General features: G+C 45.0%; 1 protein-coding gene and 1 non-coding gene across 2 annotated transcripts; one reads left to right on the top strand and one right to left on the bottom strand.

Annotated features, from left to right (window-relative positions):
• Positions 1–23837: 23837 nt before the first annotated feature.
• Positions 23838–30162, bottom strand: LOC125538102 (uncharacterized). The gene is made up of 12 exons (XR_015616698.1): positions 29442–30162; positions 28153–29239; positions 27238–27271; positions 27065–27142; positions 26877–26978; positions 26537–26790; positions 26239–26448; positions 26058–26150; positions 25874–25975; positions 25245–25709; positions 24923–25087; positions 23838–24065 (listed from the first exon to the last, which is right to left on the bottom strand). It is a non-coding gene; the product is annotated as an uncharacterized LOC125538102 (transcript).
• On the top strand, positions 28196–36001 carry LOC147985426 (uncharacterized). The gene is made up of 4 exons (XM_087541563.1): positions 28196–28300; positions 32898–34933; positions 35016–35103; positions 35195–36001. Exons 1-4 carry the CDS (start codon positions 28196–28198, stop codon positions 35999–36001), a joined length of 3036 nt encoding a protein of 1011 aa, XP_087397689.1.
• Positions 36002–72089: the final 36088 nt, after the last annotated feature.

The raw sequence follows: 72089 nt of genomic DNA, 5'->3' as shown, positions 1-72089 counted from the left end.
CCAAACAAGAGAAAGTTAATAAGCTTGCTAAGCATCTTGCCAGCATTATGGGTACCCAGGACATTGTTTCTTGACCTCTTCTGAAGTGGTTTCAGTTCTGGACTTGTTTTGCTGCGGCGTTTATTTGCACTGGTCACCAACTTTGACAACCAATGTATATGATTTGCTGCTTTGTTCTCTATATTTGCACTGGTGGCGAACTTTGATGCCCAGTGGATGTAATATGTGTAATAGCCGTAATAGCCTAGCGTAAGTTGCTTGATTATTTATTTCCTTGTTGTCTTGTTTATTTGTTTGCTTGTAGTCAGTGCAATTCTTTTTCCGCGGTTTGCTAGTGGACGCAATAACCTATTTTTTAAACTAGGCCACAATAACCATGGGCTACATATTTACTGTAGTTACCATGGGCCTCCTACGGGCCGTGGAAACAATGGGCCTTCTAAGGGCCATAGAAACAATGGGCATTCTATGGGACGTACTATCAATGGGCCTTCTACGGGCCGTATGATCGATCGGCCAAACATGGGCCAATAACAGACCGCATTATAGGTGTTAAACGGGCTAGATTTGGAATCGTCTGTTCATGGGCCGACCATAGTGAGTCGTCGTTAATTGGCCGTATTTGATGACGCTATGAAAATGGCCCAACGGATTAACAGGCCGCAAACGGGCCGATTGTAACCACGGGCTTAATTTGGCCCACAAGCAGAAAAGGCCAGTAACGGGCCGTAAGTAAGTGAATGCTGGAAATAAGCCCAAGAATAAATGGGCCCTGAGAAGGCCGAAAGATAACACGGGTTGGAAATGGCCCAATGGAATAATGGGTCGTTAATGGGTATAAAGCGGTACACTGTTCATTGCGGGCCAGATTCACCACCGGCCGTTAATGGTCCAAGAGTTACAAATGGTATCGTATGGGCTGAAAGACATCATGGGCCATACATGGGCCGGAAGTTACAACGGGCTCGAATCATATTGGACGGCCCAGATGAAGCTACCGGGCTTAATTCCGATAGGCCATAACGGGTCGTGAGTTAGCGGGCCGTAAATGGGCTATATACGAACAGGTCTTTAATAGGCTTTCCGTGGGCCGGCCCGTTACCTTTTGACCAAGTCAAATGGGCCAGCCTTTTCACCGGAATGGGCCTCTATTGGGTCGTGCCACGTGTCGACCTATCATAGGCACCTCCTGTCCAATGAATAGATGACATATGTCCCAACGGTGAGCCAACACGTGTTTCCTCCGGCTAATGACAATTTTACACGTGGAAAATCCTCATTGGTCCGGGCTGTTAACGGGTTATTGGACCCAAAACCAGACCCGATAGCTTAACGGTGACCCGTTACGGTGGATGCCACATGTCGGTCACCCTTGACGAAAGCACTTCTATGACGTTCGATTTATCGTCATGGAAGTGGACACTTCCGTGATGATAATTTTGGTAATGTCATGGAACACTTCTACAACAGCACGGGTATGACTATCTTGATTCTGTCATAAAATCTTCATGGATGTACATGCATGACAGAAAACGTGACCTACTGTGACAAACACGTATCATCACGAAAGTGTATTTTTTTGTAGTGTCAGTTCATCCATCTTTGGGGGGGGGTATCACATCTAGGGGTGAGCCTTGCTCTAAAAATTGAGCTAAAGCAAACTCTAATGGTGTGAACACATTAATGCTTTATGTAAAAGTGGCAACCCCACTTGTGCTTAAACAATGAGTATGACCTATGATCAATTGTCATCATTTCGCTCCTAAGTAAATATACTCATATATAGATGACCTAGTCATCGACAATTGCTTGATAGATACTAGAATTGGTTGTTCATGCTTTGACACATATTTCATTTGCTATCTTATCGTGTGAGCATGTTTGTTGCATATTTTCTCCATTCGAGGACATCCATTTGTTGTTTTGATTGTCTTGGTTTTTGTTGGCCAAATGGATGTACAAGAATGTCTAAGAACCTCCCCTAGCTATCTATGCTTTTCTTGTCTCAAATTCTTTTCATGCTATATCACAAAAAATTGCAGAAGTCTTTTTCGGACCCTCCGGGTGAGGAGCATTCGCAGCCACCGATCTGACAAGGGCTAACCTCCAAGACCTTCTTAATGCATTTCGGTCAGACCAACACACTCAAACTCGGTCAAACCGAAGTCATTTAGATTTATCCAGGTTTTGATCTCGGTGCTACCGACTAGACCATCTCGGTGCCACCGATTTGCTATAACTGCACGCAGTTGCACGTCTTGGTGCCACCAATTTGTTCCCCTCGGTGCCACCGACAGCACACGGGTATATATATCCAGTGGACCGTACGGTTGAAAATTTCTTCAAAAGTCATGACCCCGTGCCCCATTGTTGCCGCCTCCCTAGCCTCCGGTTCGTCGTCGTCTCATGTGCGCCTTTGCTCCAGGACTCCGCCACCATCAACGGAATCTTCTCCGCTGTTGCCGCCGTAGAGGATCTCCATCGAGTTAGGGTGAGATTTGATCTCCTTGTGCTTCTTTTTCTCCAATTCAATGATCAAGGATTTTTCCATGTATCTTGCCACGAATGAGATTCCTTTATCTACCAGATTAGTTCCTTAGAATAGATTCAAGCAAAAAAATTAGGTTTAGGTTTCCGCCGAACGCATCTCGGACTGACCGAATAGGAATTTTCAGTCCCACCAATTTCGCCCTGGCCATTGCACAAGTACAACTCAGTTCCACCGAAACATACTAATCGATGAGACCGAAAGTAAAGTTTCAATGAAACCCTAGAAACTCGGAGCCACCGAACCACATCTCGGTCCAACCGAAATGGAGTGTTTTGGTTCTGTGAGTGCTTCGATGTCACCGAAATGACCAACTCGATAGCTCCGAAATGCATTATGTGAAAACCTATAACTAAGGTTTGAACTGAATTTTTTGAAAAACTATCTGCTTTTTGTGATAACTCATCTACTCTTCCCGTACCCATCTATTCACAGGGTCTGTTTGCAAGATGTCAAGTGCTAGTGATAGCCAGAATCAGTCAGAGCGGAATGTTGATCTCAGTGAGGGATCCAATCCTAATGAGAGCTACCATGAGGGCATTAGGAGCTCTCCAGATCTTCCAAAGGCTGCCATAAGAACTAAGAAGAAGTGAACCTCATATGATGAGGATGAATGCTTTGTGGCTAGTGAGGCCACATCAAAGAAGAAGGCAGTATTGGGAAAGGAGTATGGTACTTCTTCTAGTACCAAGCCAAGTGCCAAGGACAGGGCTGCTATGAGGAAAGTGCCTTTGTCAAAGGAAAGCAAAGCCTCAACTCCAAAGGAAACCATGACTTTCACAATTGAGGAGCCAAGTGATGTAGAGGCTGATGCCAGCGAAAAGAAGAAAATGGCTAGGAAGACAACTGTTGTAGTCATTGGCAAACCCTCCATGGTTGCTCATGATCATGATGATGAGGAGGAGGAGTAGGAGGAGGAACCAGCGCCTCCAGCAAAGACTTGGAAGCTAATGTCAGATGCAATGAAGTCAGCTTCTCCCTCGAAGCCCAAGTCAAAACCCAAAGTTGCTGCTCCTAAGAGGTCTACAAGAAATATATCTGCTGCTGAGAAGAACAAGGCCCCGGTGCCTGAGGTTGAGATGGATGATGAGCCACTAGTGCTTAGGAAACTAAAGCCCAAGATCCCAGATCATGACAATGCTCATCATGTAGCTGAAAACATGATGCTCAGGAAGGATAAGGGTTTGCATAAGTGGAGGAAGATTGATCCCTATTCTGTCAGGAGGAGGACTGCTTGTGATTATCGCTTTCACACCAGAGAACAACATGATTTCTATGAAACTGTCTTGCTTGATAAGAAGCCTATCGTCAGTGACATGAAGTGGGTGGACTGGAAATACATGAGAGTTTTAGACTTGCAGGTATTGACAAGTTTGTTGGTCAGAAGCTCACCTAGTGGAATGACGAGATGATCATGCAATTTTACTCCACAACTCATTTCTATCAGGGTGGGAGGATTGCATGGATGACTGAGCATTCCAAGTACCAGTCAACCATCTCTGAGTGGGCTGAACTCCTTGGTTCCCCTGAGGAATAAGAAAATGATATTGATGTGTACGGGAAGCCCAGGATGGACCACAACACTATGGAAAATATGTACATGGAAATCCCTCCCAAGGATGTTGAGAGTCATAAGCTTGGTTCCGTAAAGCACTTGCTAGCTGGTTTGGCCACCACAAACACTATCTTGAGGCATACTCTTTTCCCATGTCCGGAGATGACAAGATGATACATGGCCACTCCATCAATTTGCTCCATTTATTTGACACCCCTCAGATGTTCAAAGTCATGAGTTTGATTGTTGAGACGGTCAAGAGGATAGCCGCATATCAGAAGAGATCTTGTGGATATGCTCCACACATTCAGATGCTCATCAACTCGAAGGTTGGAACGAGCACATATCTACTTGATCGTGAGAACCTTCCACTTCACCCTGGGTTTGAGGATAATGTAGTGGTGATGGATGCTTCACACCCTACATTTGTTGAGGCTCAAGAGAAGATCCAAGCAGCTAAAGCAGCAAGAGCCGCTCAACAAGCCAAAACACCCAATGCTCCAATAGCCAACCTCAAGTCCAAGAATGATCAAATGGCCTATATGCTTGAAGCAACACTGCGATTTGAGCGAAGTTTGGCCAAGCTAGACAAGAACCAAGAGAGATTAGAGAAGATAGTTGAGGACAAAATGTACAATCTTGAAGTCAAGATAACAGAGGTACAGTCTATAGTGGAGAAGCCCATAGATGATGTTGACAGTGGAGATGATAGACCTATGACTCAGAGATTTCAGACAGTACCCAGGGCATCCAGATCTTCAGCCGTGCCAGTTGTAGACATGAGGACCACTCACTCTGCACCTGCTGCTACTACTACAGTGCCACCTTCAGTCTCTACTCTACTAGTCCAACCTATGTCAGAGAAAGCTTTTGCTGACGCGCTTCTCTCCATGCCTACACACACCGGAGCCACCAGCCAGAAGACACCTTCAGGAGCTCCCAAGGATCATGCCTAGTGTGACGCCCCAAGACCAGCGCTCCAGACACCTTCCATGTATTTCAAGTTTTCATCGTGCGTGTTTTATTTATTTGTTGCATTTCATCATCGCATCATTTGCATTGCATCGACACTCCGTGTCGTCATTGTTTTTAAAACTTGCATCCACTCGTAGTTGCCGCTTCCCCCTGCGTTCGTTGACCTTTCCGAGGCCAACCGGGTTTTCGGTTCTCTCTTGTCAAACCACCTAACCCTCTGCATAGCCACCCCTCACGCGCGTCCGAAAACTTCCCCGAACCCGACCCACTCAGTCATCACCGATGGGTCCGGATCATCCCCAAACATATCTAAAACATCTTCGTTTCGCATTTGGACTCCCTAACCTATTTATTCTCGACCGTCGTATTTCAATCAGATGATCCAAACTCCTCTCTTTCTTATATATATAGTCTACCCCTAATCTATTTTGGACCTAACCCTATTTCCTAGGGATCCTCCCAGCCGCCGCCACTGCTCTCCATCCCATCACCAGATCCGTCGCCACCCACCTCCTCTGTTTCCATGCCTGAGCAAACCCCGCGCCTCCTCCTGATCCCATTGGATGTTGCTTCCTCTGCCCGTCGCCCCTCTCCTGCAGCCACGAGCGCCCTGAGCTCCACCTCGCATGCCACCTCCTCGTCCCCGTGTAGCTTGGGGACTCCAAGGCCCCTCGATCCAGCCATCCAGGAGGACGTCGACCCACGCCGCCGCGCCGTGCTACTCCCACGCCACTCGACCTCTGACTCCTCTACTCGCATCTCGCCGGAGCAGGCCCCACCGCGTCACCCTCCGGCGATCCCAACACCACACAGGAGGTCCTGTCCTGGACACCCGAACAAGCTCGTTGGCGTTCTCGGTCGTCCTCGCGCCGTCGCTCTGCACTGAGCATAGACCCCGCAGCCGCCGTCGTCTTCACCCCAGCAGCCATCGCTGCCCATCCATGGACAACCGCAGCAAGCAGGCCAGCCGCACCACCAGAGCTCCATCCCGCTGTCCAACGGCGCGGGATCACCAGGAGCTCAAGCCCCGCCATGGCCGTGCCTGATGGCACCAAGCCCCACCTCGCGTCGCGCCGCCCGAGGTCCTTCACCCGGATCCACCCCCGCATCTCGCCGGTGTACCCTGCGCCTTCGCGTCTTCCTCGCCCGCACCTCGCTAGCGAACTCTTGCTTCAAGCCGCACCGGCGTCCCACTCGTTCTTCTCAGGAATGAGCATGACCCCGCCTTCTGCTTCGATCTCCTCCGCGTTGACCGGTCGCACATCGTTGGCCACATCTGCCGCATCGAACCGCAGTCGCGCGCTAAGGCCCCGCTCCCCCGATCTGCAGGCCCGATGGCCCATGGTGAGCACCACCAGATCCAGCGATGTGCGCACTGTTGCACCAGTTCAAGTTTCAGCCCGTGGACATTTTTTCAGTTCTGGACGATTTGCTAATTATCCCAGGTTTTACAGTTTTGCTGTAAAGTCCCTCTAGATCATGCATATAATAACTCCACAATCGTGCATCGGTTTAAAATGTTTTAAATATGTAAAATGCTTAGAATTTCATCTACTTCATAATATGTAACTTTCATCCATGTTTGAAATGTTTAAATTGATGTTTGCATTTAATTTGCATAATGACATGATAAATTGGTTTATTTCATAACTAAATAATCGTAGCTCCGTTTTAAATAAACTTTATGTGTAAATGGTCTAGAAAAATGCATAGATTAACATGGTGGCATTAATTTTCATGTTTAACCACTCTAATATTGTGTATAGGTCAGAGGAGTAGCAAATTCGAAATATGCATATGGGGATTTTTTCAGAATTGTTGTGTGTTGTTTCCGGCCTCATTTAAACTTGCCTAACTAGGTAGCTTACTTATGCCTCGCCACTTGCCATGTTTAACAACATTTAATATTGTTGAGTAGTCTAAATGGGAGAGAACTAAATAATTGTTGTGAAGTTTCGTCAATATGCAACTTGTTGCATATTGAGCTCCACTTAATTTTTAGTATTGTTTGTTGCACTTTGTCATGCCATGACTCATTAAACCGGACATGCATCATACTTGGTTGTGCATCATGCCATGTTTATGTGATTGTTGTTTGCTTCTTTCCGGTTGTGCTTCTTCTCGATAGTTCCGGTGACGTTGCGATTGTGAGGATTCATTCGACTATGTTGGTTCGTCTACTTCATCGATTAGGTTTTCTTCCTAGCGGGATTTCAGGCAAGATGACCGTCACCTTGGATCTCACTACTATGTTTGCCATGTTAGTTGTCTCGATGCTATCGCTATGTCATGCTACCTACCACTTGTTTATCAAGTCTCCCAAATTGCCGCCTCTAACCTTTTTACCCTTCCTAGCAAACCAATGTTTGGCTATGTTACCTCTTTGCTCAGTCGCTCTTTAGCGTTGCTAGTTGCAGGTTGTTCCATGTTGGGACATGGATTTCATGGGATATCACAATATCTCTTATTTAATTAATGCATCTATATACTTGGTAAAGGGTGGAAGGCTCGGCCTTTTGCCTGGTGTTTTGTTCCACTCTTGCCGCCCTAGTTTACGTCATACCGGTGTTATGTTCCTTGATTTTGCATCCCTAACACGATGAGGGGTATGGGCCCTCTTGACAGTTCGCTTTGAATAAAACTCTTCCAACACGTCCCAACTTTGGTTTTACCATTTGCCTAATAACAACTAAAACTTGCATAGGGACTTGCCGGCCCCCGTGGACTTAATCAACCCTCGGGCCAATGCTCTGCATGAGTGTTCGTCCAAACTGGGCGATGTCCAGTGCCCCTTGGGCAACCAGGGTCTCAGCCAACCCGACGTCTGGCCCATCTGGTGTACCCTGAGAACGAGATACGTGCGACTCCTATCAGGCTAGGTCGGTGCATCAGGAGGTCTTGCTGGTTTTGTTTTACCATTGTCGAAATGTCTTGTGCACCGGGATTCCGAGTTTGATCGGGTGTCCCGCGATGGAGGATTGTCTTCGCGGATCGTGAGCTTGTCATGGGCTAAGTTGGGACACCCCTGCAGGGTTTAAACTTTCGAGAGTCATGCCCGCGGTTATGTGGCAGATGGGAATTTTTTAATATCCGGTTGTAGAGGACTTGAAGTAAACTCAACTAAAATACACCAATCGCGTGCGTAACTGTGACAGTATCTTTTCGGGTGCATTCGAGAAGAGAACATGGTTGGTTTATGCTTGAACGTAAGTAGTTCAGGATCACTTATTGATCGTTACTAGTTTGCGACCATTTGTGTAGTTTCTTATCTTACTCTTGTACTCGTAAGTTAGCCACCATGCATTGCTTAGTCGCTATGGCAACCTCACCACCTTACCCCTTCCTTACCCATTAAGCTTTGCTAGTCTTGATACCAATGGTAATGGGATTGTTGAGTCCTCATGGCTCACAAATTACTACAACAACAGGTGCAGGTGCAGGTCATGCGAAGCTTTGACATGAGAGCGATGCTTGCTTGCTTTTGGAGTTCTTCTTCTTCGATCAAGGGTTAGGTTCTGGGTCGGGGAACCTGGGATTAGCAGGGTGGATGTCGTTCTTCTTTTTCGTTTGATTTCATCCGTAGTCGGACCCTGCTCTTCTGTATGATGGTTGCCATGTATTGATGTATTGTTGTATGAATGATGTAAGTTGTGGCGAGTGTAAGCCTTTATCTTGTATTCTCATCTATTCAGTACATGGTATGTTGTAATGATATCCACCTTGCTATGCGCTCGAAATGCGGTTGTGCCCCAATCATGAGTTCATCATGTGATTGGGATAGAATCGCATCTTGGGCGCTACAAGTTGGTATCAGAGCCTTACCGACTTTGAGAGCCCCCTTGATTGATCAAATCGATGATGTTGTTGAGTCTAGAAGAAAACTATTTTGAGTCTAGTTATATCGGAGAGTAGGAATTCTTTTTACTCCTTATCCCCTTTGTCGCTCTGGTGAGGACTCCTGACGTAGACGTTTTGACTTCACTCTCCTCTTGTTCACTCAATTTTTTTAGGATCACGCGGGTATTGTTGGATCGTTGTGATATCATTGTGAAGGGAATTCTTTCTTGGTGCCTCCTAACATTTAGGGGTTGTGGCAGTGTCCCGGGGAGTTGAGCTCCAATGTATTTTTGTCACAGTGCTTATCGTTTCAGTTCTGGAATACCAGAGGTCGCCGACATCGAAAATGCTTCTATACTCTTTGTGGTGAGAGTAGTTTGACGACACCTAGTACTGGGGAGAGCCATCAGATGTATTTCCACATCTAGTATATCGGATGTTTTCGAAGATCTGAGGTACACAATTTCCGAAGGTTTCTTGGTTATGTGTTGAAGGATGGATACAGTTGGAGCATAGGGCTTGTAGTTGTGTGAGATATTTGTGCATCCCTGTATCCCCAACACCAGATTGCATAACCAGAAAGTTTCAGGAGTTCATAGGTGGGAATTCAAGTAGTTACCTAGGATATCTTTCCGACAGATGCATGATATGAGATTGGGGTTCGACGTCTAGTGGTCTGCCTGTCCATGGTTGGTTTCAGTGGTCTCGTTGTGTCTTAAAGAGTCCTTGGCTATGCTGACTCGGGGACGCTTCATATGCCATGTGCACTGCCTTGTACATGATGGTGTTGTATGATCGAGCCCATGCGGGCCCCATCACGAAAACTTCAGACGAAACCTCTATCATATGTTTGTTTCGGATTATTCTACAAGCCAATCACTTGTTTTATTTTGAGTTGGTATTCGAGTTGCTTCGAAGTCAAATGTGGATTCCATACCTTTTCTAAACGGTGTTCTCATATTTCTATGTGGATACTAATCCTTCTTGTTTATCGAGATTGTCATGTAAATTCTTTTCCAACCGGTTCTCTTCTCGTCAAGATGATCCTATCATTTCCCCCATTAGCAAGATCACCTCTCAGTTTTCCCAACGTTGTTCGTTTCATCCGTCCCCAAGTTGCCTTTGTTTTCCCGCCCTCCCACCCTTTTTCTTGAAAGACTCAGAGATATCAAATCAACTATCCATTTTATTCATGTGAAGTCTCTTCATTCTTTTAAATCAATGTTCGTACCCGGTGATTATCATGAAGATGGTCAGGAGTTTCAAGTTCATCATTCTTCTTTTTTTGTTTTCCCGGTGGAGTCAATTCAAGCTTCGGTGTTAATCATATCTCTTCCTTTTGTTTCACATGCTTTCCCATGTGGCAATTTCTTATCCAAGTCTCTCTTATTTATTCACCTCTATTCAGATCCGGAGTGTAGAAGATATCTCGGAAGATTCATGATTCCCTTCTTAATTTGTTCAAGCTATTTCGAGGTTGTTATCTCATTCGAGCCATTTAATTCAACCAGTGCAATCTCTCTTTTAAAATCGTTCAACGCTGTTTTCTTTTGAGTGGGCCCTAACCCACAGGTCTTTTACAAGGATCTTACCTGACTCTTCTAATTTATCCGGAGCGATTCCAAAATTCTTTTCAAAAGTGTGACGTAAGAATGGATTCCAGCAGTCATATGTCTTCTCCAAGATCGCTTCCAAATTCTTTTCATCGTTGGTTCAACATTTCTATTCTTCATTGTTCCGGAGTGTCTCATAAATTGTCATGGTGGTTCTCATCATCATTCTCAACATTTGAAGACCGAAGAAGAATTTTTCCTAAATCTTGGTCCATTCTCTTGAGATTCGTGGTTCTAGATTCATGCCATCCTCTCAAATCATTTCCAGTCATGGGAATTCTTCTCATACCCATATGAAGCATTTCATGAGTTCTTTCCATTTTATTCCTATGAAGGCCATCATTTAGGATTTATTCGTTCTCAACATTCAGCTCTCATTCCCCAATTGTTCCAGTGCATCGTTCAAGTATTCTCTAGTCAGCTCGTGATCTCTTCATTCTCATATATCTAAATTCCGTCAAGTATCTTTATTCGTTTTCTAATTCTTCCCAGTGAATTGTACCTTTGCTACGTTCATTTTCAATTCTTCCGGTGGTTCGTTCAAGATTTCTCTTCCTTCCTTATCATATCAATTCATTCGTTGTTTCCAAATCCCACTGGTGGTTCCATCAAGACCTTCTCAAGTTTGCGCTATATCTATCCTTAATCCTTCAAGAAGAATAAGTGGCATGCCAATTCTGTTGCTTGTTATCAATTTGAGTTGATGAACGGTAAGCATGGCATAATTCTTATCGTCGAGGTGATTTAATTCCTTATCCCAGATGCTCGTCAAAATTCCTAGATCAAGTGTCTCATCCTTTTATTTCGAGAGTCTCAAGCTCTCAATTATATTATCACGAAGATCCATCTAAATCAGTGCAAGGCTTCACCTTGTGTTTTCAACTCCTATTTCTTTTTATCATCCTTTTATTACGGGAGTTCTTCATGGAGGCTCAACATGGTGGTTCGTCAAGGATTCCTTGCATTCTTCAATTGTTTTTCAAGATTTCTCTCGAAGTTATGATCCGCCAAGCTATACTCAAAATTAAACATGGTGCTCAACACATGTTTTGTTTTGGGGAGTTCAAGCATTCTTCATCTTGCATCCGAAGTGCAATTCTTCCTACATTATCTTTTGAGGTGGTGTTATGCCATTCTTGATAATTTCCCTTTGTTTTATGATTCACAAGTTTTCAAGAGTGGCATATTTAAATCCATCATTTTATCTTCGTTCAAGAGATCTTTTCAACCAATCAACCTTTTGTTGGAGTTATATTGGGTTATACTTCACATATAGCCTTCCATTGGGAATTTTGCTATTTGTGGTGCTTATCAGTGATCCAAGTTTTTCTCCTATCCTCTGAACGAAAGAAGTTTTCATCTCTTTGTTGATCTCAATCTATCATTGTTTTGTTAGTGGGTCGGTGGTCACCTCATAATTTTGAGATGTTTTCCATAAACCCACAACAAGTTTATCCCTTTCGTTGTTGATTATCCAACAACTCCGTTCAACCCTTCATAAGAGTGCTCTCTCAAGTTCAGTTGTGAGAGATGTCGGTTCTCTCATCTCCATTCTTTTCATTCTATTCTTCGTTTGTTCCGGAGGCATTGTGATGTTGGTCTCTTCGACTCATCTTCTTGTTTTGTCAAGATCATGTTCTTTTCATATTATCAAGTCTCGCATCTCCTTTCTACCGGAGTGTTGTTCGAATTTGTTCTTCCTTGTTCCTTGTTTATCTCGTTTCAACCAGAGTGGTTTCAATTCCTTCTTGTCAATTGTGCTCGTCATTGATAGCTTTGCAACCTCCAAGGTTGACATGGTGTTCCTTGCTTCTCTTTTCTACCGGAGTGCTCTCAATTGTGTTCAACTCTGTTGTGTTCTTCTTTCAAGTTTTCAACCTCTCAAGGTTCATTGGTTTCACTCGTTTGTCAGATAAGAAACTTTGTCTTACCGCTTCCTCTTCCGTTTCTCCCCGGTGCCATCCTTAGATCTCGGGTTGAGATCTCTTATAAGTGGAGGAGAGTTGTGATGCCCAAAGACCGGTGCTCCAGACGCCTTCCATGTATTTCGAGTTTTTGTCGTGTGTGTTTTATTTGTTTGTTACATTTCATCATCGCATCATTTGCATTGCATCGACACTCCGTGTCGTCAGTGTTTTTAAAACTTGCATTCGCTCATAGTTGCTGCTTCCCTCCTGCGTTCGTTGACCGTTCCGAGGCCAACCGGGTTTTCGGTTCTCTCTTGTCAAACCACCTAACCCTCTACATAGCCACCCCTCACGCGCGTCCGAAAACTTCCCCGAACCCGACCCACTCAGTCGTCACCGATGGGTCCGGATCATCCCCAAACATCTCTAAAACATCTTCGTTTTCGTATTTGGACTCCCTAACCTATTTAATCTCGACCATCGGATTTCAATCAGATGATCCAAACTCCTCTCTTTCTTATATATATAGTCTACCCTAGTCCATTTTGTACCTAACCCTATTTCCTAGGGATCCTCCCAGCCGCTGCCACTGCTCTCCATCCCATCACCCAGATCCGTCGCCACCCACCTCCTTTGTTTCCGTGCCTAAGAAACCCCCGCGCCTCCTCCCGATCCCCATGGATGTTGCTTCCTCTGCCCGTCGCCCCTCTCCTGCAGCCACAAGCGCCCTGAGCTCCACCTCGCGTGCCACCTCCTCATCCCCGCGCAGCTCAGGGACTCCAAGCCCCATCAATTCAGCCGTCCAGGAGGACGTGGACCCACGCCGTCGCGTCGTGCTACTCCCGCGCCACTCGACCTCCGCCTCCTCTGCTCGCATCTCGCCAGAGCAGGCCCCACTATGTCGCCCGCCGGCGATCCCAACACCTAACAGGAGGTCCCATCCTGGACGCTCGAACAAGCTCGCCAGCGTTCTCGGTCGTCCTCGCGCCATCGCTCTGCAATGAGCATAGACCCCGCAGCAGCCGTCATCTTCACCCCAGCAGACGCCGCAGCCCGTCCATGGACAACCGCAGCAAGCAGGCCAGCCGCATCACTAGAGCTCCATCCCATCGTCCAACGGTGTCGATCACCACAAGCTCAAGCCCCGCTATGGCCGTGCTTGACCGCGCCAAGCCCCACCTCGCGTCGCGCCGCCCGACTCCTTCTCCCGGATCCACCCCCGCATCTCGCCGGTGTACCATGCGCCTTCGTGTCTTCCTCGCCCGCACCTCACCGGCGAACTCCTACTTCAAGTCGCGCCGGCGTCCCACTCATTCTGCTTGGGAACGAGCATGACCCCGCCCTCTACTTTGATCTCCTCCGCGTTGACCGGTCGCACGTCGTGGGCCACATCTGCTACATCGAACCGCATCCGCGCGCTAAGGCCCCGCTCCCCCGATCTGCAGGCCCGATGACCCATGGTGAGCACCACCAGATCCAGCACTATGTGCACTGTTGGGCCAGTTCAAGTTTCAGCCCGTGGACGTTTTTTTCTGTTCTGGACGATTTGCTAATTATCCCCGGTTTTACAGTTTCGTAGGAAAGTCCCTCTAGATCATGCATATAATAACTCCACAACCGTGCATCGGTTTAAAATGTTTTAAATATGTAAAACGCTTAGAATTTCATCTAGTTTCATAATATGCAACTTTCGTCCATATTTGAAATGTTTAAATTGATGTTTGCATTTAATTTGCATAATGAAATGCTAAAATGGTTTATTTCATAACTAAATAACCGTAGCTCCGTCTTAAATAAAATTTATATGTAAATGGTCTGGAAAAATGCATAGATTGACATGGTGGCATTAATTTGCATGTTTAACCACTCTAAAATTTTGTATAGCGTATATTAGTAGCAAATTCGAAATGTGCATATGGGGATTTTTCCAGAATTGTTGTGTGTTGTTTCCAGCCTCATTTAAACTTGCCTAACTAGGTTGTTTACTTATGCTTCACCTCTTGCCATGTTTAACAACATTTAATATTGTTGAGTAGTTTAAATGGGAGAGAACTAAATAATTTTTGTGAAGTTTCGTCAATATGCAATTCGTTGCATATTGAGCTCCACTTAATTTGTAGTATTGTTTGTTGCACTTTGCCATGCCATAACTCATTAAACCGGACATGCATCATACTTGGTTGTGCATCATGCCATGTTTATGTGATGGTTGTTTACCATGTTGTTTGCTTCTTTTCGGTTGTGCTTCTTCTCGATAGTTCCTATGACGTTGCGATTGTGAGGATTCGTTCGACTATGTTGGTTCGTCTACTTCATGGATTCGGTCTTCTTCCTAGCAGGATCTCAGGCAAGATGACTATCACCTTGGATCTCACTACTATCATTGATATGCTAGTTGTCTCGATGCTATCGCTATGTCGCGCTACCTGCCACTTGTTTATCAAGCCTCCCAAACTGCCATGATAGCCTCTAACCTTTTTACCCTTCCTAACAAACCGTTGTTTGGCTATGTTACCACTTTGCTCGGCCCCTCTTTAGCGTTGCTAGTTGTAGGTTGTTCCATGTTGGGACATGGATTTCATGGGATATCACAATATCTCTTATTTAATTAATGCATCTATATACTTGGTAAAGGGTGGAAGGCTCGGCCTTTTGCCTGGTGTATTGTTCCACTCTTGCCGCCCTAGTTTACGTCATACCGGTGTTATGTTCCTTGATTTTGCGTCCCTAACACGATGAGGGGTATGGGGCCCTCTTGACAGTTTACTTTGAATAAAACTCTTCCAGCAAGGCCCAACTTTGGTTTTACCATTTGCCTAATAACAACTAAAACTTGCATAGGGACTTGCCGGCCCCCGTGGACTTAATCAACCCCCGGGCCAATGCTCCGCGTGAGTGTTCGTCCAAACTAGGTGATGTCCAGTGCCTCCTGGGCAACCAGGGTCTCAGCCAACCCGATGTCTGGCCATCTGGTGTACCCTGAGAACGAGATACGTGTGACTCCTATCAGGCTAGGTCAGTGCATCAGGAGGTCTTGCTGGTTTTGTTTTACCATTGTCGAAATGTCTTGTGCACCGGGATTCCGAGTCTGATCGGGTGTCCCGCGATGGAGGATTGTCTCCACGAATCATGAGCTTGTCATGGGCTAAGTTGGGACACCCCTGCAGGGTTTAAACTTTCGAGAGTCGTGCCTGCGGTTATGTGGCAGATGGGAATTTGTTAATATCTGGTTGTAGAGGACTTGAAGTAAACTCAATTAAAATACACCAACTGCGTGTGTAACCGTGACAGTCTCTTCTCAGGTGCGTTCGAGAAGAGAACACGGTTGGGTTATGTCTGAACATAAGTAGTTCAGGATCACTTATTGATCGTTACTAGTTTGCGACCATTTGCGTAGTTTCTCATCTTACTCTTGTACTCGTAAGTTAGCCACCATGCATTGCTTAGTCGCTGCGGCAACCTCACCACCTTACCCCTTCCTTACCCATTAATCTTTGCTAGTATTGATACCCATGGTAATGGAATTGCTGAATCCTCGTGGCTCACAGATTACTACAACAACAGTTGCATGTTCAGGTTATGCGAAGCTTTGACGTGAGAGTGAAGCTTGCTTGCTTTTGGAGTTCTTCTTCTTATTCTTCTTTGATCAAGGGTTAGGTTTCAGGTCGGGGAACCTGGGATTAGCAGGTTGGATGTAGTTCTTCTTTTTCGTTTTATTTCATCTGTAGTCGGACCCTGCTCTTCTGTATGATGGTTGCCATGTATTGAAGTATTGTTGTATGAATGATGTAAGTTGTGGCGAGTGTAAGCCTTTATCTTGTATTCTCATCTATTCAGTACATGGTATGTTGTAATGATATCCACCTTGCTATGTTCTCGAAATGCGGTTGTGCCCCAATCATGAGTTCATCACGTGATTGAGATAGAATCGCATCTTGGGCGCTACAAGTTGGTATCAGAGCCTAACCGACTTTGGGAGCCCCCTTGATTGATCAAATCGATGTCGTTGTTGAGTCTAGAAGATAACTATTTTGAGTCTAGTTATATCGGAGAGTAGGAATTCTTTTTACTCCTTATCCCCTTTGTCGCTCTGGTGAGGACTCCTGAGGTAGAAGTTTTGACTTCACTCTCCTCTTGTTCACTCAAAAAAATTAGGATCATGCGGGTATTGTTGGATCGTTGCGATATCGTTGTGAAGGGAATTCTGTCTTGGTGCCTCCTGACATTTAGGGGTTGTGGCGGTGTCCCGGGGGGTTGAGCTCCAATGTGTTTTTGTCATAGTGCTTATCATTTCAGTTTCGGAATACTGAGGTCGCCGACATCAAAAACGCTTCTATACTCTTTGTGGTGAGAGTAGTTTGACGACACCCAGTACTGGGGAGAGTGAGCAGATGTATTGCCACATCTAGTATATTGGATGTTTTCGAAGGTCTCAGGTACACAATTTCCAAAGGTTTCTTGGTTATGTGTTGAAGGATGGATATAGTTGGAGCATAGGGCTTGTAGTTGTGTGAGATATTTGTGCCTCCATGTATCCCCAACACCAGATTGCATAACCAGAAAGTTTCAGGAGTTCATAGGTGGGAATTCAAGTAATTACCTTGGATATCTTTCCGACAGATGCATGATATGAGATTGGGGTTCGACGTCTAGTGGTCCGCTTGTCCATGGTTGGTTTTACAGTGGTCTCATTGTGTCTTAAGGAGTCCTTGGCTATCCTGACTCGGGGACGCTTCTTATGTCATGTGCACTGCCTTGTACATGATGGTGCTGTACGATCGAGCCCGTGCGGGCCCCACCACTAAAACTTCGGATGAAATCTCTATCATATGTTTGTTTCGGCTTATTCTACAAGCCAATCCCTTGTTTTATTTTGAGTTGGTATTCGAGTTGCTTCGAAGTCAAATGTGGATTCCATACCTTTTCTAAACGGTGTTCTCATATTTCTATGTGGATACTAATCCTTCTTGTTTATCGAGATTGTCATGTAAATTCTTTTCCAACCGGTTCGCTTCTCGTCAAGATGATCCTATCATTTTCCCCTTTCGCAAGATCACCTGTCAGTTTTCCCAACATTGTTCGTTTCATTCATCCCCAAGTTGCCTTTGTTTTCCCGCCCTCCCACCCTTTTTCTTGAAAGACTCAGAGATATCAAATCAACTATCCATTTTATTCATGTGAAGTCTCTTCATTCTTTTAAATCAATGTTCGTACCCGGTGATTATCATGAAGATGGTCAGGAGTTTCAAGTTCATCATTCTTCTTTTTTTGTTTTCTCGGTGGAGTCAATTCAAGCTTCGGTATTAATCATATCTCTTCCTTTTGTTTCACATGCTTTCCCATGTGGCAATTTCTTATCCAAGTCTCTCTTATTTATTCACCTCTATTCATATCCGGAGTGTAGAAGATATCTCGAAAGATTCATGATTCCATTCTTAATCCATTCAATCTATTTTGAGGTTGTTATCTCATTCGAGCCATTTAATTCAACTGGTGCAATCTCTCTTTTAAAATCATTCAACGGTGTTTTCTTTTGAGTGGGTCCTAACCCACAGGTCTTTTACAAGGATCTTACCTGACTCTTCTAATTTATCCGGAGCGATTCCAAAATTCTTTTCAAAAGTGTGACGTGAGAATGGATTCCATCAGTCATATGCCTTTTCCAAGATCACTTCCAAATTCTTTTCATTGTTGGTTCAACATTTCTATTCTTCATTGTTCCGGAGTGTCTCATCAATTGTCATGGTGGTTCTCATCATCATTCTCAACATTTGAAGACCGAAGAAGAATTTTTCCTAAATCTTGGTCCATTCTCTTGAGATTTGTGGTTCTAGCTTCATGCCATCCTCTCAAATCATTTCCAGTCGTGGGAATTCTTCTCATACCTGTCACACCCACTATGCGGCTATATCTCCCACGTGTCGAGGCATGACTTAGAGGCATAACCGCATGGTGGTTTTGTCACAAGAGGGGTAATCTTCACATAATCCCATGTACTGAATAAGAAAGGGATAAAGAGTTACAATCGCCACTTCACACAAATAACAAGTAAATGTACATCATCCAGAGTACAATCAAGGTCCGACTACGAAACCAAAATAAAAGAAGACAACCCCAAATGCTAGATCCCTGATTGTCCCAACTGGGCTCCACTACTGATCATCAGGAAACGAAACATAGTAAGGAACAAGGTCCTCATCGAACTCTCACTTGAGTTTGGTCCATCACCTGCACTGGTATCATCGGCACCTGCAACTATTTGGAAGTATCCGTGATTCACGAGGACACAACAATCTCACACCCGCAAGATCAAGACTATTTAAGCTTATGTGTAGGATAAGGTAATGAGGTGGAGCTGCAGGTGCCGATGATACCAGTGCAGGTGGCTAACATAAGCAAATAAGAGTAAGATGAGAAGCTACGCAATGGTCAAAAAGCTATAAGTGATCAAGAAGTGATCCTGAAACTACTTACGTTCAAACATAATCCAAGGTCGTGTTCACTTCCCGGACTCCGTCGAAAAGAGACCATCACGGCTACACACGCAGTTGATTTATTTTAATTAAGTCAAGTGTCAAGTTCTCTACAACCAGATATTAACAAATTCCCATCTACCACATAACCGTGGGCACGGCTCTCAAAAGTTTATACCCTGCAGGGGTGTCTCAACTTAGCCCATCACAAGCTCTCACGGTCAACGAAGGATATTCCTTCTCCTGGAAAGACCCGATCAGTCTCGGAATCCCGGTTACAAGACATTTCGACAATGGTAAAACAAGACCAGCAAAGCTGCCCGATGTGCCGACAAATCCCGATAGGAGTCACACGTATCTTGTTCTCAGGGCACACCGGATGGGACAAGCTATGAGTAAAACCGGCCCTCAAGTTTCCCTAAGGTAGCCCTGCGGGTTGCCCGGTTTGGACCAACACTCAGACGAGCACTGGCCCGGGGGGGTTTAAAATAAAGGTGACCCTTGAGTCTGCAGAACCCAAGGGAAAGGTATAGGTGGTAGGTAGGCAAATGGTAAAGCCAAGGTTGGGCCTTGCTGGAGGAGTTTTATTCAAAGCAAACTGTCAAGGGGGCCCCATAACCCCAACCGCGTAAGGAAGGCAAAATCAAGGAACATAATACCAGTATGATGGAAACTAAGGCGGCAAGAGTGGAACAAAACACCAAGAAAAAGGCCGAGCCTTCCACCCTTTACCAAGTATATAGATGCATTAATTAAAATAAGAGATAATGTGATATCCCAACATATCCATGTTCCAACATGGAACAAACTTCAACTTCGCCTGCAACTAACAACGCTATAAGAGGGGCTGAGCAAAAGCGGTAACATAGCCAAACAACGGTTTGTTAGGAAGGTGGGTTGGAGGCTTGACATGGCAATATGGGAGGAATGATATAACAAGTGGTAGGTAGCGCGACATAGCGATAGAGCGAACAACTAGCAAGCAAAGATAGAAGTGATTTCGAGGGTATGGTCATCTTGCCTGCAATGTTCTCAGAGTTGTCGAAAGCTTGATCCTCGTTAGCGTACTCAACAGGTTCCTCCTTCACGTACTCGTCTCCCGAATCTACCAAAAGCAAGAACACAAGCAACGGAACAACAATCAATCACGATGCAATGCACAAGCAACATGATGCAATACATGGCATGATATGCAAGATATGATATGCAATGCATATGCGTGCTCCGGAAGGAAAAGAATGATCAAGGCAACAACTTGGCAAACCAAGTATGCCGCTGGAAAGATGAGGTGATTTTGGTCGAAATCAATATAAGGATCACCGGAAACGGATGCACGGTTTGCAAATGACAAGCAATACAAGGATGATGCAAATCTACGATTAACAGCATGATAGTACTTAGAATGCAACAAGAAACTAAGCTATTGCACACCAACATAGCAAAAAAGCATATGGTAGTGATTTATAAGAGATGCTTGTCAAAACATGAACACTGAGCTATGGCTAAATCACACTAGAACAGGTTCAAACAAGCATGGCAAAAGTGCAAAAGATATCAGCTTCAGACTTTGTGAAAATACTAACATGTCAAAAACAACATCAGGAAGCAATGTTTAGAGCAAGCAAACAACATGCTATGGGAATATATCATGGCAAACAAAGGCAAGTCATGCTTATCCTAAATGCACTTAACAAAACTCCCTTATGGCACCCATGTAAACATAGAAAGTTTTATAAAATGATTCAGACTTAGTGAAATTCAGGACATGGCAGAAACAGATTCATGATAGCAACTTTGCAAGCTCATGTCACTCACCACAAAGCATTACATGACAACACAAGCATACCACAAGCAAGAAGACATGTTCAAGATGCTACACATGGCAAGAGCAAGTTCATAGGGTACATGCATCACTAGCAACAACCATGGAAATATTGATTATCATGTTAACAATCTGCCAGGAACATTATTTAGCAACAGTAGAGCATGGTAATGATAATCTAGAGCACTCCATAGTTGCAACCAGAGGCATGAATGGATAGAGAATAACCATATGTTCAAAACATCCTTACTTAAGTATCTCAAAATAATCATGGATCTCATGGTAGCAACAAGTTTACATGGCATCAAAATAACATCAGGAAAAGGACTTAGCAAAGTCCTAAGTACCTGAAAACGGCAACATTACGGAGACTACTTTGCATGCTTGTGCTAGTCCCCACATAGCTCCCAAAAATACAAGACCTGCACCTCTGTAAAGATGTCATGATGGAGATCATAAAACATGTAGAAATCATGCTCATAGGATGCACACACAAGATGCAACAAAAATGACAAATCTCCATGTTCTGTTAAGAACCAACAGTTAACATTTTATAGCACTCTTGCAATGATCATAATGGCATCCAAATGGACAGTAACATGCATCCAAATGGAACTAACATGAATAGCATCACGAGACGAACATTTCGACATATCATATGCATGAATTGGAGCCACGGTCAGGGAGATGTAGCATCATGAACATGGCATAAAAATTACAGGGATCTCCGGGACTTAGTGGAATCTCAGGGGAAAACAAGACCGGGCGTCAAATAATAAAACAACGCACGGGCGGGATTTAGACGGAGGCTCACCACGTGGGCTTGGCCTAGGAAGCAGAAGGAGGCGGGCCGGAGGAGATGGGCCGCGGGAATGCGCTGGCCCATGCGGGTCGGACGCAATGGCCCACTCCTCCCGATCCCACCTGAATCGAGGAGGACAGCAGCGAGGTGGTGGCGGAGTCGGCGCTCCGGTAGGTCTCCGATGGCCGGAGCGGCGACGTGAGGCAGCGAGGCCGAGGTCCGGTGGCGGCGGCGCTATCGGAAGGCGACGGAGGAGGCAACGGGTGCGCTGGTGACGGGAGGGCGCGGGCGACGACCCTGGCGGGCGCTCTGGTGGCCGAGCTCGCCGGCGGGAGGCGAGACGGCGGAGAGCAGCGAGGCTCCGGTGAGCGGGCGCGGTCGGCTGCACGCACGGGCTGCGGCAGGTAGCCTCGGGTCTGCGCGGGAGGCGGCGGCGGGATGGGGCCCGGCGGGCCTGGCACGGAGGGGAGGAGAGAGAGGCCGGTGGGAGACAGGTGGCGGCCTCCGGTTGGTCCGGCCATCGGCGCGGATGCGTCCGGAGGCGGACATGTCTGGCTCGGGATGGGGGGGAATCTAGGGTTTGATCCGCGAAAATGGAGGGGGTGTTTATATAGGTAGAGGGAGCTAGGAGAGTCCAAATGAGGTGCGGTTTTGCCCAAACGATCATGATCCAACGACGGAGAACATGGAGGTGGTTTAGATGGGTTATTGGGCTGTTTTGGAGGGGTGTTGGGCTGCAACACCAAAGAGCCTTTTGCGATTACCCGGTTAACCGTTGGGGTATCAAACGACCTCCAAATGGAACGAAATTTGACAGGCGGTCTACCGGTGATGTACCAAGGCCACTTGACAAATCTCGGCCCATTCCGAGAATGTTTTTCTCCCACTTACGAAAGAAGACAAGAGTGGTGCGCCGGGTGTGTCTGGGAGTGTCGGATTGCGAAACGGACAACGGGGGAAAATGCTCGGATGCATGAGACGAACACATATGCAAATGCGAGGCACATGATGACATGATATGAAATGCATGACATGAACAAAATACAAAATGGGAGACAAAACCCCAACCACGAAGGAAATCTCATATCACGTAGCCGAAAATGGCAAGAGTCGGAGTTACAAATATGGAAAGTTACATCCGGGGTGTTACAACACTCCACCACTACAAGAGGATCTCGTCCAGAGATCTAGGATGGCACCGGAGGGAAGCAGAAAAGAAAGAGGAGAGGTAAAACTAAGTTGCTTCTTGTAAAAATGAGTGAAACCAATGAACCTTGAGAGGTTAAAAAGTTTTTGAGAAAGAATACAATGGAGATGAACAAAGTTGAAGACACTCTGTTAGAGAAGAGGAACAAGGAACATTGGGAAAACCTTAGGGTTGCAAAGACATGAATGAAGAGCTCCAGCGATAAGGAAGGACAAGTAACCACTCCGGTTGAAACAAGATAGGAAGGAATAAGAATGATATAATTTGGACAGCACTCCAGTATAAAGAGAAGGAAAACTTGATGAGTTGAAAAGAACTTCAAACACTACAAGGATCCGGGTCTATTGCAACAAAACCGTTTGTTGCAATACATGTTGTTTCGTGGCGATAAGTACCTATTGCCACGAAACGACATTCGTTGGCAGCCGTTGCGACTGGACACATGGTAATAGGTTATCACCACAAAAAAATATTTGTGGCAACAAAGTGTGCTATTGCAACATCCATGCGGGAAGTTGCCACATGTTTTCCCGTGGCAGCACTCACCTGATGCCACAATTTGATTTGTGTAGATAGCTTTAATGCAACATGTAATGAATTGTGGAGACTGATATGTCGTAGCGATAGACATTTGTGGCAACAACCTATGCCAACAACGGCCATTTCGTGGCGCATTACTCTTTCGTGGCAATAGTCAATTGTGGTAACAAACTATGGCAACAATCCTTGTTTTTGTGGCTTTAGGCATATTGTCACGACCCACTGCGCTTGTGGCATTAACTTTTGGCAACAAATATTCCAATCGTCGTAACAGGAAATTGCAACATACTTGTTTTGATGGTGACAAATAGGTATCACCACAAGTAACATCTTTGTAGCAAGAAATTATTGCGACAATTTAAACTTTCCGTGGCGATGCTCTATTTCAACAAACTTACTTTGGTGGCGCCAAACTGTTATCGCATCATGAAATTTTTTGTGGCGCCAAACTATTACAACAATATAAAGTGCTCCATTGCAACATCCTAGTGCAACAAAACAGATAGGCGTAGCAACTGAGATATGATGCAACACTATATTTTTAGTGGTGGTAGCATGTGGCAACCAAAAGTGGGTTGTGGTAATAGTCTATTGCAACCGTAAAAAAATACAAGCTTTCAATTACAATATTCAAAACCATACGTATAATATGTAGATTCATACAATTCATAATTCTGATAGAAAATATCCATCAAATAAAACTGAAATGTAATTTAGCCATCCTAATTAACTTCGAAGACTAAACTGCCCGTGATCTAGAGTCCAGTCCAGCTAGTTCTTTGGATCCTGCAACCAAGAAATAAAAAAAAGTTCTAGTTAATGAGTCGAACATAACATACGCCATACAATTATGCCAGCTCCATTGTTAAAAACTATTGCTAGACTAACTAGCTAATACTGTGTCAGCAAGCATGTAACTAAGGCATCAGAACAACTATACAAGTGTGAATGGCTAAGGCATAACCACAAGTACATCTACTAAAAGTTTTTTTTCAGAAAAAAACATTGCTTTTAACTTAACAGTGCTGGGCTGAATCACCCAAAGCACGGAGCAGCCACAAGGGCTGGTACATCAGCCTCCCCATTCCAGTTAGGTTCTAACATCCTATCAAGTCTAGCAAGCGCATGAAAAACAGAGTTTGCCGAGCGACAACATACATTTATTTCATAATAAGAAAACCATAATTTGAGCGGGTACTTGGTATCCTCAATAACAGCAGCATAGGCCGACGAGTCCACCTTATTGATATTAAGTGCTTCCATCAGGAGTTGCGAGTCCATTTAAAAAACGACCCTCACAACCCCTATATCAGCGGGAAGAGATACTACATGGGACATTGCAGTGGACTCATCAGCAAAGGCATCACGCGCATGATCATGACATCCTGTTCGTGCATACAGAATGGTACCATCATCCGATCATACATCTACTAAAAGCTCCTGCTATTGATTTAAGTTATGACTAGATGTATAGTTTCAGTTAAGTTCATGTCCCTAGCTATCACATATTCGTTTTTTGTTGAAGTTGTGACTCGATGCAGCAACAACACATGGTAAAAGAGAAGAAGCAGCTAGCTAATTATGAAGACCAATGACGTATAAAATGCAGGTGAACATGAAGAGAAAGCAAGGTTGTGACTTACCATTGCTTTAAACATTCGAGATTGCCTTGTTGCAGCTTGTATGAGCGCATTTGAAGAAATAGCAGTCGGCCTTGAACCTGGAGTCTTATTAGGACTAGATGTCTGTGAAAGAATATTTTGCAACTTTGGATTACTATTTTCTTTGTCAACCCTCTTCGTAGGCACCTGTAAATAGAAGTGCACTTTTAGCAATGCAAGTAAGCAACATAAATCTTACAAGGTCGGAAGCATATGACCTATAAATAGAAGTGCACTTTTAGCAATGCAAGTAAGCAACATAAATCTTACAAGGTCGGAAGCATATGACTGTAATCACCATCACCTGTTGGGTTCCCATCTGTTTGCTCAATTCTACAAACTTTGCCATCATGTTTTTTTCCAATTCCAGCCTTGATGTTCGCTCCTCTTGCAACAATCTTTCCCTTTCAGCACGCTCTTCTTTTAACCTCTCCTCAAGTTGTTCTCTCTCAGCACGCTCCAAGTTAATCCTCTCTTGTGTGTTAGCACGTTCAGCTTGTAGTTGATCTTCTAAGTCATTGACCTGCTGGCTGAGCTGAGAGTTTCGCTCCTGGGTGGCTGCTGTAGCACGAGCTTGCTCTTCAATCTAGATACGGAACTTTTCAGAACTAGTTGAAGTTTTGGCCATGTATCCGTACCCACGAGGCTGCGATGACTTGCATTCCAGAGTGTCTTTGCAAGCGGTCTGGAAAATATTGTTTTTCTGCTCACTTGAAAGTGGACCTTCAGTTTCAGCTTGTTTGTTTTTAACCTCTTCAAGTGCTTTGTCCTAAAATGAAAGGAACAATTATAGGTGCAGCATCAATATTGACACTATAAAAGATGAAACAAGAATAACACGGTCCAACGCATGAATAATCGCATCTGATGATGAAACATGCCGAATTCACATCATTGACTAACTATAGAATAACCAAAAGTCAGTGTACTCACGTAAACTTTCTGGGAATCTGTGTTAGACCATGTTCCATCGTTTGTGTGGGTGAGTTCCCATAGAGCAATACAATCTGGCTCTTCTCCAGTTTCCAAGTTTCTCTGCAAGTAATATAACAATGAGATGCTTGAAACATGACACCATATTTAGCAGCAAGGCATACATATTTAGTTGGACTCATACCTTCTCAAAACTAACTTGCGAGTAAGATTTTGATCCCATTATGTGTTTTGTCTTCTGTTTCTTACGGTTATCGGCGTTCATTTGGCTGCGTTCCTATCAATTCATTGAAACCAGATATAACCAGTGAGACTAGCCATTTGATCTTAACACATAATAGACAAACCGTGATCTTAGAGATAACCTGAAATTTTGAATCAGTGCCAAAGTACTCAATCATCCATTCCCACTCTTCTGGTTGTAAATCTTCTGGCAGATTAGCCAATCTAGCTGCATCTGTTTTGTATGCCTTGTAAGTGGAGCTTAGAGTTGATCGCCAGCCTCTATATCTCTCTTTCGCAATTTTGAGAACTTTTTCTTCTGTTTCTGGTGTATCTTCTAGGTCCCATCTGTCCTGTAAAGCATACAGCAAATAAATATACATAAGCACTGCATTATCGATGGTAAAATAAGATAACACATGTGAAAAATGTTGTACGCACTATCATATCTGCAACAATGAGTCGATGAATGGTAGGGTGAATGTCCGACCACGTCCTCACTCCAATGAGTGGTAACTTTCTTTTCATTATGACTACCACGTCATCCTTGAACGAACGATAGTTCATTCCTACTGTACCACCCAATTTTTCAGAGAATGTAATATTTAGCTTTGCAGATCCATTGGCAAAACGCTTCTTAGATGCTTTAAAACCTTTTAGAACACCTCGCCCTTTCTTCTTCTGTCCACCAGCTTCTACAGCCCAGATCATACAAGAAAAATTGTATTACTCAGCATTAGATTGTAAAAATGATGACATAAATGTAAACAAAAGCAAGTACCATCCTGTAGTAGCGCACGGTTGCGGCGAGCATGGGATGGCCATTCAGCAAGGGAACACATGTCATTAGCAGATACTGGAATGTCAGATTGTTCTGGAGTTCCTGTAAAAGATTTTGTAGTCTTGAAGGTTTAGCTATTTAACCCACACCAAGATTTTATGCATTATAGCAAATGCTAAACAATTTACCAGATTTGGGTTGTCCACGTTGGTTTTTGTATGCCGTTATACTTTCCATCCTTGTTAAGAGAACAGAGCCTTTCTTTACTGCACACAAAAACAATCATGGGACTTAGCATTAACAAAGTATTGATATTCTGCACCATTCAGATAGGTGATTATGAAGTAAGGATGTTGTGTACCCGGAGCATCCTCCGTAAAATTCATCATTGTGCCCTTGTGTAGGTAAACCAGACATATGTGAATGGACATGAAAGGCAAAGTATCAGTGATAGGTTCATGAAAATACTACTCTGAATCTATAGGGAAAAAATCCAATGTGACTCGTGTAAGACCAAATATCTATTAAAAATCATCTTATGGTAATCTGAATCAAATGCAATGCAGAGGATGACTAAACCTGGATATGCAGCGGCAAAGCTGCTCATACAACAATCAATTAAGCTGCTTGTATTAGCTAGCTAGCTAGCTTTGTACATACAGAGTACGTCTATATCTTTCAGTTAATGGATCTAATGGATCTAATGTTCAAAAACCAATCTAATGCTCACGACCCCCTTTGGCGTCCAGGAGGAAACAGAGCGAACCAGGAGCAGAGATGGTGGAGAGGTCTGCAGGCATCTCGGGCACGCTGGGGTCGGGTGAGGCAGTAACCAGCGCCTGGCCACCACGTCACGACACCGGCGTGCACAGCCAAGACGGCTGCGGCCATGAACCGGGCTGGGAGGCCCCGTCGAGCCCCAGTTCAAGGCCAAGGCGAGCTCCATGGCGGCCAGCCTCCAGGCCAAGGTGAGGCGCTGCGCCGACCCTCCAGGCCGCAAGCGCCTCCGCCGAGGCGGCCAAATCGAGGCGCGATGGGAAAATGCCACCGGCGGTGGCATGTCCCCTGCCCTGACTTCTTTTCTATGGCCAAGCGGTGAGCGGAGGAGAGAAGAGGCAGCCCCTCTGAATGGATCGGGATCGAGAGAGCCGCGCACCGAGGAGGAGCTTGTGGGGGTTTGATCCCGGACAGATGCGGGCGCAGAGGAGAGGGAGGAGGGGGAGATTGAGGAGGACTGGATTTTTCAGCGATGGAGGAGATCAGGAGGAGGACTAACCTGACGCCGTGCACCTGATGTGGTTCGTTCTGTTGACGCCGTCATGACGCCGGCAGCACAGATGAACCGAGACGAGAGCTCAGATCCAATCGCCCGTGAAGACGCCGTCGTTTGGTCTAGAATTATATATTCGTGGGTTGTTAGGAAGGTATTTAGCGGGAAGCTAATTTTTTGGTGGGAACAAAGACGCTAATTTGGGACCTTTTAGCGGGAGGTTAAAAAATATTGGTGCGTACACCTAAATTAGGTGGTGGGAAAGTAACTCTTTCTGTTTAAAAGAATGCAAATTTGCCATGATGTAAAATGTTTGCCATGGCACAAACATACTGCATGTTAATTGACATGGCAAAATTACCTGGGTGGATTTGCAGTAGTAAGTACAAAAGCAAAATCAAATCTCTTAAAAGTTGCAATGCTTAATGTGGTCATCATCAATCTTACAAAGTCAAAAAAAGGGAAACAAACACATATTTCTACAATCAACTCAAATTTGTTTTTTTACTACTCCATGTGAACATGGCCAAAGTTGTAGTGGTGACATGGCGAAAACTATATTAGAGGCATGGCACATAGATTAGCAAATTTGCCATGGTAAAAAAATATGTGTATGTCATGCCAAAAGTTATAGTGGTGACATGGAAAAAGCTATATTAGAGGCATGCCAAAAGCTATAAAATCCTTTTTGCCATGGCAAAGCAGTGTTCAACAATATATACTTTTGATTCATGGCAAAATCTAGAGAAAATCCGATTCATGATTCATTTCAAAGCTAGAGTTTGTATGTACTGATCACATGGCAAGTTTACAAAATTTGCACTACAGACTAAATACAGGAGGACAAATGCCATGGGAAATTACTGAATATAATTCTCGCAGGAGGACAAACAACACTAAACAGTGCTAAACACTACACACTAGTTGCCAATTTGCCATATTGTACTAAATATCATGTTCTACACAATTTGCCATGCTCAAAAGAAACTATTCCAGAAAAAATATTGTCAAGATGTACCCAATGTGTACCCATGTGAACCAGAAATCTAAAATCTGCTCGATGCACATATCCTATCCCCGATACTCCAACTCCCTGTACAACAAAAGTGCAAAGTTTCAGTGTACATTAAGCTGAACCTGAACCATTCTTTGTGACGAAACTTCCTGTTCTAACTAAATCTGCACGCATGTGCTCTGCTGTTGTGCTCGTCCCAGGTCAGTAGCAGTAGGAGAGCTGAGCTAACGGCAAGGCACATGAGCACAGCTCGGGCGGCTACTAGGAGGCGGCGGAATACCTGGGCTCGGGGTGAATCCCGGTGAGCAGTTCACCATCCGCACATCACTAGAAGAAAATGGCGTCCCCGCCGGCGAGCAGATCCCTATTGGCGCATCGGCGAGCAGGTCGGCTGCGAGCCGCAAGGCCTCGTCCACCTCCTAGTTGACCTCCATGAAGCGCCGCGGCGTCAGCGTCAGCACCTCCACTGCTCTCTCCCTCCGCGCCCCGCCTCCTCGAACAGCACCGCGCCCGTCAGTACCTCCATTGCTTCTCCCCCTTCCGCGTCCCGCAGCCTCGTGCGCCACCAGGCCCCGCCTCCCGGTGTAGGATGACGGCGCCGACGCTTCAGCTGGTCGCCATCGCCTCCCTCGCGCCTAGGGCCTCGCGGACATCGCCATCGCCGCCGGGTTGGAGGTGGCGCATCGCAGGGATGGTGCGGGCAGCGTCGCCCCGAGCGCGGCGGCCTGGTGCTCACGGTGGCGCTCGGCCTCGGACCGCGACGGCACCTTGCTCCGGTCGGCGAGGAGCTGAGTCGTAGCGCGGCAGTACCTGGTGCTCGGCTGTAGCGAACGCCAAATCCCTGGCCCCCTCCGCGGATCCCTCGACCCCTGCCGCCGTGACTGTGGCGGGATCTGGTCAGGGAGGAGCCTCGTCGCCGGCGAAGGCCACTCCTCTCTGTATTGCGTGGCGGAGACAGAGCAGTGTGCTCTGAGCGGTGGAGCAAGGGGAGAAGAAGATAGGATTGATGCTGGCGTTCGGGATGAAGCCTGTTTTAGACTGTTTTACCGAACGAAAACAAAATGTGACGTGTCGGACCTCAGTTGCTATGAGATTCGTGACTGTAGTCAATGGCACAGAGATTCTAAATTACGGGTTTTTCAGGAGTTAGGAGTTATAGATTCCGAAATTTATTTGTAAAAAGTTATATCATGGTGAAAAAAAACACCAAATACGAGTACCAAGCACCTATAAGATGTGCAAAAAATCACTTAGTGCCGATGGACAACACTGAAACCTCATTTAATATTGAGATTTATCATCTTAGGAATGTGTTGTTTCATCTTGGATCTGCACTAGGTTGGGATATGTCAAAAATTTGTGCCTTGGTCAGTTGGTCAAAGCAGCAAAAAAATGGCTAGTTTAGAACTACAGGTCATAGAAACCTCATGCGACCCTCACTTTAAACTATTAGGTTATACTCTTGTCTCGAAACATAAGTACTGATGGGATGGGTTGATGAGACAGTCGATCTATGTTGGTCCCGATCTAAAATTCCGATCTTGAGATGGGGTGATCTCAGCATCATTCATCTTATCGGACAATCCTTGGAGGGTTCGTCCAAGCCACAGTAGGTCGAACATAATTATGTCGCTTTTGTTCAAATGATAATCATAGAGATTCAACTATGTAAATCAAACAACCAAACCAATTTTGTTTTGAGATTTATTGTGTTAGGACCGGGTCGGAACACCACTGGTCTAGGGGTCGCCGCCACCAACGACGGCGGCGGGGAGGAAGGGAAGAGGGAGGGCTTGGGAGGAGGGGCCGGGGGTGGATGGACGGAGAGCTCGAAAATGGATCGCACGGTCTTGGAAGCTTTCGACGGAGCCGCCCCCGGATTCGTGGGAGACGAGTTGCCCTGAGCGTCAATAGCGGCGGGGAGGCGTCGATGGGAGGAATTGAACAGCCAGGTGACTCTCCGGGACACATGGACGGTTAAGGGAAATTGGCTGGTGCCAGGACCCGGGTTGTACTTGAATAGAATTACTATCTTCTTTCAAACAGAAAAAGAAAGGGGTGAAAAAATATCCAATTGCCCGTGAACATATTTCAGTAAAAAAAATTGCATGGACATATTTCAGTAATATACGTTATCCGACCTTAAAAGAAAGTATATACGGAAGAAGAGCGTGTCTGGTCACCCGGGCGATCGAAGCACCCAATGGCGCGACCGACCAGACGACCGGTCTGATGCCACGCGCCCCGGGCGATCGAAGCACCCAGTGGCGCGACCGACCAGACGACCCGTCTGATGCCACGCGCGGCTGAACCACAAAGGAGGGGATCGAAGGAAAGAAAAGGGGCGCGACATCATTTCTGTCACCCCTCAAAAAAGAAAAAAAATCAAAGCGAGAATAGAGACAGGGGAGACACCAAATCGAACCCAGAAAAGAGAAAGGAGAGAGACAGGTCGAAGGAAGAGGGAGGTGAGAAGAGGGTTTCGGGAGGCTCGTGTAACATCCCAAATTTTCAATTTGGAATGTTATACATTAGATCATGCGTATTTTATTTATTGCATTTTAGGTCCGTAGAAAAGTTCATTTTGTTCGGCTCATTTTTAGGAGTCGAGGAAAATTTACTTCATTAGTTTTGGAGTTCGGTAGATTTTGTTTTCTGTGTTTTTCCAAGCGCGGAACTGTTTAAAAAAAACTGGACCAAGGCCGGCCAGGCCAAGGCCCAGCCGGGCCGAAGGCCACCGCCCCAAGGAGCCGCGCGTGCCTAGCGCTGGCGCAGGAGGCCGCCGCCTCTTGCCTCGCCTCTAATCCGTTTTGGACTAGGGTTAGTCCTTTTCCTTGTTTTGTTTTTCCTAGTCCTACTCCGTTTGCCTTTTTCTTTTAGGATTCCTATTCCTAGTCTATTTCTTGTCTCCTACCCCAAGTCTCCTCACCCCTCCCCAATATAAATACCCAAGCACCCCCCCTCTAAATCATCAAACTCAAAGCCTAGAGCTCCACCACACCCCGCGCCGCGCCACTCCTCACCTGCGCCGCACTTTAGCCACCGCGCCGCGCTGCCCTACACCACCGTCGCTGCCGCGCCCTGCGTCACCGCCGCCGCCGCCCTTGTGCCCGCACCGCCGCCCCTTGCCCAACGCCCACGCCGCCGGAGCCCCGTTCGCCGGAACCTCGCCGGAGGTAGCCCCGCGCCGCATCTATTCTTTTCATCAGATCGTTTTCTTCTAATCGTTCCGATTCTTTTCTTCTAAACCGTTCCGGTTTTCTAGATCGGTTTTTCGTTTCGATTTCTTTTCCGAAAACCCTAGATCGGTTTTCGTTCTTCTTTCGGACCATTCGTCTCAACGAACGTGATCACCGATTCTTTCCCGGTTAATGACGTCCGTTCGTTTAACCGTTCTTCGTTTTCTTTCTCGTCGGATTTATTCCGCGATCGCGATCTCAGATCCGATCTTCTTTCTAGTTTTTCTTCTCGCTCGTTTATCGGAATCAGGTGATTCAAGCGCCTGGAGTTTCATCTTGAAACCGCCGTTCTGTCTAATCAATTTGAACAAGCTTTTGCCACAGTAAAAATTTGACCTAGTTTCAACTTGCTAGAACCGAGTAGTTTTCCGCCGTTTGTTTTCTGTTTCTTTGTTCGGTTCGTTCTTTCTTTGCAACCGGAGTTCTTAAGTTGAACTTTCTGGTTCGTTCTCTTGTTCGAGTTTTCCTGTGCGTTAGATGAGTACTTATTTCTGCAGATGTTCACACAGGTGTTGCCAAAGGGTCACTGCATTCCTACTAATCTTGCTAAAGTAAGGAAGGTGATCCGAGATCTTGGGCTGGACTACAAGAAGATACACGCGTGCGTTAATGATTGTGTGCTATTCCGTAATGAACATGCTGATGCAGAAGAATGCCCTGTCTGTCATGCGTCTCGATGGAAATCTACTCCTGCTACTGATGAAGACAATGCATCAAGTCGTAAATCAAAGAAGCTAGTGCCACAGAAAGTTCTAAGGTATTTCCCGCTCATTCCAAGACTGCAAAGGCTGTACATGACAGAACATATGTCATCACATATGAAATGGCATAAGGAGGGTCGGATGGATGATGGCGTAAAGAGGCATCCTGCAGATTCCAAGGCATGGAAGCATTTTGATAGGAAATATTATAAGAAATTCTCAAAAGATGCTCGCAGTGTTCGGCTTGGCCTTGCTTCAGATGGATTCAACCCCTTTGGGCTCATGAGTATATCACACAGTACATGGCCTGTCATTCTTATTCCATATAACTTGCCACCTTGGATGTGTATGAAACAAGAAAATTGGATTATGTCAATGATTATTCCAGGACCAAAGTCTCCAGGAAATAACATAGATGTGTACTTGCAGCCCTTGATTGATGAACTGAATGTTCTATGGGAGGATGGTGCTGAGACATATGATGCTGCAACTAAAAAAAAATTCCAGATGTATGCATGCTTGTTGTGGACAATTAGTGACTACCCAGCTTACGCAATGCTGAGTGGTTGGAGCACAAAAGGCAAGCTAGCATGCCCGTATTGCCACAAACATACAGATTTTTTATGGCTCAAGTATGGTCGAAAGCATTGCTACATGGGACACCGACGTTTTCTGCCCAGGACCCACAAATGGCGTCGAAACAAGTGTTTGTTCAACAACAAGGCAGATAATAGAGAAGCTCCAGTGGCACTTACAGGTGAACAAGTTCTACGGGAACTTGATAGCATTCAGCATGCACCATTTGGACGGTCAAATAAGAGAAAGCGACCGGAAACTAGTAGCTGGCATAACTGGCGGAAGAAAAGTGTATTTTTCCAGCTCCCATATTGGAAGAACTTGCTCGTAAGGCACAATTTGGATGTTATGCACATCGAGAAGAACATTTGTGACAGCATTGTGGGGACTTTGCTTGAGATGGATAAGAAATCAAAGGATGGTGTGAAGGCTCGTCTTGATTTACAGGACCTAAAAATTAGGAAGGACCAGCATCCAAAGCCTGGTAAGCATAAGTATGACATAAAGAAAGGTTGCTATACTTTAAAAAAGGAAGAAAAGATAATGCTCCTCAAGTTTTTGCAGAGCATTAAGATGCCTGATGGCTATGCTTCACACATTAAGCGATGTGTAGTCCTCGATCAGTGCAAGATTAGTGGACTCAAAACTCATGACTGTCATGTTATATTTCAGAAACTTCTTCCTATTGCATTGCGCAAGCTTTTGCCAGAGAATGTTGTTAACCCATTGCTTCAGCTGAGTAAATTCTTTTCCGATTTATGCTCCAAGGAGTTAAGGGATGAAGATTTGGAGAGGTTGAGCAAAACAATTCCAGAAACTCTATGTCAGCTTGAGATGATCTTTCCACCAGCATTCTTTGATATTATGATGCATCTCCCAATTCATCTTGCTGAAGAGGCCCGATTGGGAGGGCCTGTCTTGTACAGATGGATGTATCCAATTGAGCGATACTTGCGTACGCTCAAAGGATATGTGCGTAACAAGGCTCAACCAGAAGGTTCTATAGCAGAGGGGTACATACTTGAAGAGTGCATGACTTTTTGCAGTCGATTCGTTGATGGAATGCCTACCAAGCTAAGTCAGTCCGAACGTCATGAAGACGGGGGTACAGATCAATCACCAACGGGGATTAGCATAATGAGTACAGTTGATTACTCCAAGAAAGGTTTTGTTTGTGGATCATTGTCTTTGGCTGAGATTAATCAAATGAGGCATTTCATAATAACAAACTGTGAGGAAACCGCGCCATGGATTGAGTAAGGATACTTATGTATTTAATTCACATCATGATATGCTTTAATACTTTCCTGTTCAACTAACAATCATTTCTCTTTGAAGTGAACATCGTGAGGAGCTCAGAAGGAACAATTCTCCTAATCCTAAAAAGCAGCACAAGGAAGAGTTTGTTGGTCGGTTTGAGAGACGGGTAATTTTCTTTCGCATTTTCACTAATGTTCCTTGTAATAACGTACCAACGCTATACAATACACTCACACATATTCTATTTCATGAAACAGATTACAGAACTCCACAATGATGGGAACGTCAACAATCTTATTTATGCACTAGCTAAAGGACCTGATCATCTAGCTCGGGTATACAACCGTACAGTTCTGAATGGATATTTCTTTCGGAATTCCTATATAGAGCAGGACTTGAGTACCCAAAATAGTGGCGTCATAGTCAAGGGCGATGCAAACACAGGAAATATTGATTATTACGGGGTGATCAAGAAAATCATATTTCTTGACTTTCCTCTTGATAAGGAGGTTGTTCTATTCCAGTGTGACTGGTTTGATGTGCCTCCTGCCAACAAAACTGAAAGTAAGGGGTATAAAAAGGACAAATATGGAATTATTGACCTTGACACTACTCTACACCAATTCCAGGGAGACCCTTACATTCTAGGCCTCCAAGCTCAACAGGTTTTCTATGTGAGAGATGTGAAGAACCCTGATTGGGCAGCTGTTATTAAAATGAATCCACGAAATTTGTTTGCTCCTTCTGTTTTAAATGGTGTAGGCCTTGATGAAGTTGTTGAAGCCGATGAGGGTGGTGAGGCAGATGTACTGGATGTCGTTGATGCAGAAATTACAGTGCCAAAAATTACAGTACCTGAAGAGATCACTAGTTGGTGTAGAAATGATGACGAAGGATCCAGCATTGATGTTTCAGTCATAGAAAATATAAAACCTATTGAGTTTGAAGATGTCCAATTCGAATCTGATGATGATACGGATGATGATGAGGCTTACGTAAATGATGGCCATGTTGCTCCTTTGGGACAAGAAGAATTGGATGATGACCAGGGGTTCTTTGTATAGTTTTTAATTTCTTGGTAAGGTGCTTTTCACATGTGTAAGCCATAATTATAAGTTCCTAACTGTTATGATGGTTACCTACGAGAAATATCTCTCCTGAAGTTTAATCTGATATAAAACAGGTTGAAACAAGGCATGCCTGCATAGGGTCATATGTTGTGGCAAATGGGAACAAGAGCTAGTGCCCAGCACTAACAATTTGGTGATGAAGAGAAGAGAAGAGTACTTGCTGTTCTTTTAGTGTTGTTGCTATTTTCCTTTTGACAGTGATGCTATGTACACACTGTTGCTACGAACTTATGGTCTTTTAGTGTTTTTGCTATTTACACTACTTTGCCTTGAACTTATGGTCTTTTGTGTGAACAATCTATACAAGTATAGCTGCTGAAACTTGTGTGCTGTCATTTTGAAACATTTGTTATATATCTCGCTAAGATGGTTTGTTATATCCTACTAAAATCTTGTGTCATATGTCCTTATATATATATCTTGATGTAGTGTTGTTGATCTGGTGATGAATTCTTGCTGAAAATTACTCTAGGATACAACTGTTATGCTGCTCAATTGGTGGCTGAAGAGCTGTTCAAATGAAGCCTGGGAGTGTTTAAAAATAGCTAGAATGCAGCCTTGCACAATTTCTCTATTTAACACATAATTTTATATTGAATCTCCTTTTTTATTAAGAGCACATATAAATACATCACATCAAGCAAGATACAGAAAAATTAGGAAGAGTGTGTGGTGCTCAGTTCTCACGACTCACCTTTGTGAGAAAGGGCACTGAGCTTGCCGTCTTTCGGGTGCCGAGCACGACCTTGCTACCGGAGGAGGTCAGTAGGGTCAGTGGAGGAGACCCTGGCGGTGCAAGAAACCCTAAAGTGAAGGGCGCCCGCGAGTGTGCAATGCTTCGCACGCGCGTACAGCACTCCTCCAAGTTGTGGTACCACCGATGTCCACTTTGCAAGATATGTGACTAAAATGCAACTTAGGTGCAAGTTGTGGTACCTAATGTGTTAATACCTCTGTAAACTAGTACGCCCCTTTAATCAGATCCTGCAAAATAGTATAATAAATAAAGGAAAAAATCAGGAGCACAGTAGAGAATATCGTTGCAATATCCTGCTCCTTTTTGGCAACACTAGAGGATTGTTGCATTATGTTGTACGTATTACCATGGATGCTCAATTTGTCGCAATATGTAACAGTTATTGCAACGCAACGAAGGTGAGGCAAAAAGTCACCCTATTACAACCAATACATGCTTTGTTGCAATAGAATCTCTGACTAGCGCCACATGTCGCAGGTGGTGCAATAGTATCTATGTACTTCGTTGCAATACCTAGCCTTTATTGCAACAAGATGACCAATTCACGCAACGGGACAAGGCTGTCGCAATATCACTACCATATTACAACGACGATGCAGCTTGTGGCAATACATGGCTTCTATTGCAACAAAACGAGTACTTAACGCGATGAACCAAAATTGTGGCAATATGTAGATCCTATTACCACGGACTGGAATTTTGTGGAAATATAGCATTTTATTGCAAAAAAAGATAGTTGTAGAAATAATTTTTGTTGCAATAGACCGGAATCCTTGTAGTGAAAAGAGGACGCACCACTCTGGTTAAAAGGATAAGCACGAAAATAACACGATCCTCACAATTTGATATGATGAGTGAAAAGAGCAACATCACAATGCCTCCGGGAGAAAGAATAGAAGACAGATCTAAAGGAAATATGTCCTAGAGGCAATAATAAAGTTATTATTTATTTCCTCATATCCTGATAAATGTTTATTATTCATGCTAGAATTGTATTAACCGGAAAAATGATACATGTGTGAATACATAGAGAAGTAGATTGTCACTAGTATGCCTCTACTTGACTAGCTCGTTGATCAAAGATGGTTATGTTTCCTAACCATAGACATGAGTTGTCATTTGATAAATGGGATCACATCATTAGGAGAATGATGTGATTGACTTTACCATTTCGTCAGCTTAGCACTTGATCGTTTTAGTTTACTGCTATTGCTTTCTTCATGACTTATACATGTTCCTATGACTATGAGATTATGTAACTCCTGATTACCAGAGGAACATTTGTGTGCTACCAAGCGTCACAACGTAACAGGGTGATTGTAAAGGTGCTCTACAGGTGTCTCCGATGGTACTTGTTGAGTTGACATAGATCAAGATTAGGATTTGTCACTCCGATTGTCGGAGAGGTATCTCTGGGCCCACTCGGTAATGCACATCACTATAAGCCTTGCAAGCATTGTAAATAATGAGTTAGTTGCGGTATGATGCATTACAGAACGAGTAAAGAGACTTGCCAGTAACGAGATTGAACTAGGTATTGAGATACCGACGATCGAATCTCGGGCAAGTAACATACCGATGACAAAGGGAACAATGTATGATGTCATGCGGTTTGACCGATAAAGATCTTCGTAGAATATGTGGGAGCCAATATGAACATCTAGGTTCCGCTATTGGTTATTGACCGGAGACGTGTCTCAGTCATGTCTACATAGTTCTCGAACCCGTAGGGTTCGCACGCTTAAAGTTCGGTGACGATCGGTATTATGAGTTTTTTGTGTTTTGATGTACTGAAGGTAGTTCGGAGTCCCGGATATGATCACGGACATGACGAGGAGTCTGGAAATGGTCGAGATGTAAAGATCGATATATTGGACGACTATATTCGGACACCGGAAGTGTTCCGGGTGATTTCAGAGAAAACCGGACTGCTGGAGGGTTACCGGAACCCCCCGGGAGAAATAATGGGCCTAATGGGCCTTAGTGGAGAGAGAGAGGGCTGGCCTAGGGCAGGCCGCGCGCCCCTCCCCCTCTGGTAAGAATTGGACTAGGAGGGGGGCGCCTGCCTTTCCTTCTCCCTCTCGCCCTTCCTTTCCCCTCCTAGTAGGAGTAGGAAAGAGGGGAGTCCTACTCCTACTAGGAGGAGGACTCCTCCTCCTGGCGCACCATAGAGGGTCGGCCAGCCTCCTCCCCTTGCTCCTTTATATATGCGGGTAGGGGGCACCTCTAGACACACAAGTTGATCATTGATCCCTTAGCCATGTGCGGTGCCCCCCTCCACCATAATCCACCTCGATCATATCGTAGTGGTGCTTAGGCGAAGCCCTGCGTCAGTAGCAACATCATCACCGTCAACACACCGTCGTGCTAACGAAAGTCTCCCGTGAAGCTCTGCTGGATCGGAGTTCGTGGGACGTCATCGAGTTGAACGTGTGCTGAACTCGGAGGTGCCGTGCGTTCGGTACTTGGATCGGTCGGATCGTGAAGACGTTCGACTACATCAACCGCGTTCTCATAACGCTTCTGCTTGCGGTCTATGAGGGTACATGGACAATACTCTTCCCTCTTGTTGCTATGCATCACCATGATACTGCCTGTGCATAGGAAAAAATTTAAAATTACTACATTCCCCAACAATGGCATCAGAGCCAGGTTTATGCGTAGATGTTATATGCACGAGTAGAACACAAGTGGGTTGTGGGAGATACAAGTCATACTGCTTACCAGCATGTCATACTTTGGTTCAGCGGTATTTTTGGATGAAGCGGCCTGGACCGACATTACGTGTACGCTTACGCGAGACTGGTTCTACCGACGTGCTTTGCGCATAGGTGGCTGGCGGGTGTTAGTTTCTCCAACTTTAGTTGAACTGAGTGTGGCTACGCCCGGTCCTTGAGAAGGTTAAAACAACACTAACTTGACAAACTATCGTTGTGGTTTTGATGCGTAGGTAAGAACGGTTCTTGCTCAGCCCATAGCAGCCACGTAAAACTTGCAACAACAAAGTAGAGGATGTCTAACTTGTTTTTGCAGGGCATGTTGTGATGTGATATGGTCAAGACATGATGCTATATTTTGTTGTATGAGATGATCATGTTTTGTAACTGAGTTAGCGGCAACTGGCAGGAGCCATATGGTTGTCACTTTATTGTATGCAATGCAATCGCCCTGTAATTGCTTTACTTTATCACCAAGCGGTAGCGACAGTCGTAGAAGCAATAGTTGGCGAGACGACAATGATGCTATGATGGAGATCAAGGTGCCGGTGACGATGGTGATCATGACGGTGCTTCAGAGATGGAGATCACAAGCACAAGATGATGATGGCCATATCATATCACTTATATTGATTGTATGTGATGTTTATCTTTTATGCATCTTATTTTGCTTAGATCAACGGTAGCATTATAAGATGATCTCTCACTAAATTTCAAGGTACAAGTGTTCTCCCTGAGAATGCACCGTTGCGAATGTTCGTCATGCCGAGACACCACGTGATGATCGGGTGTGATAAGCTCTACGTTCACATACAACGGGTGCAAGCCAGTTTTGCACATGCAGAATACTCGGGTTAAACTTGACGAGCCTAGCATATGTAGATATGTCCTCGGAACACTGGAGACCGAATGGTCGAGCGTGAATCATATAGAAGATATGATCAACATATCGATGTTCACCATTGAAAACTACTCCATCTCACGTGATGATCGGACACGGTTTAGTTGATATGGATCACGTGATCACTTAGATGATTAGAGGGATGTCTATCTAAGTGGGAGTTCTTTAATAATTTGATTAATTGAACCTTAATTTATCATGAACTTAGTACCTGATAGTATTTTGCATGTCTATGTTGTTGTAGATAGATGGCCCGTGTTGTTGTTCCGTTGAATTTTAATGCGTTCCTTGAGAAAGCAAAGTTGAAAGATGATGGTAACAATTACACGGACCGGGTCCGTAACTTGAGGATTATCTTCATTGCCGCATAGAAGAATTACATCCTGGAAGCACCACTAAGTGCCAAACCTGCTGCAGGAGCAACACCAGATGTTTTGAATGTCTGGTAGAGCAAAGCTGATGACTACTCGATAGTTCAGTGTGCCATGCTTTACGGCTTAGAACCGGGACTTCAACGACGTTTTGAACGTCATGGAGCATATGAGATGTTCCAGGAGTTGAAGTTAATATTTCAAGCAAATGCCCGGATTGAGAGATATGAAGTCTCCAATAAGTACTACAGCTGCAAGATGGAGGAGAATAGTTTTGTCAGTGAACATATACTCAGAATGTCTGGGTACCATCACCACTTGACTCAACTGGGAGTTAATCTTCCTGTTGACTTCAATCACTACCACCAAGCTACAAGAGCTCCGCGATGAACTATATCATGCAAGGGATGAATAAAACAATTGCCGATCTCTTCGCAATGCTAAAGGCTGCGGAGGTAGAAATCAAGAAGGAGCATCAAGTGTTGATGGTTAACAAGACCACCAGTTTCAAGAAAAAAGGTAAAGGGAAGAAGAAAGGTAACTTTAGGAAGAACGGCAAACAAGTTGCTACTCAAGAGAAGAAACCCAAGTCTGGACCTAAGCCTGAGACTGAGTGCTTCTACTGCAAACAGACTGGTCACTAGAAGCGGAACTACCCCAAGTATTTGGTGGATAAGAAGGATGGCAAGGTGAACAAAGGTATATGTGATATACATGTTATTGATGTGTACCTTACTAATTCTCGCAGTAGTGCCTGGGTATTTGATACTGGTTTCGTTGCTAATATTTGCAACTCGAAACAGGGACTATGGATTAAGCGAAGATTGGCAAAGGACGAGGTGACGATGCACGTGGGAAATGGTTCCAAAGTCAATGTGATCGCAGTCGGCACGCTACCTCTACATCTACCTACGAGATTAGTATTATACCTGAATAATTGTTATTTGGTTCCAGCATTAAGCATGAACATTATATCTGGATCTTGTTTGATGCGAGACGGTTATTCATTTAAATCAGAGAATAATGGTTGTTCTATTTATATGACTAATATCTTTTATGGTCATGCACCCTTGAAGAATGTTCTATTCTTTTTGAATCTCGATAGTGGAGATACACATATTCATAGTATTGAAGATAAAAGATGCAAAGTTGATAATGATAGTGCAACTTATTTGTGGCACTGCCGTTTAGGTCATATTGGTATAAAGCGCATGAAGAAAGTCCATTCTGATGGACTTTTGGAATCACTTGATTATGAATCACTTGGTACTTGCGAACCGTGCCTCATGGGCAAGATGACTAAAACGCCGTTCTCTGGAACTATGGAGTGAGCAACAGATTTGTTGGAAATCATACATATTAATGTATGTGGTCCGATGAATATTGAGGCTCGCGGCGGGTATCGTTATTTTCTCACCTTCACAGATGATTTGAGAAGATATGGGTATATCTACTTGATGAAACATAAGTCTGAAACATTTGAAAAGTTCAAAGAATTTCAGAGTGAAGTGGAAAATCATCGTAACAAGAAAATAAAGTTTCTACGATCTGATCGTGGAGGAGAATATTTGAGTTACGAGTTTGGTCTTCATTTGAAACAATGCGGAATAGTTTCGCAACTCACGCCACCTGGAACACCACAGCGTAATGGTGTGTCCAAACGTCGTAATCGTACTTTACTAGATATGGTGCGATCTATGATGTCTCTTACTGATTTACCACTATCGTTTTGGGGTTATGCTTTAGAGACAGCTGCATTCACGTTAAATAGGGCACCATCTAAATCCGTTGAGACGACTCCTTATGAACTGTGGTTTGGCAAGAAACCGAAGTTGTCGTTTCTTAAAGTTTGGGGCTGCGATGCTTATGTGAAAAAGCTTCAAAAGCTCGAACCCTAATCGGAGAAATGTGTCTTCATCATTGTTCAAGAAATCTTCCGATTCACCGATTAATCTTCCGATTTATCGCTAATCATGGGGTGACCGATAAGATTATGCCTTATCTTTGCCGTTTATCTTTTGGACCGATTTATCGTTCTGACAAGCGTTTTGTTGGGAATCTACCGATAAATCAGACCTATTCATAGCACTATGTTTGCAAAAACTATGTTTATTTATGTTTTGTGGACCTTGTTACCCAATATGTACTATTGTCCTGTTTTGTTTGTCATTTTATGAGGATTCAAAGCCTAGAAATCAAGGTAACACTTCTGTCAAATATTGTTTTGGTGTTGAATATAGCGTATTTTAGTGTTGGGAACCTGAGATTTGCAAAAAAAATATCTGATTAATAGTCGACCGATAAAATCGATTAATCAGCCGATTTCTGATTAATCTCTAATCCCTAGCTGACCGAGACGATAATGATAAGCGATATCCTCAACATTGGTCTTCATAGGATACCCAAAAGAGACAGTTGGGTACACCTTCTATCACAGATCCGAAGGAAAGACTTTTGTTGCTAAGAATGGATCCTTTCTAGAGAAGGAATTTCTCTCGAAAGAAGTGAGTGGGAGGAAAGTAGAACTTGACGAGGTAAATGTACATGCTCCCTTATTGGAAAGTAGTTCATCACAGAAACTGGTTTCTGTGACACCTACACCAATTAGTGAGGAAGCTAATGATGATGATCATGAAACTTCAGATCAAGTTACTACCGAACCTCGTAGGTCAACCAGAGTAAGATCTGCACCAGAGTGGTACGGTAATCCTGTTCTGGAAGTCATGTTACTAGACCATGACGAACCTACGAACTATGAGGAAGCGATGATGAGCCCAGATTCCGCAAAATGGCTTGAGGCCATGAAATCTGAGATGGGATCCATGTATGAGAACAAAGTGTGGACTTTGGTTGACTTGCCCGATGATCGGCAAGCCATCGAGAATAAATGGATCTTCAAGAAGAAGACAGACACTGATGGTAATGTTACTGTCTACAAAGCTCGACTTGTTGCGAAAGGTTTTCGACAAGTTCAAGGAGTTGACTATGATGAGACCATCTCACCTATAGTGATGCTTAAGTCTGTCCGAATCATGTTAGCTATTGCCGCATTTTATGATTATGAAATCTGGCAAATTGATGTAAAGACTACATTCCTAAATGGATTTTCGGAAGAAGAGTTGTATATGATACAACCTGAAGGTTTTATTGATCCAAAGGGTGCTAACAAAGTGTGCAAGCTCCAGCGATCCATTTATGGACTAGTGCAAGCCTCTTGAAGTTAGAATAAATGTTTTGATATTGTGATCAAAGCATATGGTTTTATACAGACTTTTGAAGAAGCCTGTACTTACAAGAAAATGAGTGGGAGCTCTGTAGCATTTCTAAAATTATATGTGGATGACATATTGTTAATTGGAAATGATATATAATTTATGGATAGCATAAAAAGAGTTTTTCAATGAAAGACCTCGGTGAAGCTGCTTACATATTGGGCATCAAGATCTATAGAGACAGATCAAGACGCTTAATTGGACTTTCACAAAGCACATACCTTGACAAAGTTTTGAAGAAGTTCAAAATGGATCAGGCAAAGAAAGGATTCTTGCATGTGTTACAAGGTGTGAAGTTGAGTAAGACTCAATGCCCGACCACTACAGAAGATAGAGAGAAAATGAAATATGTTCCATATGCTTCAGCCATAGGCTCTATCATGTATGCAATGCTGTGTACCAGACTTGATGTGTGCCTTGCTATTAGTTTAGCAGGGAGGTACCAAAGTAATCCAGGAGTGGATCATTGGACAGCGGTTAAGAACATCCTAAAATACCTGAAAAGTACTAAGGATATGTTTCTCATTTATGGAGGTGACAAACAGCTCATCGTAAATGGTTACGTTGATGCAAGATTTGACACTGATCCGGACGATTCTAAATCGCAAACCGGATACATGTTTATATTGAACGGTGGAGCTGTTAGTTGGAGCAGTTCTAAACAAAGCGTCGTGGCGGGATCTACGTGTGAAGTAGAGTACATTGCTGCTTCGGAAGCAGCAAATGAAGGAGTCTGGATGAAGGAGTCCATATCCGATCTAGGTGTCATACCCAGTGCATCGGGTCCAATGAAAATCTTTTGTGACAATACTGGTGCAATTGCCATGGCAAAGGAATCCATATTTCACAAGAGAACCAAGCACATCAAGAGACACTTTAATTCCATCCGCGATCAAGTCCAGGTGGGAGACATAGAGATTTGCAAGATACATACGGATCTGAATGTCGCAGACCCATTGACTAAGCCTCTCTCACAAGCAAAACATGATCAACACCAAGACTCCATGGGTGTTAGAATCATTACTATATAATCTAGATTATTGACTCTAGTGCAAGTGGGAGACTGAAGGAAATATGCCCTAGAGGCAATAATAAAGTTATTATTTATTTCCTCATATCATGATAAATGTTTATTATTCATGCTAGAATTGTACTAACTGGAAACATGATACATGTGTGAATACATAGACAAACAGATTGTCACTAGTATGCCTCTACTTGACTAGCTTGTTGATCAAAGATTGTTATGTTTCCTAACCATAGACATGAGTTGTCATTTGATAAATGGGATCACATCATTAGGAGAATGATGTGATTGACTTGACCCATTTCATCAGCTTAGCATTTGATCGTTTTAGTTTACTGCTATTGCTTTCTTCATGACTTATACATGTTCCTATGACTATGAGATTATGTAACTCCAAATTACCGGAGGAACACTTTGTGTGCTACCAAACGTCACAACATAACTGGGTGATTATAAAGGTGCCCTACAGGTGTCTCCGATGGTACTTGTTGAGTTGACATAGATCAAGATTAGGATTTGTCACTCCGATTGTCGGAGAGGTATCTTTGGGCCCACTCGGTAATGCACATCACTATAAGCCTTGCAAGCATTGTAACTAATGAGTTAGTCACGGTATGATGCATTACAGAACGAGTAAAGAGACTTGCTGGTAACGAGATTGAACTAGGTATTGAGATACCGACGATCAAATCTCGGGCAAGTAACATACCGATGACAAAGGGAACAACGTATGCTGTTATGTGGTTTGACCGATAAAGATCTTCGTAGAATATGTGGGAGCCAATATGAACATCCAGGTTCTGCTATTGGTTATTGACCGGAGACGTGTCTCGGTCATGTCTACATAGTTCTCGAACCCGTAGGGTCCGCACGCTTAAAGTTCGGTGACGATCGGTATTATGAGTTTTTGTGTTTTGATGTACCAAAGGTAGTTCGGAGTCCCGGATATGATCACGGACATGACGAGGAGTCTCAAAATGGTCGAGACGTAAAGATCGATATATTGGACGACTATATTCAGACACTGGAAGTGTTCCGGGTGATTTCGGAGAAAACCGGAGTGCCGGAGGGTTACCGGAACCCCCCCGGGAGAAATAATGGGTCTTATGGGCCTTAGTGGAGAGAGAGAAGGCTGGCCGCGCGCCCCTCCCCCTCTGTTCCGAATTGGACTAGGAGTGGGGGGCGCCCCCTCTTTCCTTCTCCCTCTCCCCCTTCCTTTAGGAAAGAGGGGAGTCCTACTCCTACTAGGAGGAGGACTCCTCTGTAACGCCCCATATGTAACCTGCCATATTTGTATTCCAACTCTTGCCATTTCCGGCATTAAGTTCTGATATTTCCTCGTTGTCGGGTTTTTGTCTCCGTGTTGCTTTTGTCTTTGTCATGCATCTCATATCATTTCATCATGTGCATCGCATGTGCATACATGTTCGTCTCATGCATCCGAGCATTTTCCCCGTTGTCTGTTTTGCATTCCGGTGCTCCTATGTCCTCCGGTGTCCCCTTTTACCTCTTTTCGTGTGCGGGTGTTAAACATTCTCAGATTGGACCGAGATTTGACAAGCGGCCTTGGTTTACTATCGTAGACCGCCTGTCAAGTTTCGTGCCATTTGGACTTCGTTTGATACTCCAACGGTTAACCGAGGAACCGAAAAGGCCTCGTGTGTGTTGCAGCCCAACACCTCTCCAAAGTGGCCCAAAAACCCACCTAAACCTCCTCCATCATCTTGGTCGTTCGATCATGATCGCGTGGCCGCAAACCATGTTCAATTTGGAGCCTCCTAGCTCCCTCTGCCTATAAAAAGGCTCCTCCACCAAAAATCCCGGGTCATTTTCCACCCTAACCATAGTCTACTCTTCCCCCGCCGCCGCCGGACGCGTCCACTCGGGACGGACACGTCCGCGCCGCCGCCACCGACGAACCGGCAGCCGCCACGTGTCCCACCGGCGCCTCCCGCCGCCGCGGCCCGGCGAGCCCGCAGTGGGCCCGCCCGGCCCAACGCCGCCCCGCGCCTCGCTCCGCCACCGCGCGCCGCCCGGCTCCGTCGCTCGCCGTCGTCGCCGCCGCACCGCCGCACCAGCTCCGCCGCCCCTCGCCACTGCTCCGGCCGCTGCCGCGCCACCACCGCACCGCCGCGCCGCTGCTCCGGCCGTCGCCCCACCTTCGGCGCGTCCTCGCCGCTGCTCCGGCCGCCGTTGTAGCCACTGATTCTGGCGAAGCTCCGGTTATCCTCGATCCGCGTGCTCGATCTACATCTGGGAGGTTGACCTAATTTTTGCCCTAGTCCCATTAATTTTTTAGCATTTTTCATCGCATCATAACTCTGCATCCGTGGCTCCATTTTGGGCGTGTAGCATATCATATTGTTCGTCTCGATGAGTACTTCATTTCAATCCATTGCACCATGTTCTTCTGAGCTCATCTTGATGCCCTAAATGATGTTGCAAGAGTGCTATGCAATGTTAGTTTCAGATTCTTATCAGTAATTGGACATTTGTCATTTTGCCATGATTAATGTGTGCCTCCTATGAACTTGAGCCCTACATGTGTTTTGAAGTATGCCATGCCATCTTTACAGGGGTGTATGCCATGTATTTTTGTGATCTTTGTGGTGACTAGCACAAGCATGCAATGTAGCTCTCGTAATGTTGCTGATTTCAGGGACTTAGAAATCTTCTAAGTCTTTTCCCTGATAATATTTTTATGCCATGTATTCTTGTTGCTACAGAATGATCCATGCCTCTTTTGAGCATGTTAAGTAAGGATGATTTTGAGATATTGTTATGCTCTATCCATCCATGTCTTTGTTTGCAATTATGGAGTCCCCTAGATTGACTCAATCGAGCTCTACTTTTGCTATAAAATGTTCCTGGCAGATTGTTTACATGTTAAGCAATTTTGCTGAGGTTATTATAGTTTATCCATGCATGCTATGAGGTTGTTCTTGCCATGTTTAGCTTCTATGCCATGTCTAGTTGCTAGGTGTATGCTTAGTTTGTCATGCAATGCCTTGTGGTGAGTGCATCGAGCTCGTAAACATGCCTACGTGAATCTGTTTTGCCATGTTCCAGTTTTCTGCTAAGTCTGAATCTGTTAACAAAACTTGCTATGTTCACATGGTTGCCATTGTATTTTATGATCCCTTTTGGCTTATGGTCAGTAAGGGACTTTTGTTGTATGCTTTGAGTATCTTCATGCCATGCCTTTCCTTTCCATGATATGTTCCTGTAGCATGTTGTTATCGTGCTCTAAACATTGCTTCCTGATGTTAAATTCCTGACATGTTATTTTCACTAAGTCTGTAACCTGTTATCTTCTGCACTTTTGCCATGCTTGTTTAAACCTGCTATTGAGTGAATTAGCCGTAGCTCATTGTTCATCTTTTTTCAAGCATCTTGAGTGGATCACTGCCATGTGTTTTGTTGCTATGTTAGAGTGCAGTAGCTTATCTTTCTTGATGCATTTAGATGGCCTCGTGCTGTTAATCGCAGCTTTGTGCCATTATTATTTTGCTTGCCATTTGCAAATCATGCATCCGATTCCGGTGATCTTTATATCGATTTCGACCAAAATCAACTCATCTTTCCAGTGGCACTCTTGGTTTTCCAAGTTGAATCTAGGTTCAACCTTTCCTTTCTGAAACATGCATATCACATCCCGCATATCATGCCATGTTTTGCATCATGTTGCTTGCGCATTGCACCGTGGTTGATTGTGTCTCCCTTTGCTTGTGTTCTTGCTTTGGGTAGAGCCAGGATATGAGTACATGATCAAGGAACCCGTTGAGAACGTTTACGAGGATTAAGCTTACGTCAACTCGGAGAACTTTGCAGGCAAGATGACCATACCCTCGAAATCACTTCTATCTTTGCTTGCTAGATGCTCGCTCTATTGCTATGCCTATGCTACGATACCTACCACTTGCTTATCATTCCTCCCATATTGCCATGTCAAACCTCTAACCCACCTTATCCTAGCAAACCGTTGTTTGGCTATGTTACCGCTTTGCTCAGCCCCTCTTATAGCGTTGCTAGTTGGAGGTGAAGTTTGGAGTTTGTTCCTTGTTGGAACATGTTTATTGGTGGCATATCATTATTATATCTTGTCTATTTTAATGCATCTATACACTTGGCAAAGGGTGGAAGGCTCGGCCTTATGCCTGGTGTTTTGTTCCACTCTTGCCGCCCTAGTTTCCGTCATACCTGTGTTATGTTCCTTGATTTTGCGTTCCTTACACGGTTGGGTTATAATGGGAACCCCTTGAGAGTTCGCCTTGAATAAAACTCCTGCAGCATGGCCCGACCTTGGTATTACCACTTGCCACCTAGCCTTTTTCCCTTGGGTTTCGCGGACTCAAGGGTCATCTTTATTTTAACCCCCCCCCCCCCACCCGGGGCCAGTGCTTCTCTAAGTGTTGGTCCAACCTGAGCGATGTCCAGCGCCCCCTGGGCAACCAGGGTCTATGCCAACCCGACGTCTGGCTCATCCGGTGTGCCCTGAGAACGAGATATGTGCAGCTCCTATCGGGATTTGTCAGCACATTCGGGCGGCTTTGCTGGTTTAGTTTTACCATTGTCGAGATGTCTTGTAAGCGGGATTCCAAGTCTGATCGGATTGTCTTGGGAGAAGGAATATCCTTTGTTGACCGTGATTATGGGAAGCCGTGCCCGCGGTTATGGGAAGATGGGAATTTTTTAATGTCCGGTTGTAGATAACCTGAAACTTAAACTTAATTAAAATGAATCAACAGAGTGTGTGGCCATGATGGTCTCTTTTTGGCGGAGTCCGGAAAGAGAACACGGTCTCGTGTTATGCTTGATCATAGGTTGTTCTAGGATCACTTCTTGATCATAGATTCTCGACCGTGCCTTGCCTTCTCTTCTCGCTCTCGTTTGCGTAGCGCTTGCTGCAGCTCCACCTCATACCTTTTCCCCTACCTTTAAGCTTAAATAGTCTTGATCGCGAGGGTGTGAGATTGCTGAGTCCCCATGACTCACAGATTACTTCCAAAACCAGATGCAGGGACTGATGATACCGCTTCAGGAGTTTCGACTGAGCTCAAGTGGGAGTTTGATTTGGACTCAGGACGATACTACGTTTCCTTTCCAGACGATCAGTAGTGGAGCCCAGTTGGGGCGATCGGGGACATTATGCATTTGGGGTTGTCTTTATTTTGGTTCCGTAGTCGGACCTTGATTGTATCTGGATGAACGTAATGTTATATTTGTGCTATTGTGTGACATGGCGATTGTAAGCCAACTATGTATCTCTTTCCTTATTCAGTACATGGGATGTGTAAAGATTACCCCTCTTGCGACATTGCTTACAATGCGGTTATGCCTCTAAGTCGTGCTTCGACACGTGGGAGATATAGCCACATCGTGGGCGTTACAAGTTGGTAATCAGAGCCTCCCCCGACTTAGGAGCCCCCTGCTTGATCGAATCGTTGGTGTTGTTGAGTCTAGAAAAACGTTTTGAGTCTTTTAGGATTTATATATCGGAGAGTAGGATTCTTTTTACTCCTCTGTCCCTTCGTCGCTCTGGTGAGGCATCCTGACGTAGAGTTTTGACTCTTCTGTTCTCAAATTTCACTAAAAAAAATTAGGATCACGCGGGTATCTTGGAATCGTTCCGATGGTTTTGTGACGAGAACATTGTTCTTGGTGCCTCCTGACATTTAGGGGTTGTGGCAGTGTCCCGGGGAGTTGAGCTCCGAGGTGTTGTCGTCACAATTTTATCGTTGCAGTTCTGGAATACCCGAGTTTCGCGGACATCGAAAATCTCTTTTATGCAGTTGTTGGTGAGATAACCTCGACGCCGCCTAGTACTGGGGCGGGAGTTCAGGAGTATTTCCATAACTCGTATAACGGATGTTTTTCGAAGGTTGAGGTAAATGATTTTCGAAGGTTTCTTGGTTATGTGTTGAAGGATGGATACAGCTGGATGTAGGATTTGCTAGCTTTGGGTGAGAGCTTCCCCTGTATCCCCAACACCTGATTGCATAACCGGAAAGGTTTGGGAGTTTCATAGGTGGGAATTCATGTAGCTCTAGTATTTCTTCTGCGGATATTTGGTTTGTGATTGGGTAATCCTCACCAAGTATTTGTTCATGTTCGTACCTTGTTGTTTTATTCTTCTACCTCTATCTAAGTGGCTTCTCAATTTATGGAAGTGTGACCATTTAATTTGGATTGCATTTTTTTCATTCTTGTTCGAATGTTGAGACTATATGTTGCAATTTCAATCCATTTGATTCGGCTTGAATATATGTCTGTAAAGATGCTAACGGATGTCACCCTCTTCAGGATGGCTCCTCCAACGTGTCAGAATCCTGAACCGCCGCCACCACCTCCACCTCCAGAGGCATGGCAAGCTATGATGGCCGCTATCAACGCCATCACGCAGATGCTTATGCAACTCTTGCAAGAGTGTAACCAAGGAAATCAAGGCCATGGCAACAATCAGAATCAGTTTGCTACACTCAACCAGTTCCTCGCAAACCAGCCAAAGACCTTCAGTAACTGTGTCGAGGCAACAGACGCTGATGATTGGCTCGTGGATATCTGCAAGCATTTCGAGTGCAGCAACGTCAGGCCTGAGGACTTTGTCAAGTTTGCCTCGTTCCAACTCAAACACCAAGCTGCAGAATGGTATCAGCAATACAAAGATTCCAGAGGAGGTCGTGTGATTACCTGGGATGAATTCCGCCAAGACTTCAAAGCTCACCACATTCCTCTGAGTGTTGTTGAGAGCAAGCATGAGGAGTTCCACAATCTGAAGCAAGGCAGCTTGTCTGTTTACCAGTATAACATCATGTTCTAGAAGCTCGCTCATTTCGCTAAGCAAGACGTCCCTGACGAGAAGAACATGATTTATCAGTTCAGAGGTGGCCTCAGAGAAGATCTCCAACTAGCTCTTGTGCTTTTCGAGCCGCTGAAGTACGATGAGTTTTACAACATAGCACTGAAACAAGAGACTGCTCAACTCAAGTGCGATGCTTCCAAGAAACGAGTCAGGGATGCAACTCCTTCTTCCTCAACTCAAGTGGTAACTAAGCAGCAAAAGTATTGGTTGCCTCCTCCTCCTCCGTTCCGTCAGCCTTATCATCAGAAGAGCAAAGGTGGCAATGGATCTTCCCACCCACCCAACCCAAGCTTTTGGAACAAGACTTCGTCTCATGCTCCAAGATCAAGTGCTCCGTATCACCGTCCGCTTTCAGAGGTCACGTGCAACAAGTGTTAGCAGAAGGGTCACTATGCAAACAAATGCTTCAATCAGAGGCGTCTTCCTCCTCCTCCTGTGAGATCTGCTAGCACCGCAGTGGTCAAGCATAACCCCAAGTCTGCAAAGATCAACTTGATGAATGCAGCTCAGGCAGAGGACTCGTCAGATGTGATCATGGGTAACCTTCCTGTTAACGATATTCCTGCAAAAGTTCTTTTTGACACTGGTGCATCGCATTGTTTCATTTCAAGACCATTTGCATCTAAGCATGAGTTGCCTTTCCAAGATTTACCTAGACAGTTATCAGTTGTTTCTCCGGGTAAATTCATGAACGCAAGCTCTATGGTCCCGGATGTTACTATCACGTTGGGCGACTATAACTTTCTGTCCTCTCCAGTGATTCTTGGTAACTCAGATATTGATCTTATTCTCGGAATGGATTGGCTTTCTAAGCACAAGGCTCAGATTGATTGTGCTACCAGGCGGATTCAATTGACACATTCGTCTGAGGATGTAATCGTCTTTGCCACTCGTGATGATACCATTCGACTGTTTTCTCTCAATGAGAAGGGCGAGCTGGATGCCATCTCTCAGGTTCCAGTCGTTTGTGAATATGAAGACGTCTTTCCAGAAGAGCTTCCAGGAATGCCTCCGCACCGGCCAGTTGAATTCGTCATCGATCTTGAGCCTGGCACGGAACCTGTGTGCAAACATCCTTACAAGCTTGGACCTGAAGAGTTGAAGGAGCTGAAGAAACAACTCGATATTCAAGAGCGTATGGGTCTCATCCGACCAAGTTCTTCTCCATGGGGTTGTGGTGTTTTTTTCATTAAGAAGAAGGATGGAACGGACCGACTTTGTGTCGACTACCGTCCATTGAACAAGAAGACCATAAAGAACAAGTACCCACTTCCTAACATGAATGAGCTTTTCGAACAACTCAAAGGTGCTCAAGTATTCTCCAAGCTTGACCTCCGTATGTGCTATCATCAAATTCGCATTCGTGAAGAAGATATCCCCAAGACAGCTTTCAGAACAAGCTATGGTTCATATGAATACACTGTCATGTCTTTCGGCCATGTCAATGCTCCCCCAACATTCTCTCGCATGATGAACTTCATCTTGAACGCCTATACAAATGACTTCATCTTGGTCTACCTTAATGACATTTTGGTCTTTTCCAAGAACAAGGTGGATCATGCCAAGCACTTGAGGTTGGTGCTGGATAAACTCAGAGAACATCAGTTCTATGCGAAGTTTTCAAAGTGCGAGTTTTGGCTCGATGAGGTTCTCTACCTTGGGCATATCATCTCCGCCAAGGGCATAGCTGTCAATCCTGAGAAGGTGTCTGCAATTGTGAATTGGGAACCACCTCAGAACGTGAAGCAACTCCGCAGCTTCCTTGGGCTCGCAAGCTATTGTCGAAGGTTCGTTTAGAACTTCTCTAAGATCGCGAAGCCTCTTTCCAACCTTCTCCAGAAGCATGTGAAGTATGTCTGGTCACCTGAATGTGACATTGCTTTCAACACCCTCAAAGAGAAGTTAGTCACTGCTCCAGTTCTGACTCCTCCTGATGAATCCAAACCATTCGAGGTCTTCTGTGATGCTTCCCTTCAAGGTCTCGGTGCAGTGTTGATGCAAGAGAAGAAAGTTGTGGCCTATACCTCTCTCCAGTTGAAGCCCAACGAAAATAACTACCCCACTCCTGACCTCGAGTTGGCGGCAGTTGTCCATGCTCTTTTAACATGGAGACATCTCTTGTTGGGAAGGAAAGTGGACATCTTCACTGATCATAAGAGTCTCAAGTACATCTTCACTCAGCCCAACCTCAACCTCAGACAGACTCGTTGGATCGAAATGATTCAAGAGTATAATCCGAGTATCGAATATACTCCAGGGAAGGCCAATGTAATTGCTGACGCATTGAGCAGGAAGGCTTACTGCAACAGTTTGATTATCAAGCCTTACCAACCGGAGCTTTGTGAAGCTTTCCGCAAGCTTAATCTCCAAGTTGTTCCTCAAAGATTCCTTGCCAACCTCCAAGTCTCTCCTACTTTGGAAGATCAGATTCGTGAGGCTCAACTTCTTGATGCTATGGTGGAGAAGGTGAAGATTGGGATTGCCAAGAGCCAACCCAAGTACAAGTGCTATCGTCTTGATGACAAGGATACTCTATTCTTCGAGGATCGCATTGTTGTTCCTAAAGGTGACCTTCGCAAATTCATTATGAACGAAGCTCACAATTCACTCCTCTCTATCCACCCTGGTAGTACAAAGATGTACCATGACCTCAAGCAGTCGTATTGGTGGACTTGAATGAAGCGCGAGATTGCTCGGTTCGTGAATGAATGTGATGTCTACAGAAGAGTGAAAGCAGAACACCAACGACCAACTGGTCTCCTCCACCCTCTTGCCATTCCATAATGGAAGTTTGATCATATTGAGATGGACTTCGTGACTGGATTTCCAAAGTCCAAGCATGGCAATGATGCTATTTTCGTTGTCATCGACAAGCTCACCAAAGTGGCTCATTTTCTTCCTATCAAAGAATCTATCACAGCAGCTAAGTTGGCAGAGCTATATACCTCCAGGATTGTCTCTCTGCACGGCATTTCGCAGTTGATATCTTCAGATCGTGGGAGCATCTTCACTTCTAAGTTCTGGGATTCTTTTTAGAAGGCCATGGGCACCAACATCCGCTTCAGCATAGCCTTTCATCCTCAAACCAGTGGCCAAGTCGAGCGAGTCAATCAAATTCTTGAAGATATTCTCAGGGCATGTGTCATTTCTTTCGGCATAAAGTGGGAATATTGTCTTCCATATGTCGAGTTCTGCTACAACAACAGCTTCCAAGCGAGTTCGGGCAAGGCCCCATTTGAGATTCTCTGTGGCAGGAAGTGCCGTACTCCTCTTAACTGGTCATAGACTAGCGAACGCCAACTTCTTGGCAATGGCTTGATCACAGAGGCTGAAGAAATGTGCAAAGTCATTCATGAAAATCTCAAAGCCGCGCAATCGCGCCAGAAGAGTTACTGTGATAGCAAGCATCGTGACTTGGCTTTCGAGATCGGAGACCATGTCTACCTCCGCGTCTCTCCAATGAAAGGTACTCATCGCTTCGGTATCAAAGGGAAGCTTGCCCCTAGATATGTGGGTCCTTTCAAGATCATTAGCAAAAGAGGCGGTCTCGCCTATCAACTTGAGCTTCCATCCAACTTTGCAAATGTGCACGACGTGTTTCACGTGTCTCAGCTTCACAAGTGTTTCAAGACTCCTGACCGCACCATCAACTTTGAAGAGATTGATCTCCAAGAAGACATGTCTTATCATGAGCATCCCGTTGCTATTCTTGAAGAAACAGAGCGCAAGACTCGCAACAAGTCTATCAAATTCCTGAAAGTGAAGTGGTCACATCATTCCCACCGTGAAGCCACCTGGGAACGCGAGGACCACCTCCGTTCCGAATAACCGGAGTTTCTCCAGTCCTAGATCTCGGGACGAGATCCTTTCGTAGTGGTGGAGTGTTGTAACGCCCCATATGTAACCTGCCATATTTGTATTCCAACTCTTGCCATTTCCGGCACTAAGTTATGATATTTCCTCGTTGTCGGGTTTTTGTCTCTGTGTTGCTTTTGTCTTTGTCATGCATCTCATATCATATCATCATGTGCATCACATGTGCATACGTGTTCGTCTCAAGCATCCAAGCATTTTCCCGTTGTCCGTTTTGCATTCCGGCGCTCCTATGTCCTCCGCTGTCCCCTTTTACCTCTTTTCGTGTGCGGGTGTTAAATGTTCTCTTATTGGACCGACACTTGACAAGCGGCCTTGGTTTACTACCGGTAGACCGCCTGTCAAGTTTCGTGCCATTTGGACTTCGTTTGATACTCCAACGGTTAACCGAGGAACCGAAAAGGCCTCTTGTGTGTTGCAGCCCAACACCTCTCCAAAGTGGCCCAAAAACCCACCTAAACCTCCTCCATCATCTTGGTCTTTTGATCACGATCGCGTGGACGCAAACCATGCCCAATTTGGAGCCTCCTAGCTCCCTCTGCCTATAAAAAGGCTCCTCCACCAAAAATCCCGGGTCATTTTCCACCCTAACCATAGTCTACTCTTCCCCCGCCGCCGCCGGACGCGTCCGCTCGGGACGGACACATCCGCGCCGCCGCCACCGACGAACCCGCAGCTGCCACGTGTCCCACCGGCGCCTCCCGCCGCCGCGGCCCGGCGAGCCCGCAACGGGCCCACCCGGCCCAACGCCGCCCCGCGCCTCGCTCTGCCACCGCGCGCCGCCCGGCTCCGTCGCTCGCCGTCGTCGCCGCCGCACCGCCGCACCAGCTCCGCCGCCCCTCGCCACTGCTTCGGCCGCTGTCGCGCCACCACCGCACCGCCGCGCCGCTGCTCCGGCCGTCACCCCACCTTCGGCGCGTCCTCGCCGCTGCTCCGGCCGCCGTTGTAGCCACTGATTCTGGCGAAGCTCCGGTCATCCTCGATCTGCATGCTCGATCTACATCTGGGAGGTTGACCTAATTTTTGCCCTAGTCCCATTAATTTTTTAGCATTTTTCATCGCATCATAACTCTGCATCCGTGGCTCCATTTTGGGCGTGTAGCATATCATATTGTCCGTCTCGATGAGTACTTCATTTCAATCCATTGCACCATGTTCTTTTGAGCTCATCTTGATGCCCTAAATGATGTTGCAAGAGTGCTATGCAATGTTAGTTTCGGATTCTTATCAGTAATTGGACATTTGTCGTTTTTGCCATGATTAATGTGTGCCTCCTATGAACTTGAGCCCAACATGTGTTTTGAAGTATGCCATGCCATCTTTACAGGGGTGTATGCCATGTATTTTTGTGATCTTTGTGGTGACTAGCACAAGCATGCAATGTAGCTCTCATAATGTTGCTGATTTCAGGGACTTAGAAATCTTCTAAGTCTTTTCCCTGATAATATTTTTATGCCATGTATTCTTGTTGCTACAGAGTGATCCGTGCCTCTTTTGAGCATGTTCTGTAAGGATGATTTTGAGATATTTTTATGCTCTATCCATCCATGTCTTTGTTTGCAATTATGGATTCCCCTAGCTTGACTCAATCGAGCTCTACTTTTGCTATAAAATGTTCCTGGCAGATTGTTTACATGTTAAGCAATTTTGCCGAGGTTATTATAGTTTATCCATGCATGCTATGAGGTTGTTCTTGCCATGTTTAGATTATATGCCATGTCTAGTTGCTAGGTGTATGCTTAGTTTGTCATGCAATGCCTTGTGGTGAGTGCATCGAGCTCGTAAACATGCCTACGTGAATCTGTTTTGCCATGTTCCAGTTTTCTGCTAAGTCTGAATCTGTTAACAAAACTTGCTATGTTCACATGGTTGCCATTGTATTTTCTGATCCCTTTTGGCTTATGGTTAGTAAGGGACTTTTGTTGTATGCTTTGAGTATCTTCATGCCATGCCTTGCCTTTCCATGATATGTTCCTGTAGCATGTTGTTATCATGCTCTAAACATTGCTTCCTGATGTTAAATTCCTGACATGTTATTTTCACCAAGTCTATAACCTGTTATCTTTTGCACTTTTGCCATGCTTGTTTGAACCTGCTACTGAGTGAATTAGTCGTAGCTCAGTGTTCATAGTTTGTCAAGCATCTTGAGTGGATCACTGCCATGTGTTTTGTTGCTATGTTAGAGTGCAGTAGCTTATCTTTCTTGATGCATTTAGATAGCCTCGTGATGTTAATAGCAGCTTTGTGCCATTATTACTTTGCTTGCCATTTGCAAACCGTGCATCCGATTCCGGTGATTTTATATCGATTTCGACTGAAATCAACTCATCTTTCCAGTGGCACTCTTGGTTTTCCAAGTTGAGTACAAGTTCAATCTTTCCTTTCCGAAACATGCATATCACATCCCGCATATCATGCCATGTTTTGCATCATGTTGCTTGCGCATTGCACCGTGGTTGATTGTGTCTCCCTTTGCTTGTGTTCTTGCTTTGGGTAGAGCCGGGAGACGAGTACGTGATCGAGGAACCCATTGAGAACATTTACGAGGATCAAGCTTACGTCAACTCGGAGAACTTTGCAGGCAAGATGACCATACCCTCGAAATCACTTCTATCTTTGCTTGCTAGATGCTCGCTCGATTAATATGCCTATGCTATGATACCTACCAATTGCTTATCATGCCTCCCGTATTGCCATGTCAAATCTCTAACCCACCTTGTCCTAGCAAACTGTTGTTTGGCTATGTTACCGCTTTGCTCAGCCCCTCTTATAGCGTTGCTAGTTGCGGGTGAAGTTTGGAGTTTGTTCCTTGTTGGAACATGTTTATTGTTGGGATATCATTACTATATCTTGTTTATTTTAATGCATCTATACACTTGGTAAAGGGTGGAAGGCTCGGCCTTATGCCTGGTGTTTTGTTCCACTCTTGCCGCCCTAGTTTCTTTCATACCGGTGTTATGTTCCTTGATTTTGCGTTCCTTACACGATTGGGTTATAATGGGAACCCATTGGCAGTTCGCCTTGAATAAAACTCCTCCAGCAAGGCCAAACCTTGGTTTTACCATTTTCCACCTAGCCTTTTTCCCTTGGGTTTCCCGGACTCAAGGTTCATCTTTATTTTAACCCCCCCGGGCCAGTGCTTCTCTAAGTGTTGGTCCAACCTGAGCGATGTCCGGTGCCCCCTGGGCAACCAGGGTCTATGCCAACCCGACGTCTGGCTCATCCGGGGTGCCCTGAGAACGAGATATGTGCAGCTCCTATCGGGATTTGTCAGCACATTCAGGCGGCTTTGCTAGTTTAGTTTTACCATTGTCGAGATGTCTTGTAACCGGGATTCCGAGTCTGATCGAATTGTCTTGGGAGAAGGAATATCCTTCGTTGACCATGAGAGCTTGTGATGGGCTAAGTTGGGACACTCCTGCATGGATTTGAACTTTCGAAAGCCGTGCCCGCGGTTATGGGCAGATGGGAATTTGTTAATGTCCGGTTGTAGATAACCTGAAACTTAAACTTAATTAAAATGAATCAACAGAGTGTGTGGCCGTGATGGTCTCTTTTTGGCAGAGTCTGGGAAGAGAACACGGTCTCGTGTTATGCTTGATCATAGGCTGTTCTAGGATCACTTCTTGATCATAGATTCTCGACCGTGTCTTGCCTTCTCTTCTCGCTCCCATTTGCATATGTTAGCCACCATATATGCTAGCGCTTGCTGCAGCTCCACCTCATACCTTTTCCCCTACCTTTAAGCTTAAATAGTCTTGATCGCGAGGGTGTGAGATTGCTGAGTCCCCGTGACTCACAGATTACTTCCAGAACCATATGCAGGGACCGATGATACCGCTTCAGGAGTTTTGACTGAGCTCAAGTGGGAATTCGATGAGGACTCAGGACGATACTACGTTCCTTTCCAGACGATCAGTAGTGGAGCCCAGTTGGGGCGATCGGGGACATTATGCATTTGGGGTTGTCTTTAGTTTGGTTCCGTAGTCGGACCTTGATTGTATCTGGATGAATGTAATGTTATTTTTATGCTATTGTGTGACGTGGCGATTGTGAGCCAACTATGTATCTCTTTCCTTATTCAGTACATGGGATGTGTAAAGATTACCTCTCTTGTGACATTGCTTACAATGCGGTTATGCCTCTAAGTCGTGCTTCGACACGTGGGAGATATAGCCGCATCATGGGCATTGCATCCTCCTCTTGGCGCGCCATAGAGGGTCGGCCGGCCTCCTCCCCTTGCTCCTTTATATACGGGGGCAGGGGGCACCTCTAGACACACAAGTTGTTCATTGATCCCTTAGCCATGTGTGGTGTCCCCCTCCACCATAATCCACCTCGATCATATCGTAGTGGTGCTTAGGCGAAGCCCTGCATCAGTAGGAACATCATCATCGTCAACACGCTGTCGTGCTGACAGAACTCTCCCGTGAAGCTCTGATGGATCGAAGTTCGTGGGACATCATCGAGATGAACGTGTGTTGAACTCGGAGGTGCCGTGTGTTCGGTACTTGGATCGGTCGAATCGTGAAGACGTTCGACTACATCAACCGCGTTCTCATAACGCTTCCGCTTACGATCTACGAGAGTACATGGATGATACTCTTCCCTCTCGTTGCTATGCATCACCATGATCTTGCGTATGCGTAGGAAATTTTTTGAAATTACTATGTTCCCTAACAAGATCATTGTAATAAAAGAATGGAGAAGAAAATGCCAATTTCTGCCACAAATGAGCTTGGAAAGCACCCTTCCAAGAAGGTTATAACGGAGCTGTTGGAAAACCAACATCGAAACGAATAAGCTTGTAGTGGGCTTTTGGAAAACATCTCAAAACTGAGGTGAAATTGTGCCACTAACGGAAACAATAGATTGAATTGATATCAATAAGGAGATGAGAAACTTATTTCACCGGGAGGATAATTGAAGAACTTGGGTCATTTATAAGCACCATAAAAGCAACAATCCTTAGGGAAAACTTTAGGTGAAATGTAACCCAAGATAACTCCAATGAAGAGATTGATGGGTTGCAAAGGATCTCATAACGAATAGAAAATGATGGGTTTAAATATCTTATTCTTAACAACTTGCTAATCATGAAACACGAAGGGAAATTATAAAGGATGACATAACACCACCTGAAAAGATAAGAGAGAAAGAATTGCACTTCGGAATGCAAGATGAAGAATACTTGAACTCCTCAAAACAAACATGTGTTGAGCACCATGTTTAATTTAGAGTATGGCTTGGCAGATCAAAATTCTGAGAGAAATCTTGAAGAACAATTGAAGATTGAAAAGAATCCTTGACGAACCACCATGTAGAGCCTCCATGAAGAACTCCGGTAATAAAAGGATGATCAAAGGAAAGAGAAGTTGAAAACATAAGGTAAAGCCTTGCGATGATTTAGATGGAGCTTCGCGACAAGATAGAGCGAAAAACTTGGAACTCCGGAAAAGAAAAAATGAAGCATCTCGAACCGAGAAATGTGACATGATGAACAACTCTGGAAAGAAGAAACTAGATCACTTGGATGAAGCAATAATAAGAATTACGTTATGCATATCCTTCACCAATTTAAATTGATGACAAACAGTGGATTTAGCATACTACTTATTCTCATTGAGAAGGATTAAGAAAGATATAGCGTAAACTTGAGAAGGTCTTCAACGAACCACCAGTAGGATTGAACAACAAATAAATTACTATGAGAACATAGGAAGAACAAACCGCCATAAGAACTTGAAACGCGCGAAGGAAAAGCATGAATCACCAAGAAGAATTGTAAATTAAACAAAGATACTTGAGATAATTTAGATACAAGTGAATGAAGAGATCACAAGCTAATTAAAGAATACTTGAACGATGCACCGGAACAATTCGAGAACGAGAACTAAAAGCTGAGAATGAATAAATCTTCTGAAATGATGGCCTTTGGAGAATCAAACTGAAAATACTCCTGAATTTCTCCGGATGGGTGAAAAGAATTCTCACAATCGAAAACAATTATGAGAGGATGGCAACAAGCTTGAACTTCGCATCTTTGGAAGAACGGGTAAGGATTTAAGAGGAACTCTTCTTCGGTCTTCAAATGTTGAGAAAGATGATGAGAACCACCATGACAATTGATGAGCCACTCCGGAACAATGAAGAATAGAAATGATGAACCAACGATGAAAAATTTTGAAAGCGATCTTGGAGAAGGAATATGACTGATGGGAATTCATTCTTATGTCAAACTTTGAAAAGAATTTGGGAATAGCTCTGGGAAAAATAGAAGAGTCAGGTAAGATCCTGGAAAAAGACTTGTGGGTTAGGGCCCACTCAAAATAAATACCGTTGAACGATTAATTGAAAGGGAGATTGCATCGGTTGAATTAAATGGATTGAATGGGATAACAACCTCAAAATAACTTGAATGGATTAAGAATGGAAACACGAATCTCCTGAGATATCTTCAGTACTCCAGAGAAAATGGGTGGTGAGGAGTGGATGATTAAGAGGTGCATCGGCATGAGAAAACATTTGAAACGAGGAAAAGGATAAGATCAACACCTACAACTTGAATTGAATCCACCGGAAAAGAACATTGAAAGAAAATAATGAAGAAACTTCACATCCATAAGATGGATACTTGATTAAGAAATCCGAGTCCTTGAAGAAAAGGGTGGAAGGGCAGGAAAAACAAAGACAACTTGGGACGGATGAAACAAACACCGTTGAGAAAAACTTAGAAATGATCTTGCAGATGGGGAGAATGATGGGGTCATCTCGAAGAGAAGCGCACCGGTTGGAAATAGAATTGGGATGACAATCTCGATGATCAAGAAGGATTAGTATCCCATAGAAATATGAGAACACCGTTTAGAAAAGGTATGGAATCCACATTTGACTTCGAAGCAACTCGAATACCACAACTCAAAACAAAACAAAGGATTGGCTTGCGGAATAAGCCAGAACAAACATATGATAGATCCCATATCGTATCATGTGTCTGTTGGAAAGATATCCTACGTGATACTTGAATTCCCACCTATAAACTCCCGAAACTTTCTGGTTTTGCAATCTGGTGTTGGGGATACAGGGGAAGCATAATATCTCACCCAAACTAACAATCCCTACATCTAGTTGTATACATCCTTCAACACATAACCAAGAAACCTTCGGAAATCATGTACCTCAACCTTCGAAAAAGCATCTGTTATACGAGTTATGGAAATACTCCCGAACTCCTGCCCCAGCACTGGGTGGCATCGAGGTTATCTCACCAACAACTACATAAAAGAGATTTTTTATGTCGGCGAACTCAGGTATTCCAGAACTATAACGATAAAATTGTGACGACAACACCTCGGAGCTCAACTCCCCGGGACACTGCTGAAGGAATATGCCCTAGAGGCAATAATAAAGTTGTTATTTATGTTTCCTTATATCATGATAAATGTTTATTATTCATGCTAAAATTGTATTAAATAGAAACTTAGTACATGTGTGAATACATAGACAAACAGAGTGTCCCTAGTATGCCAATACTTGACTAGATCGTTAATCAAAGATGGTTAATTTTCCTAGCCATGGACATGTGTTGTCATTTGATGAATGGTATCACATCATTAGAGAATGGTGTGGTGGACAAGACCCATCCGTTAGCTTAGCATAATGATCGTTCAGTTTTATTGCTACTTCTTTCTTCATGACTTATACATGTTCCTCTGACTATGAGATTATGCAACTCCCAAATACCGGAGGAACACCTTGTGTGCTATCAAACGTCACAACATAACTGGGTGATTATAAAGATGCTCTACAGGTGTCTCCAATGGTGTCTGTTGAGTTGGCATAGATCAAGATTAGGATTTGTCACTCCATGTATCGGAGAGGTATCGCTGGGCCCTCTCGGTAATGCACATCACTATAAGCCTTGCAAGCATTGTGACTAATGAGTTAGTTGCGGGATGATGCATTACGGAACGAGTAAAGAGACTTGCCGATGACAAAGGGAACATCCCCACGTAGGTATGAGGATACCGACGATCGAATCTCGGACAAGTAACATACCGATGACAAAGGGAACAACGTATATCGTTATGCGGTTTCACCGATAAAGATCTTTGTAGAATATGTAGGAATCAATATGGGCATCCAGGTTCCGCTATTGGTTATTGACCTGAGACATGTCTCGGTCATGTTTACATAGTTCTCAAACCCATAGGGTCTGCACGCTTAACGATCGGTATTACGAGTTTATGTGTTTTGATGTACCGAAGGTAGTTCAGAGTCCTAGATTTGATCATGGACATGACGAGGAGTCTCCAAATGGTCGAGACATAAAGATCGATATATTGGAACCCTATGTTTGGACATAGGAATGGTTCCGGGTGAAATCGGGAGTATACCGGAGCTCCGGGAGGTTATCGGAACCCCCCGGGAGGTATATGGGCCTTATTGGGCCTTAGTGGAAGAGAGGGAAAGGAAGCAAAGGAGGGGGCGCGCCTGCCGCCCCCCAAGCCCAATCCGAATTGGGATGGGGTCGGCCCCCCCTTTCCTTCCTTCTCTCCTAGAACCAACAAAGGGAAGGGGGAATCCTACTCCCGGTGGGAGTAGGACTCCCTTGGGGCACGCCTAGAGAGGCCGGCCCCCTCCCCCTCCTCCACTCCTTTATATACGGGGGAGGGGGCACCCCATGGACACACAAGTTGATCATTGATCTCTTAGCCGTGTGCGGTGCCCCCTCCCCTCCACTATAATCCACCTCGGTCATATCGTAGCGGTGCTTAGGCGAAGCCCTATTCCGGTAGCATCATCATCACCGTCATCACGCCGTTGTGCTGACGAAGCCCTCCCTCGGCACTCTACTGGATCGTGAGTTCATGGGATGTCACTGAGCTGAACGTGTGCAGATCGCGAAGGTGCCGTACTTTCGATACTAGGATCAGTCGGATCGTGAAGACGTATGACTACATCAACCTCGTTGTCATAATGCTTCCGCTTACGGTCTACGAGGGTACATAGACAATACTCTCCCCTCTCGTTGATATGCATCACGATGATCTTGCATGTGCGTAGGAAATTTTTGAAATTGTCGCGTTCTGTTAAGAACCAACAGTTAAGATTTTATAGCACTCTTGCAACGATCATAATGGCATGAAAATGGACAGTAACATGCATTCAAATGGAACTAACATGAATAGAATCACAAGACGAACATTTCGACATATCATATGCATGAATCAGAGCCGTGGTCATGGAGATGTATCATGATGAACATGGCATAAAAATTACAGGGATCTCCGGGACTTAGTGGAATCTTAGGGAAAAACAAGACCGGACGTCAAATAATAAAACGACACACTGGCGGGATTTAGATGGAGGCACGCCACGTGGGCTTGGCCCAGGAAGCAGAAGGAGGCGGGCTGGAGGAGATGGGCCGCGGGGATGCGCTGGCCCATGCGGGGTCGGACGCGGTGGCCCGCTCCTCCCGATCCCACCTGGATCGAGGAGGACTGCGGTGAGGCGGCAGCGGAGTCGGTGCTCTGGCGGGTCTCCGGTGGCCGGAGCGGCGACGTGAGGCGGGGGCGAGGTTCGGTGGTGGCGGCCTGATACGTCTCCGTCGTATCTACTTTTCCAAACACTTTTGCCATTGTTTTGGACTCTAACTTGCATGATTTTAATGGAACTAACCCGGACTGACGATGTTTTCAGCAGAATTGCCATGGTGTTATTATGTGCAGAAACAAAAGTTCTCAGAATGACCTGAAACTTCACGAAACAACTTTTCGGAAATAATAAAAAATCCTTGAAAAAGATGAAGACCAGGGGCCCACCACCTGTCCACGAGGGTGGGGGCGCGCCTGCCCCCCTAGGGCGCGCCCCCCTACCTTGTGGGCCCCCTGGAGCTCCTCCGACCTGAACTCCAACTCTATATATTTGGTTTCGGGGAGAAAAAAATTAGAGAGAAGGATTCATCGCGTTTTACGATACGGAGCTGCCGCCAAGCCCTAAAACCTCTCGGGAGGGCTGATCTGGAGTCCATTCGGGGCTCCAGAGAGGGGAATCCGTCGCCATCGCCATCATCAACCATCCTCCATCACCAATTTCATGATGCTCACCACCGTGCGTGAGTAATTCCATCGTAGGCTTGCTGGACGGTGATGGGTTGGATGAGATTTATCATGTAATCAAGTTAGTTTTGTTAGGGTTTGATCACTAGTATCCACTATGTTCTGAGATTGATGTTGCTATGACTTTGCTATGCTTAATGCTTGTCACTAGGGCCCGAGTGCCATGATTTCAGATCTGAACCTATTATGTTTTCATCAATATATGAGAGTTCTTGATCCTATCTTGCAAGTCTATAGTCACCTATTATGTGTTATGATCCGTTAACCCCGAAGTGACAATAATCGGGATACTTACCGGTGATGACCATAGTTTGAGGAGTTCATGTATTCACTATGTGCTAATGCTTTGTTCCGGTACTCTATTAAAAGGAGGCCTTAATATCCCTTAGTTTCCGTTAGGACCCCGTTGCCACGGGAGGGTAGGAAAAAAGATGTCATGCAAGTTCTTTTCCATAAGCATGTATGACTATATTCGGAATACATGCCTACATTACATTGATGAACTGGAGCTAGTTCTGTGTCACCCTATGTTATGATTGTTACGTGATGAACCGCATCCAGCATAATTCTCCATCACTAATCCATTGCCTACGAGCTTTCCATATATTGTTCTTCGCTTATTTACTTTTCCGTTGCTATTGCTATCATCACTACAAAATACCAAAAACATTACTTTTGCTACCGTTACCTTTTGCTACCGCTACCACTACTATCATATTACTTTGCTACTAAACACTTTGATGTAGATATTAAGTTTCTAGGTGTGGTTGAATTGACAACTCAGCTACTAATACTTGAGAATATTCTTTGGCTCCCCTTGTGTCGAATCAATAAATTTGGGTTGAATACTCTACGCTCGAAAACTGTTGCGATCCCCTATACTTGTGGGTTATCAAGACTATTTTCTGGCGCCGTTGCCGGGGAGCATAGCTCTATTCTTTGTGTCACTTGGGATTTATATCTGCTTATCATTATGAAGAACTTGAAAGATCCAAGAACCAAGATTTATCCCTCAACTACGAGGGGAGGTAAGGAACTGCCATCTAGCTCTGCACTTGATTCACCTTCTGTTTTGAGTAAGCTTGCGACACCTAAACCTGCTTCTGCTATTCGTTCTGATATGTCGCATGTTATTGATGATGCCACTTCTGTTATGCATGATACTTATGATGAAACAAGTTCTATGCTTGATACTACTGTGCCACTTGGTGAATTTCTTGATGAACAACTTGCTAGGGTTAGAGAGAATGAAAATGTTGAATCTGATAATATTGATGAAAGTGATGATGAAGACTCACCTGTTATTCCTAATGGTTATGTTTTTGATAAAGAAGCTTCTTTAGCTATTTTAGCTTGCAAAGATAGATACGAACTCAAGAGGTTATTAGCTAAATGGAAGCAGCAATCTCATAATGCTAGAATGAAACCTGGCCCTGCTTTTGCTACTTCACCTATCTGTGTTACTGATAAGGATTATGAATTCTCTATTGATCCTGATATAATTACTTTGGTAGAATCTGATCTCTTTCATGGCTATGAATCTGAAACTGTTGTGGCACATCTTACTAAATTAAATGATATAGCTACCCTGTTCACTAATGATGAGAGAACTCGTTACTTTTATATCCTTAAAATATTTCTGTTCTCATTAAAGGGCGAAGCTAAGATATGGTTTAATTCTCTTGATCCTGGTTGTGTGCATAGTCCCCTGGATATGATTTATTACTTCTCTGCTAAATATTTCCCTCCTCATAAGAAACAAGCTGCTTTAAGGGATATATATAATTTTGTGCAAATTGAAAAAGAGAGTCTCCCACAAGCTTGGGGGAGGATTCTCCAATTACTTAATGCTTTGCCTGATCATCCTCTTAAGAAAAATGAAATACTTGATATCTTTTATAATGGACTAACTGATGCTTCCAGAGATTACCTGGATAGTTGTGCTGGTTCTGTTTTCAGGGAGAGAACACCGGATGAAGCTGAGATTCTATTGAATAATATGTTGACGAATGAAAATAATTGGACACTTCCTGAGCCTATTCCTAAACCAACTCCGAAGAAGAGGGGTGTTCTATTTCTCAGTCCTGAAGATATGCAAGAGGCAAAGAAATCTATGAAAGAAAAGGTATTAAAGCTGAAGATGTTAAGAATTTACCTCCTATTGAAGAAATACACGGTCTTAATTTACCGCATGTTGAAGAAACATATTATCTTAATCCATTACCTATTGAAGGTCTTGATAACCCGACACAGGTAGTAAAGGTAAATTCTCTCTATAGATATGATAAAGTTGAAATCCCATTTACTAAGTTTGCTAGCCCATGCTTAGATGAGTTTGATAAATTTATGGCTAAGTAAGAAGATTTTAATGCTTATTTTGGTAGATAATTGAAATACAATTCAAATATGCTTGAACACTTGGGTGATTATATGGCTAATGTCAAAGGTGAACTTAAACTTATTAGTAAACATGCTTCTATGGTTACTGAGGGAGTCCTGGATTAGGGGGTCTTCGGATAGCTGGACTATATCCTTTGGCCGGACTGTTGGACTATGAAGATACGAGATTGAAGACTTCGTCCCGTGTCCGGATGGGACTCTCCTTGGCGTGGAAGGCAAGCTAGGCAATACGGATATGTATATCTCCTCCTTTGTAATCAACCTTGTGTAACCCTAGCCCCCTTTGGTGTCTATATAAACCGGAGGGTTTTAGTCCGTAGGACAACATACAATCATACCATAGGCTAGCTTCTAGGGTTTAGCCTCTCCGATCTCATGGTAGATCAACTCTTGTACTACTCATATTATCAAGAATAATCAAGCAGGACGTAGGGTTTTACCTCCATCAAGAGGGCCTGAACCTGGGTAAAACATCGTGTCCCCTGCCTCCTCTTACCATCTGCGTTAGACGCACAGTTCGGGACCCCCTACCCGAGATTCGCCGGTTTTGACACCGACATTGGTGCTTTCATTGAGAGTTCCTCTGTGTCGTCGCCGTTAGGTTTGATGGCTCCTTCGATCATCGATAGCGATGCAGTCCAGGGTGAGACTTTTCTCCCCGGACAGATCTTTGTATTCGGCGGCTTCGCACTGCGGGCCAACTCGCTTGGCCATCTGGAGCAGATCAAAAGTAATGCCCCTGGCCACCAGGTCGGGTTTGGAAGCTTAAACTACACGGCCGACATCCATGGAGACTTCATCTTCGACGGATTCGAGCCCCTGCCGAGTGCGCCGCACGTTCACGATGAGCGTGATTTAGCTCTACCATCGGACAGTGTTCAGGAGACTGCACCGGCAACCGCTCCGACCCTCAATTCGGAGCCAATTGTGCCATCCATGGACGGGTGGATAGACCCCGCCATGGAGGCTGTATTCTCAGCGGCGATCGAGCCGAGTATCGACCTTACCCTTCACGGGAGCCGTGACGCCGGACTACCGGATTTTTCCCTGGCCATGGACTCCTAACCGCCTGCACCCGTGCCTATCGAATCCGGCTGGGCCCCGATCATGGAGTTCACCTCCGCGGATATCTTTCAGCACTCTCCCTTCGGTGACATACTGAACTCATTAAGGTCTCTTTCCTTGTCAGGAGAGTCCTGGCCGAACTATGTTCGGCAGGATTGGGATGCGGATGACGAAGAAATTCGCCGCCCACCCACCACCCACTTAGTAGCCACTGTCGACAATTTGACCGACATGCTCGACTTCGACTCCGAAGACATCGACGGTATGGACGACGATGCGGGAGACGAAGAGGAACCACTACCCACAGGGCACTGGACAGCCACCTCATCATATGATATATACATGGTGGACACACCCAAAGAAGGCAATGGCGACGGGACAGCGGAGGATGACCCCTCCAAGAAGCAACCCAAGCGTCGACGTCAGCGGCGCCACTCTAAGTCTCGCCAAAGCAAAAGCGGTGACACCGGCACAGGAGATAATAGCACTCCGGACAGTGTCGAAGATGACAACAATCCCCTCCAGCAAGATTTAGAGCAGGAGGATGGAGAAGCCAGCCCTCCCGAGAGAGCGGCAGATAGAGAGGCGGAGGGCGATAATTACATGCCTCCCTCCGAAGACGAGGCAAGCCTCGGCGATGACAAATTCGTCGTGCCGGAGGATCCCGTCGAGCAAGAGCGCTTCAAGAGCCGGCTTATAGCCACGGCAAATAGCCTTAAGAAAAAGCAGCAGCAGCTTCAAGCTGATCAAGATTTGCTAGTTGACAGATGGACTGAAGTCCTTGCGGCCGAGGGATATGAACTCGAACGCCCCTCCAAGAGTTACCCAAATCGCAGGTTGCTACCCCAACTAGAGGAGGAAGCATTAAAACCTACATCTCCAGCATATGATGCGGCTAATCGGCCACCTCGTGGCCGCGACAGAGAGGCATTTCAGCCAAAAACTCAGCCCGCACACCGACGCCACGCAAATAAAAATGACAAGGCACGGGGAAACACGCTAGACCTGCAAGACGTATTGGAGGACAAAGCAAAACACACAAGATCGATCTAAGGATCACGGGGTCGCGCCACTACGCGAGATGACAATCGTCGCGCCGGATACAGTAAAAGTAAATCTGGCCGGGCCGAACACAGCGGACAAGACTCATTCGAGCTACGCCGCGACATAGCCTACTACAGAGGCGCCGCACACCCCATATGTTTCACAGATGAAGTAATGGATCACCAAATCCCTAAGGGTTTCAAACCTGTAAATATCGAATCATACGATGGCACAACAGATCCTGCGGTATGGATCGAGGACTTCCTCCTGCACATCCACATGGCCCGCGGTGATGATCTACACGCCATCAAATACCTCCCACTCAAACTCAAAGGACCAGCTTGGCATTGGCTCAACAGCCTGCCAGTAGAATCCATTGGCTGTTGGGAAGATCTGGAAGCCGCATTCCTCGACAACTTCCAGGGCACTTATGTGCGACCACCAAATGCTGATGACTTGAGCCACATAATTCAGCAGCCAGAGGAATCGGCCAGGAAATTCTGGACACGGTTCCTGACAAAGAAAAATCAAATCGTCGACTGTCCGGATGCAGAGGCCCTAGCAGCTTTTAAGCACAACATCCGCGACGAGTGGCTCGCCCGGCACCTTGGCCAGGAAAAGCTGAAATCTATGGCAGCCCTCACGACACTCATGACCCGCTTTTGCACGGGAGAAGACAGATGGCTGGCTCGCAGCAATAATATATCAAAGAACCATGGTATTTCAGATACCAAGGATGGCAATGGCAGGTCATGTCGCAACAAACACAAGCGCCGCATCAACAACGACAATACCGAGGATACAGCAGTCAATGCCGGATTCAGAGGCTCTAAACCCGGTCAGCGGAAAAAGCCATTCAAAAGAAGCGCTCCGGGCCCGTCCAGTTTGGACCATATACTCGATCGCTCGTGTCAAATACACAGCACCCCCGACAAGCCAGCCAACCACACCAACAGGGATTGTTGGGTGTTCAAGCAGGCCAGCAAGTTAAATGCTGAAAACAAAGATAAGGGGTCACATAGCGATGACGAGGAGGAGCCCCAGCAGCCGAACACCGGAGGATAGAAGAGGTTCCCCCCACAAGTGCGGACGGTGAACATGATATACGCAACCCACATCCCCAAGAGGGAGCGGAAGCATGCGCTAAGGGACGTATATGCGTTGGAGCCAGTCGCCCCAAAGTTCAACCCATGGTCCTCCTGTCCGACCACCTTCGATCGCAGGGACCACCCCACTAGTATCCGTCATGGCAGATTCGCCGCACTGGTCCTAGACCCAATCATTGATGGATTTCACCTCACTCGAGTCCTTATGGATGGCGGCAGCAGCCTGAACCTGCTTTATCAAGACACAGTGCGCAAAATGGGTATAGACCCCTCAAGGATCAAACCCACAAAAATGACCTTCAAAGGCGTCATACCAGGTGTAGAGGCCCATTGCACAGGCTCAGTCACACTGGAAGTGGTCTTCGGATCCCCGGATAACTTCTGAAGCGAGGAGTTAATCTTCGATATAGTCCCATTCCGCAGTGGCTATCATGCACTGCTCGGGCGAACCGCATTTGCAAGATTCAATGCGGTACGCATTATGCATACCTCAAGCTCAAGATGCC

The sequence above is a fragment of the Triticum urartu genome, chromosome 2A (genome assembly GCF_056163025.1).
Source record: "Triticum urartu cultivar PI428250 chromosome 2A, HENAU_Tu73, whole genome shotgun sequence".
In the NCBI taxonomy this organism is placed as follows: Eukaryota; Viridiplantae; Streptophyta; class Magnoliopsida; order Poales; family Poaceae; genus Triticum; species Triticum urartu.
The sequence above is the reverse complement of the archived record's forward strand: the minus strand, read 5'-3'. Positions and strand labels throughout refer to the sequence as shown.

Coding starts and splice junctions, on each gene's coding strand:
- LOC147985426 (XM_087541563.1), top strand. CDS start 28,196: ATGACGCCGGCAGCACAGATGAACCGAGACGAGAGCTCAGATCCAATC. Junction 34,934..35,015: donor GAAACCGCGCCATGGATTGA/GTAAGGATACTT, acceptor TTCTCTTTGAAG/TGAACATCGTGAGGAGCTCA. Junction 35,104..35,194: donor TTGGTCGGTTTGAGAGACGG/GTAATTTTCTTT, acceptor TTCATGAAACAG/ATTACAGAACTCCACAATGA.